At 39.9% G+C, this 60,948-nt stretch overlaps 6 protein-coding genes across 7 annotated transcripts; 3 read left to right on the forward strand and 3 right to left on the reverse strand.

Annotated features, from left to right (window-relative positions):
- Nucleotides 1-188: 188 nt before the first annotated feature.
- On the forward strand, nt 189-2,484 carry LOC131310334 (glycosyltransferase family 92 protein RCOM_0530710). The gene has a single exon (XM_058337298.1). The coding sequence runs from the start codon at nt 318-320 to the stop codon at nt 2,268-2,270; it is 1,953 nt and encodes a 650-aa protein (XP_058193281.1). The 5' UTR covers nt 189-317; the 3' UTR covers nt 2,271-2,484.
- Nucleotides 2,485-4,374: 1,890 nt separating this feature from the next.
- Nucleotides 4,375-9,847, reverse strand: LOC131310335 (pentatricopeptide repeat-containing protein At4g38150). Its single transcript, XM_058337299.1, has 5 exons — nt 8,292-9,847; nt 6,626-6,747; nt 6,435-6,503; nt 6,277-6,351; nt 4,375-5,202 (listed from the first exon to the last, which is right to left on the reverse strand). The coding sequence occupies exon 1, from the start codon at nt 9,652-9,654 to the stop codon at nt 8,317-8,319; it is 1,338 nt and encodes a 445-aa protein (XP_058193282.1). The 5' UTR covers nt 9,655-9,847; the 3' UTR covers nt 4,375-5,202; nt 6,277-6,351; nt 6,435-6,503; nt 6,626-6,747; nt 8,292-8,316.
- Nucleotides 9,848-14,541: 4,694 nt separating this feature from the next.
- LOC131310336 (probable inactive receptor kinase At1g27190) lies at nt 14,542-17,104 on the forward strand. The gene has a single exon (XM_058337300.1). The coding sequence runs from the start codon at nt 14,717-14,719 to the stop codon at nt 16,550-16,552; it is 1,836 nt and encodes a 611-aa protein (XP_058193283.1). The 5' UTR covers nt 14,542-14,716; the 3' UTR covers nt 16,553-17,104.
- A 3,541-nt stretch (nt 17,105-20,645) lies between these two features.
- Nucleotides 20,646-30,528, reverse strand: LOC131310341 (disease resistance protein RPV1-like). 2 transcript variants are annotated; one of them, XM_058337304.1, is made up of 5 exons: nt 29,580-30,528; nt 25,965-27,054; nt 24,164-24,589; nt 22,004-23,599; nt 20,646-21,523 (listed from the first exon to the last, which is right to left on the reverse strand). In XM_058337304.1, the coding sequence occupies exons 1-5, from the start codon at nt 30,044-30,046 to the stop codon at nt 20,837-20,839; spliced, it is 4,266 nt and encodes a 1,421-aa protein (XP_058193287.1). In that variant the 5' UTR covers nt 30,047-30,528; the 3' UTR covers nt 20,646-20,836. The 2 variants fall into 2 exon arrangements, with proteins under 2 accessions (XP_058193287.1, XP_058193288.1); XM_058337305.1 differs by having other exon boundaries at nt 20,646-21,593.
- A 1,067-nt stretch (nt 30,529-31,595) lies between these two features.
- Nucleotides 31,596-45,721, forward strand: LOC131310338 (disease resistance protein RPV1-like). Its single transcript, XM_058337302.1, has 6 exons — nt 31,596-32,260; nt 37,030-38,134; nt 40,150-40,572; nt 41,143-42,735; nt 43,948-44,609; nt 45,481-45,721. Exons 1-6 carry the CDS (start codon nt 31,785-31,787, stop codon nt 45,509-45,511), a joined length of 4,290 nt encoding a protein of 1,429 aa, XP_058193285.1. The 5' UTR covers nt 31,596-31,784; the 3' UTR covers nt 45,512-45,721.
- Nucleotides 45,722-48,674: 2,953 nt separating this feature from the next.
- Nucleotides 48,675-60,100, reverse strand: LOC131310339 (disease resistance protein RPV1-like). Its single transcript, XM_058337303.1, has 5 exons — nt 59,423-60,100; nt 54,368-55,460; nt 52,713-53,135; nt 50,556-52,151; nt 48,675-49,714 (listed from the first exon to the last, which is right to left on the reverse strand). The coding sequence occupies exons 1-5, from the start codon at nt 59,896-59,898 to the stop codon at nt 49,028-49,030; spliced, it is 4,275 nt and encodes a 1,424-aa protein (XP_058193286.1). The 5' UTR covers nt 59,899-60,100; the 3' UTR covers nt 48,675-49,027.
- Nucleotides 60,101-60,948: the final 848 nt, after the last annotated feature.

Genomic DNA, 60,948 nt, shown 5'->3' on the forward strand with positions numbered 1-60,948 from the left:
AATCATTACTGCTCTCAAAACGAAACCAGCAGTGAAGTCTCTGCTCTTAAGGGTACAAACTGTAATTCGTCCTCCTAAAATAACGGTCACTTTTAACCCTCTACCTGTAATCCCCACGCGCCATCCACTGACGTGCACCCAAAAAGTGAAGTCGGTGGGACTGCTTGCGAGGCTGGAGGAGGCCTAACTTAAAAAACCAGCCCACCACCACCGCAAACACCGGTCCCTATCTCTCTCTCTCTCTCTCTCCTCATTCTATCTCTCTACAACCCCGAATAACACAGTCCAGAAGAACCTCCGAAAGAGTACTCGCTCACATGCAATGGACTGCTCCTCCCGACACCACCACCAGATCTGACCCAACTCCCAGGCCAAGACCCACCCCGGGGAAAATGGATTCAGACCAGCGGCGGAAGCGAAAGCGCCTCGTCACCAGACCAATCTACCGCTACTTTTTCTCCGTAAGACCCCTGCTCCTCTGCCTCGCATTCGTTTCCTTCCTCTACTTCCTCTCCCACCGAATCCCCGTGAATCCGTCGGCGTTCAAGCCGATTCTGGTGGTCTCTTCCCTCCCCTTGCTCTCCTCGTCCCAAATCAGCTCGTTCCGGCACTACCGTGCCAGGAAGCTGCTGGCGAACTCGTTGAGGATCGAGGATCGAGTCCTGTTCCCCGATCACGTGTTGTTGCTCGTGTCCAATTTGAAGAAACGAGACGGATTGGAATGCGTTTATTTTGAAAATGGAAGCAATTCTGATGAGAGATGGAAATTAGGAGGGAAATTAGGGACGAATGTTTTGTCAGTAGACGAGTACGGTGGGTTCCAATCGGTTGTGAGGTGTCCTATCCCGCCTCTGAATTATTCCGCGGCGGTGGGTTTAGAGAGAGGAGGGAGAAAGGTTTCGGGGAGAAATAATGGAGTTGTTCATTCGTGGGAGACGCTAGCGTACGCTGCGGAATTGGATGGGGCGACAGCGGTGGTGTTCGTGAAGGGGCTGAATCACCGGCAGGATAGGGAGTCGGACCCGGCCCAATTCGGGTGCCACTGGGAGAGAGAAGGAAGGTATGCGGGTCGTTCGAAAGCAGTCGCGGTTGCTCAGGAAGTGGTGAGGTGTTTGGTGCCGAAGAGGATAGGGTTGATGAGGCCGGGTAAGGCCGAGGCGATTCGGGTGACGATTGGAGTGAACCCTAGTTTGTTGCCTAGGAGCGTAGTAGGGTTGAACCCGGCTAAGGCCGAGGGGATTCGGGTCAGGGTTGGGGTGAACCCTAGTTTGCGCGCTAGGGGTAGTAGTGACCATGTTCTTGTTCCATCTGTCGCGAAGGTTATTGTTTCTAATAATGTGGCGGATGAGGGAGAGAAGAGGAGGAGGGGGGATTTTTCGAAGTACAAGCTTTGTGTATGCACAATGGTGTGGAACCAAGCTCCTTCGCTTCGCGAGTGGATTATGTACCATGCTTGGCTTGGTGTCGAAAAGTGGTTCATTTATGACAACAATAGCGACGACAAGATAAAAGACGTGATTGAACAGCTTGAACTTGAGGACTACAATGTTAGTCGCCACGTTTGGCCTTGGATCAAGACTCAAGAAGCGGGGTTCTCACACTGCGCTTTAAAAGCTAGAGATGAATGCAACTGGGTTGGATTCATGGATGTAGATGAGTTTTTCTACTTCCCATTTCCCACCCAGAAGCAGAGATCAAAGAAGTACCGTTTCCACGGTCAAAACTCCCTTCGAAATTTAGTCATGAATATTTCGTCAACCTCACCGAGAATCGCGGAAATCAGAACGGCGTGCCACAGTTTTGGGCCATCCGGACTGAACTCACCTCCTTCAAAGGGCGTTACGGTTGGGTACACTTGTCGACTTCAAAGCCCTGAGAGACACAAATCGATTGTGCGTCCTGATGCACTCGACAAAACCCTTCTAAATGTAGTGCATCACTTCCACTTGAGGAAAGGATTTAGATACCTGAATTTGCCACAGGGCGCGGCTGTGATTAACCACTACAAATATCAAGTTTGGGAGTCTTTCAGAGCCAAGTTTTTCAGAAGGGTTGCTACCTATGTGGCTGATTGGCAAGAGAATCAAAACGAAGGGTCTAGGGATAGAGCACCGGGGTTGGGGACAGAGGCGATCGAACCGGCTAATTGGCATTTGCAGTTCTGTGAGGTTTGGGATACGGGTATGAGGGACTTTGTTTTTGCTAATTTTGCGGATTCTTCAACTGGGTTGTTGCCATGGGAGAGGAATCCGCTGCAAAAGATGATGTAAAAATGTTACTCACACTGTCACACACGATCATTCTTTGTTTTCATTTCTTCACTTTTTTGTATGTGATTCTTACTTTTGTAGGCATGAGAAGTAGAAGAATTGATAGATGAGCTACAGAGTTGATGAGTATAGATTTGTATTTCTTTTAGAAGAAGTTGACGAGATTGTATTTTTTTTTTCCCCTAGTGCTTATAAATTGATTTGTTGACCCATAGTCCTTCACATTTTTCTTGTTCAATTACTAGCTGCTATAGCATTTTATCTCCTATTTTTATTGGCCAGTTTATTTGACCGGATATTAGCATCGGTTGGGCTCTCTATACTCAAAGTGACCACATATTCGGTATCTAGCAAACAACTTTGGTTGAGATCAAACATTTGTCAGATGAATTCCAGCGAATGATTTAATTGAACTTGGCTCGATTACTAAACGAGTTGAGTCGAGTTGAGCCTTAATGAGCTGCTCTACTCATGAGCAGCTCGGTTCATTTACTACCTTGAGGAGAATTTAGGTATGAAATGACATTTTAGCTGCGATATACTATGGAAAGAACTACAATACTCAAAACTCTTTGCATTTCTGTGAATGTTGACAGTTTAGCACAAGTCCACTTCTACAGTGACATAAAGAAAGATATTCCAATCTCGAGTGCATGAGAGAGACTTTCTGAGTGCAACTAGTCAATGGCCTGTGTACGTACGAGTTTCCTGCGGGCCATTGCAACATAATGAAAAAAAATCAGTTAATCTCGAGGACAAAACATCAAAATCAACTTTGCATGAGTGTCAAAGAGAGTATATTCCCCATGTATACCTTATATAATTCAGAATATGGTGCCAGTAGCGCTGGAAACGAATTGAACTGCTCGCAAACATCTCGAGACTAATTGAACTGCTCACAAACATCTCGAGACTAAGCTCATTAAGGCTTGGCTCGGCGAGTAATCGAGCAGAACTTGAGTTTTAGGCTTGTGTAGTAAACGAGTTGAGCTCAACATCCTAAAGCTCGATTAGGCTTGCAAAAGCTCAACTCATTGTATAGGCTTGACTCGACTAAAGAGGCTCGTTAAATAAATTAATCAGGCTAGGCTTGTTAAGGGCTCGGCTTGTTTACAAACAAGTCGATCTCGAGCTCAAGTTTTAGGCTCAGTCAGTAAACAAACCAAGCTCAAACACTACAAAGCTCGGCTCAGCTTGCTTGCACCCCCTAGTTGCCAGAGATGAAAGTTCTTTATCGGCGTGAAAGTTCTACTAGTTAAGGGCCATAAGAAAAATCCGAGATGAATGCCCGGAATTGGGAACTTGGGAGGAATCATTCTTGTCTCTCTTTCTTACCTTTGAACTTGATCATCTTTTACTGATCTCTCTCGAACTCCTATGCTGTCGATGGCGTAAACCGGCAACAAGGGACTATTTAAAGTCATTCTGAGGAGATGGATTTACTGGATTGGAAGAGGCTTGGCAAAGAGGTGACGGAATATAGGTCGGAGGAACCGGACACACGAGAGAGAGAGAGAGAGAGAGAGAGAGAGAGAGAGAGAGAGAGAGAGAGAGAGAGAGAGAGAGGATCCGGTCATGTAGAGTTGGGGAGAAGGGGACAACTAGAGCTCAAAGCGTTTCCAACTGCAGAGTTTAGAGCTCAATGCGAAAACATCAATCTCAGATTACGTCATTTTCTAAGTTTAAATGCTGAGCCCGGGGCCATAACCGAGTGTTTGAGAGATTGAAATCAGATGGTTGTCGGCACACAGTAGAGGCATAACTGAGGCACGATGTCTACATAATTGCGTCAATTCATGGATGAAACCCGTCCTCTAGATTTCAGCACACATCAACACATTGTCCGCCAAAATATTGACGAAACACACACACACACACACACAAAAGCTCAATGTCTTCCGATACTTCACACACAAACCGAAAGCAAATTACAATGAAAAATAAAATCGAATAAAGACTGAGGCTTTAGCCCAGTGCTAGAATACTCAGAGGCTTTTCAATTCAAGTTATAATGCAGAGATCTCATGCAGTAACAAATCCCGCGATTCGCACTAAATGAATTAACTCAAAAGACAGATGAACAAAAAAGCAAGAGTCTAGACAAAGCAATAAAACGGTCAGAAAGCTAGAATTAAAAGAGAGAGTTCATAAAATTCTGCCTGGGAAAAAAATTAGTATACCGTTCATTTCTCTACAGTAATGCAAGCTTTGCAGTGGTTCCTAACGGCATTAAAACCATGATTAAACAATCATAATTCACATCTCTCACTAATAAGAACAAAGGCACCCTAAAAGCAAGAAATCACTTATCCAACTATAAAAGATAGCAATATGGTTAGAGCATCTCTAGCGGTTTGAGCTGATTTTTGGAAGCCAAACCTATTTTTGGATTGCTACTGTGTGATTTTGCTTAGCTTTGGCAAAATGGCTCCTATGGTACCAAAGCTACTACTACTTTTTTTTGGACAACTTGATTTGTAGCCGTTGGATCACTCCCACATCACAACCATAGGATCACTCCCCATCCCAGCCAATGGATAAAAATGGCCAGAGCCATTTCCCGGGCAAAGAAATCGCCAAGCCATTTTTTTGGCTCCTGCTTTGGCCTGCCATTGGAGAGGTGCGAAGTAGCCTTGAAGCCATTTTTTGGCTTTGGCCGGAGGTTTGGCATGCCATTGGAGATGCTCAAATGCTTAGAATGAGATGCATAACAAAAATTTGCATACAAAAGCTGAATTTAATGCCCCAAAAGGTCCCTGATTCTATGTGCAAAGGTGGTCAGAGCAAACTACTCCCATGAAGTATAATCTTCCCTACAACTACAGATCCAACTGCTTGAATGGTACTCGCACAAACAGCTGGCCATGTAGGGTAACCACAGTAGAGGACTGATGGGGATCAATCCTGGAAGGTAGCCAGGTAGGCTCACAACCTCAAATAAAACTCAAAAGTCCATTATCATCTAAAGTAGGATTGAGCAGTCTCAAGCTTGCATGCACGAATTGTTGAATTAAAAAGTCAATGGATATCCAAAGTCGAAAATCGAATCCAATCTGTTTTTCAGTCTCAAGGGGAGGAGGGGAGGGGGGCATAATTGCTTGAGAAATCAAACAACTTTATACTGCTCAGGAACCAGCATATTATACTGCTCAGGCAGAAGCCCAGGAACCAGCATATTATACTGCTCAGAGAGTGGTACAAGATAAACATACAGTTCTCTGCACATTGATTTTTTACCCAATCAGCAGAGGGGCCAATATCCTTTTTTTTGAACGGCGAAAAAGAAATTTTATTAACCTTTGAAAATGAAACAAAGATTAATAGGACAGGGAGAGAATGAAAACTCCAATCCGAGACCCAAACCCATAATTGGCAATCAACAACCATTGTGTCAGACCAGCTGAAAAATCAGATAAATACCATCAATAAGTAAGTTGATGGGCAAACGAATATAAAAATTATTGTCCTCCATTACAAACAATTTATGTACTTCAACAGAACATGGAAACATTTATCAAAGAAGGTGTGTATTTTATTATCAAAAAAATAAAAACATTAAGAAAGGTACAGAAATGGAAACGTTAAGAAGGAATTCCTCTCAAAGTTTGTGCATTTCTTAAAAAAAAATTGAAAACTCTAAGAAGGAATTACTCTTTGCAATTTTCTGCTTTTAGATGGAAAAGAAAGGGACAGAAATGGAGCCATTACCATCTAAAAGGGCCTCACGACAAGGCATTAGCATTTCAACAAGCAACAATGACAAGTCCACGGTCTTAGAACTTAAAGTGACATCTGGCAATTTATCCTCAATCCTCATAGATCAGCTATAAATTATTATAGGGGCCAACGAAACCAACAGAAAGCAAGATAATTGAGATGGAGAATCTTAAAGCAAAATACAAGACGTCATCCAGTAAACTGCATTAGCCTCAAATGATTCAAAACACAAGGAAACCAAAATTCATAGTCAAACGCAATTTTTAAGATAGAGAGTATAGATCTTAACTTAGCCTTGATGCTTTCAGGCGTCCAGCTTTGACAGCTCGTTCAACAAGGGATAGCCTTTCCCACTTTAGCAAACCTGAAGCATCAATTTTTTATCAAGGAAGAATCAATGGGCCTCATATTGCATGGTAACTTGCAGATTTAGCTGAGAGAATATACCAATGCTTTTAAGCTGCTTTTCACCCCTGGGAGTAGAATTTGAGTTTTTGTCCTAAACAAAAGTGGAGTCTAACGTCATTGAAGGAAGAAAACAAAAGCCATAAGTGAGGGCTTTTTAGTTGGCAGGGAAGGAGCCAGGGGTAAGGAAAATGAAAGAACCAACCAAAGAGATGAAGTTGCAAACCACAAACCTTTATAAGTGGGTACCCAACCTCACCATTCCCAAGAAGACGCTGAGAGGCCAACCCTGCATAGCCTGAGCCGCAGCATCTATTCTTGCCCTACCTGGTCCTGAAGCTTGATGCATGCCAGGCTGCTAAAAGTAGTTTTTACCGGCAAGAAGGTATGCACTAAAAACACGCAAGTACAACAACAGAGATTCAAGAGATTTTAGCATGAAAAACACAATCATGACTATCACCAAGCTGGATCAGGAACACAAGCGTTATGCATGGACATCCAGAAACTTGGCTAGCATAACAGTTTCCACACCATCACATGTATCGTGCATGGCGCATATGACCAGGAACAGCTCATTCCTTTTACCCTTGGAGCAAATAGGGTAAATATAAGTAAGCATCTGGACGCTGAATGAAATATGGCAAGCAATTAACATTGACTAAAGGGGAAAATGCAAAAAATACGTTCTACCCCATTGCGGTTTGGCTTTGAAGCACTTAACCTCCTTGACATTGAAAAATATCCAATGCCCGATGGTTTGGGCCTCTCCGTACCTTACCTCCCTATCGTCACTAAATCTGTCTAAAGACTCTAAACTGACGGAAATTTGCCACTTTTATTTTGAGGCTTGGCAAAAAAAATAGCGGCAAAGTCAAGAAACGACAATTGTGCACTCACCATCATCTCCTTCCCCTAATCAGCCTGAAAACCCCCAACCCTAACCCTAACCCTAATCCCACCCATCTTCTCCATCACCCCTAGCCCCAGCTCTCACCCCCCCCCCCCATCCCAATTGCCACCCAATGAAGCGCTGACACTTCATCTTAGCAATGGTATCTGTTCAATTTCAATGAACTCATCGGGAACGCAGAAAGGGCATTTGTCCTGTATCAAAACACGTATTTGAACATTGTTTTTTTGCACTTGCAGGCTCGGTAAAAGAAGCATCAGTGATTCATATTCCACTAATGCCTGCAAAAAATATAACAGTGACTCCAAAAAATGAAGCAGCAGCAAATGGATGCTCCCCGAAAAACACCTGTACAAAATGTCAAGGCCAATTGACCCCAAAGAGATGTGCAAAAATATTCTCAAATTTACTAAAGGATCACATTATACTCCTCCTGATCAACTATAGAGATCAGACAAATATCGATCTCTATCACTTGAAATATTTTAACCTCAAAAGGTAGCTTGTACTTAAGCAGAAGGCGTTTCTTCACTCCAAAATATATTACCGAGAACTTCATGAGTTCTCTTCTTCTAGCTATCAAAAGAAGGTCACACATTTTTATTGATAGCCTCGTGTTCATGAGATGAGAACTTACGTATTAAGGTTGAAATGATGTTTCCATGGCGTGATTTAAAATGTTAAGGTAGAGCTAAAATAAAAGATAACTTCCCTGAAAGACCAAAATCAATCACACTTACTTGCGAAGTACGGATTCCGACTCTAAAATGAAACCACATGCTACAAGAAGCTTTGTACGCAATTTACCAGATTGAATGCAAGCAAGAAAGGTTCAGAATGCAATAAGACTCATTTCAAACAACTATTAATTTGGACAACTTAAATAAAGGAAACATGAATGAAATTGAAAGCTCATAGCCCATCATAGAAAATTGCTGGAGGAGGGAAAGCCATGAAGCAAGTTAGAGAATTAGACAAGAGCTCACAATATCTACAACTGGAGAATAAAACTCAGAACAATTTCTCTGAGCTTTTCTTCCCAAAGATAGCCTCCCAAACAAGCGGCAAAAACGGCCCTTTCTTATCCAAATACTCTCTCACAAGTTTCTCATCGAAGTAAAACCCTTTCTGTGTCAATGCTCTGATTACGCTCTGAGCTTCTTCTAAACCCTTTTCCCGGCAAAAGGCATCGACCAAACCCGTAAAGGTAGCCAAGTTGGGCGAGTGACCAGCATCCAGCATTTCCACACAAATCTCTACCGCATCCTCCAATCTCTCTCCTTTACAGAGCCCCCGAATCAACACCGCGTAACTGAACGCGTTAGGGGAAATCCCGTTGCTCTTCATTTTCCCGAAAATCCTCTTAGCATCGTCGAGTTTCTGGGCCTTGCAGAAACCTTCCACCACGGCCGTGTATATCACCACTTCCGGGATAGTGCCCTTCTCGCGCATCAGGCTGAAAAGCTTCATGGCCTCCTGGACTAGCCCGTCCTTGCAGAGGCCATCGAGCATTGCCACGGCATTGGGAATGAGACCGGTCTCCTTCAACTTCTTGAAGATCTCGTCTGCATCCGGGGGAGGTGGCAACTTTTCATCTGCTGCTGCTGCTTTCATCTCTCCTCCTCCCTCTTCCTTTTCGACGCTTGCTGGAAGCTGCTTCTCCCCTTTATCAAACCCCAGCTTGAACTTATCAAGAAAATCATGGCCCTGCTTCTCGCCCTCAAATGCAGATGATTTTGGTTGCGAATACCGGGGATATCCCTGCCTCGTGTTTTCCCACTTGTCGCCCCTGTCAACGCCAAACTTATCAAGAAAATCGCGGCCCTGATTCTCGCCTGCGAAACCAGATGGTTTTGGTTGCGAAAATCGAGGGTATTGCTGCTGCTTCTTGGTGTTTTCCTCCTTGTCGCTGCTGTCATCGCCGAACTTATCGAATCGGAAAAGTTCACTGCTAGTGCCGGTTGTTGATCTCTCGTATCCCCCGAGGCGGGGGCCATGGCTTCCCCGGGATGGGAGATTTTGATCAGATTGATAGATGGGTTTCTCCGCCCGCAACGGCCGGTTGGGTATGGGTTCCGGAGGGGTTCGACGGTCCCTGTTGGGCAACATTCTCTGGCAATCCTCGTACTCATGGACGCGGCTATCATTTTTGCCCGTGACCGAAGGCTTGTTTTCCGATGCGGTCCTAAAGAATCGCGCTCCTCGACCGCCGCCACCGCAATCGATGTCGGTGGAGGTGAAGGAACGTAACTTGGTCGAGAAGGGCGGCAACGCTGCTGAGCAATCGCTGGAAAGGGATCTGTATAAGATGAGATTAGAGTATCTCAGCCTACGGGAAGCTGCCATCATGATGATGAACAACGAATCTGCACTGATTCTTCCCCCGTATCTGGAGAGTAAGCAGCGGTACGGAACGAAAATTCTAGGGTTTTGTGAAGGGTTTTGGCCGGGAAGAGAGAGAGAGAGAGAGAGAGAGAGAGGCGTGACTGGGTTTGAGCACGAGAGAGGGTTTTTTTCTGGGTGATTTCGATTCGGTTCGGGTGAAATTTTCGAACATCGATTTATTTCGGTTTAAATATTTCCAGGATCGATTCTGATTGAAATTGAGTTTGGTTTGAGATGGAATCGGTCCGGTCGAAAATTTTGGTATGCCCGAAATATAAAATTTTTATTTAGTTTAAAGTATATATATTGAAAATATATATGTAAAATATATAAAATATATAGTCGGTCTGTTTGGTCCAGATATATTGAAAATATATATACAAAATATATAGTCGGTCGGTCCGGTCCGGCAAAAATTCTAGGAAACCGAGACCGAACCAATTTCCGTTTGGTCCGGAAAAGACCCGGCCTTACCCCGACCAAAAACCAAACCGATCATTAGTTTTTTCGGATTTTTTCAATCCGTCACTCTGTCGATTTTTGTAACACCCTTAATTTCAAGTAGGGTTCCACTAAGCAAAAAGTGAAAAAAAAAAGAAGAGTTTTATCCTTATTCAATTTTTTTTTCGTGTTTGTAAATTTTGTACCAAATTTTTATAAATTATTGATTCGTCTCGATAAAAGAAATTGAAAAACCCAAAAAATTTTACTTTTACCCAAACATTTAGGAAATATCCACCCGTAACCAATCCTTTCCGTTAACGATAGAAGTAGCTACAGTACATTTTTTCTTTTTGAACATAGTTCACTTCGTCACTCTTAAGGCAACAAAGCCAAAACAGAGAAAGCCAGTAAGCCACCAATCGGCCACAAAGCAAAATCAGAAGGAAAAAAAAAAAAAGTACAAAGAGACTCGGCGTGCTAGAAACCCAGTTCAAGGGAAAAACCTAAGGCCATAGAAGCGACACCACAAGCTACTTTGTTAGTTATGTGACGCACCAATCCGAATGAGATATCTCCCATCAACGCAAATTTTCAAATATCCGCATCTAGACTAACCCATCCGAATGAGACATCTCCCATCAACGCAAATTCCTGAACATCCGCATCTAGACTAACCCATCCGAATGAAATATCTCCCATCAATGCAAATTCCCGAACATCCGCATCTAGAGCATCCACTTCCCACAGAGGCACTAATAATTCAGAGGCGCTAGAACAATGGCTTGCTGATTATCTGCCTCAATCTCCACTCCTTTAATACCCAGAGCCAAAATCATCACACATGCCTCTCAGATAGATTGTTGTTGTTGTTGTTGATGCCTCTCAGATAGATTGTAACTTACCTTTAATAAGACTTGAAAAAACCTTTGGCAGATTTTACCAAGCCGTCCATCATCTTTCCATTCCAATCTCTAAGCACCGCAACCAACTTCCCATCATTACGATTAGGGATAATTGCAACATTCTTAAGACCCGTAGCTAAGCTGGAACATGTCCCTTGTTGTCTATGCCTTCGGCTTCTGGCTTTAAGACAAGACTAGTCCCTTTCTCACAGTTCATCTTGAAATTACTAAGGTCCAGAGCCCTCGAATTAGATTCTGTAGAGTTTAGAAATTGTATATGTTGCAACACTATTTTAGATTTGTTCAATCGCTTCAATACTAGAAGGGTATAGTAAAAAATTTACTTTTACCCAAATATTTTGATAAAAAACCACATTTTAGCAGAAAAAATTGACTTTTTCTATTTAAAAGTGGTTATTTTTCAAAATATTTGGATAAAAGTTGCTTCAATGCAAAAAGGATATGTCCAAATCCGTACTTGTATTCAGTTCAAAGCTAGCTAAGAATAGTTGAACCACTCCTTATACAAATTCCAAGTTCAACGCAGAAGACAAACACTTGTTAATTAGACATATGTTGTCAATTCATCAACCCAACTTGCAAAGACAATTGAACCATAGCTTTGATCGTGCGCGCGAAAGATGTGGCATAGCTTGTACCTATTAAAGAGAATAAAAAAAGAAACAATTTGCAACAGTTCAATGCGTGTGGATCCCATGTGTATCTTGTGGAGTTCACATGTGTCGGACGGTTCATACACATCTATGTTCAGACACCTGTCTCTTTGTAGCATTATTTAATGAATAATTTTGCAAAAAATGGGCTGGTGATGTTGGGCCTAAAAAAGGACACTTGTTAGAAGACCATTCACAAAGATGTTTTGAAGACTTTAGATATGAACCTCTTTGGTGAGGTCTCTCGCTCAGTAGGACTAACAGTCCCCAAGTTTCCCATGGGCTGTGCTACACAATTCAGCATACCCAAGCCTTGCCTATTAACCTAGCTAAAGTGGAAGGGTATGTAACCCAATACTCTTTATTGTTGTCGTTCATACAAGCTTGACTCCTGCAAATACGTCGAGAGTGTAATCCTTAAGATGGGCCAAGTCTTTACTCTTTGTGTCTAAGCACACAGTTGTAAGTCCCTTTGAGTTCAGTCTGTTTGTCAATATAATGCGGATTGTACACACGCCTTTGATCGGACACCTAGAAGATTGGAAGACTGTGTAAGCCACACACAATCGCTTACATAGAATGTCTTGACCGGAATCAAGGAGTTTACTTTGTTTTGATAGTGGAGATGCACTGGAGACACGAAGGGAGATTGATTGGGAAAGAGAGAGGCAGCCCAAATATGTGGGGGAGAGAAGTGGTTTATAGACAGTAAGATGGGCATTATGGTTACTACATGCAGTGGCTCGTAACCATTTGGGATCTTTCTTATGGACTATAAAGCTTTTAAGAGGTGGTATTTTTCATCTATTGAGGTAGCTAGGTGGGCTTATATTTGGTTCTTCTGGAGGGGGATTCTCAGGTGGTGATCATATCATAGTCGGAACAATTGCGCAACCCCAAAGAGCAATGGGGACTATTGTGAAGGATGTTAAGGTGCTTTTGGAATCAAATCCGAAGTGGCCTTTCTATTTCATTCCCAATTCTACCAATGGGGTTTACTCATACATTAGCTTCTTGCGCTCTTAACAACTGTTTTTTTTTTTTTTTATCTTTTAATCGAGTTCATGTTTGGCCAAACCCATTACTGTATCCTCCTTTTTTTTTGGTCAAAGGCCACACCAACTTCGGCGATCAGTAAGGGTATTATTGTCTTAGATGAAAACAAGTCATGTGACTTGCACATCAAATACATTAAGGGGGTTAAGTGTCTGAGTTTATACACTAAGGAGGTAACTCAAAAATACTCCGTAGGTCATAGTTGGGGGGGGGGGGGGTGTTGTTTGTTAATGGGGTTTGTTAATGTAATTTATCCAAAGCATAAAGTTAAAAGCTCCAAAATTGGGCCAAATAACCCCCACCAATTTATATATTCTAACTTGGCGTGTAATTAACGAGCTTTTGCCTTTTAGCCCCAAAAGTCCAGTTTTTACTAATTATTTATGGCAACCTAACCCATTCCTCCACTTTCGTCTATATTTTCTGAAATGGGGCATGCGTGTTGTCCCCATTTGGACCCTCCGTGCTCGGCAACGGACGGTTCAAATTTTATCCCGGCCGTCGGTTGAGATCTATTCGACCGTAATGAATTTGGGCCATCTATTATCAAGGAACGACCTAAATGAAGCACGAACGACTCAGATGAGAGACAACACACAACATGCACCCAGGTCCCTTTCTCAGAATACCAGAAATCAAAAGGAAATACTCCTATATCTGAGGATCAAAAAAAAAAAAAAATACTCCTATATCTAAAGTTTTAGATTAACCTTTGAATTTGACTAGTCTAATTTCGTTCAAAAGTCTTCATCATTCGTCATAGTATTTGTCAAGTAGTAGTTTCTTGTGATGATGTTGAACGAACATGTAGAATTTGTCGTGTAAAGCAAAATAAAACGTGTATTTTACTGTGTCATTTGACCATCTAGATAATCCATTTTACAAGTCTCCACACAATGTAAAGCAATTCGGTTAATGGTACACGAAAAATTATCTAAATGTTCTATTCCATCCGTTCCTAGATGAGGTTTCACTTTTACTATACGGGAATTCTCAATAAAATGTTTATGCTTCATTTTTCAATTCACTTGATATTCCAATACTCTTTTTTACGTCTCATTTATATAAGGTCCGTACGTTAGTCACATAATCTTTCATTAATGCCTCCACTTCCGCTCTCCATCCTTGTTTTGCATTCGTGATTTTAATCCTCATTCTCACAAAATTTAATAGTTTGAGATATTTTTAAAGATGCTTTCACGGTTACGATCCTGATCATGCACGTGCTCACAACTTATGTGACTTAGGTCCATACACTTAGTTATAAGCACATAAATATATGATGAATGAGGCCTTTTGGACACCCATCACCTAACGGTGCCCCAAAATACTACGAGACAGTATCCCAAGAGTACTACGATGGCGCCTGACAAGCGCAGCCCCAAGAGCACTAAAAGTGGCTGTGCCCAAGAGTAGCCAATAATTTTTTCCCCAGAAAGTCTACACTTCCCGACCCATTTTCCCGATCGGAATCCCGACGCTCTGTCTGGCCCACTCCGGTCACCGGATGGCTAATTCGAGCCGTCCAAAATTTCTAAAAAAAAAATCCGAGTGGGCCTACGCAAGAATCAATGGCATCCAACTTGTTTAGGTGGCCGATCCGAACACTCCATTTTTGGCGTAATACTCGGATTTTTTTTAAAGAATTTTTGAACGGCTCGGATCAGACGTCCGGTGGCCAAAGTGAACCCGGCGGGGCGTCAGGATTCCGATCGGAATTCCCCGGTCGGGAACTGTAGCTTTACTGTTTTTTCCCTGCATGCAAAGCATCAAATGCAGTCACATGACTCACATCACATAGCCCAGTCAAAAAGGCAGACACCACCATCTCTCTTCAAACCAAACACCACCACCTACTCCACCACTCAAATTGCCACCCAATCCCCCACCCCTCCTCCTCCTCTATCCTCCCCCCCCCCCCCATCTCCAACCCCCTCCAAACCCACCACCATGAAGAAAACCGACAAAAAATTCTCACTTCCACTCCTCCTCCTCCTCACCCTCACCCTCTCCCCCACCACCACCACTTCCACCGAAGACGACATCAAGTGCCTCCAAGGCATCAAACTCTCCCTCTCTGACCCACTCCACAAGCTCTCCTCATGGTCCTTCACCAACACCTCCGCCGACCACACCTGCACGCACCTCACCGGCGTCTCCTGCTGGAACCAGCAAGAAACCCGCCTCATCGCCCTCAAGCTCCCCGGCCTCGGCCTCGCCGGAACCCTACCGGAATCCCTCCGCTTGTGCCGCAGCCTCCAGAACCTCGACCTCTCCGGTAACGCCCTCTCCGGCCCCATCCCCATCCATATCTGCACGTGGTTGCCTTATTTAGTAACCCTAGATTTATCAACCAATCGCTTCTCCGGTCCCGTCCCGAGCTCGCTCGCCCAATGTGCGTTTTTAAATGATCTCATTTTGAATGATAATCTGCTTTCCGGTTCGGTTCCGTATGAGTTGGGCCGGTTAGACCGGCTCAAGAAGTTCTCGGTCGCGAACAACCTGCTATCCGGTTCGATACCCTCGGATTTGTCGAGGTTTTCGGACGAAGTGTTTGTTGGGAACAAGGGTTTATGTGGGAAACCTAGCGGGAATAAGTGTGGGAGATTGAGTACTAGGAGTTTAGTGATTATAATTGCTGCAGGGGTGTTGGGTGCATTTGGGTCTTTGGTTTTAGGGTTTGGGATTTGGTGGTGGTTTGTGGTGAGTTCAAAAGGGAAGAAGAAAAGAGGGTATGGTTTGGAAGATGAAAAGAGTGGTTGGGTTGAGAGATTGAGAGCTCATAGGCTTGTGCAGGTGTCTTTGTTTCAAAAACCCATTGTGAAAATCAAGTTGTCTGACCTACTTGCTGGTACTAACAGTTTTGATTCGGAAAACATTGTTGTTGCGGCGAAAACAGGGGTTTCGTATAAGGCGTTGTTGGCGGATGGGTCGGCGTTGGCGATTAAGCGATTGAGTGGTTGTAGGCTTAGCGAGAAGCAGTTTCGGTCGGAGATGAATAGGTTAGGGCAGCTCAGGCATCCGAATTTGGTGCCGTTGTTGGGTTTTTGTGTGGTGGAAGATGAGAGGCTTTTGGTGTACAAGCATATGCCTAATGGGACGTTGTATTCGCTTTTGCATGGGAGTGCGAACGGTGCTTGGAATGGTTCGTTGGAGTGGCCAGTGAGGCTTAGGATTGGTGTAGGTGCTGCTAGAGGCCTTGCTTGGCTTCACCATGGGTGTCAACCCCCGTACTTGCATCAAAACATAAGCTCGAATGTGATTCTTGTGGATGATGATTTTGATGCCCGAATAACTTATTTCGGGATGTCTAGGCTTGTTGGTTCGGCTGAATTCGATGATAGCTCTTACGTGAATGGGGATTTGGGAGAGTTTGGTTATGTGGCCCCTGAGTATTCAAGCACGATGATGGCGTCAATGAAAGGGGATGTTTATGGCTTTGGGGTTGTCCTTTTGGAGTTGGTGACTGGGCAGAGGCCTCTGGAAGTGAGTAATGGCGAGGAAGGGTTCAAAGGGAATTTGGTGGATTGGGTTAGTCAGCTCTGTGCAACCGGTCGAAGCAAGGATGCCATAGATAGGTCTCTTTGCGGAAGAGGCTATGATGAGGAGATAATGCAATTGCTCAAGGTTGCTTGTACTTGCGTTGCTTCTAGGCCGAAAGATAGGCCTTCTATGTACAGTGTTTATCAGACACTCAAGAACTTGGCAGAGGAACACGGATTCTCTGAACAATTTAATGATTTTCCTTTGGACTTAGGAAAGCAAGATCCTGACCACAAGGATTAGCTTTCACAAAATTTGTTTCCAATATTGAGGGGTTGTAGCAGTTTGGCATCTCTGTGCGTTTTGGAAAGCTTTATACAACGAAACGGAAAGCTTTCCAGTTTCCAATTTCAACTGAAAGCTTTATCAGTAGCCTTTTACTTCCTGCGATAATAGTGTAACTGTCATTCTTCCAAGAGGTGCCTCTATAGTTTGTAAGATGGTTGGTCATTAGTTTACGTTGAAGATCACGCTTGAACTTGTAATGCAATATCACTTCGATGTTGTACAAATCTGGCGCCTCTTTTTAGTTTGGTTTGTTATTTTGTGTGCTAGTTCTTGTTATTGGCATCTCTTACTTATTCAAGGTTACTCTTCCTAGTTTAGGTTGAATACAGTTAATACGTGGTCGTATTAACTTATCCTCGAGTTCCACAAGCATCTGGTAAAAATTCTAACATCAGTCATCAGTGTTTAGGGATTTTTATTTCATATGCTTGTGATATCATATACTCTATGTAATTTGTTCCACACTATTATGAAATACTAGACTATGATGGCTATTGTTCTCACAAATCGTACAGGATTCATTGCCTAAGCTGCTTACATTGTGTTAGTGAGTGGTTTGAATATCCTGCTTACGCTTTGGTCATCAAAAACGAGCTACGGGCCATGGGTTTAAAGTTTTGTCCGTAGTAAATTTTTGCGTGTCTCTCTCTTAAGATTAGTCTCTGATTGTATGAAGGTGCTCTTATTATTGGGAAAAAGAGAAGCCTTTCTTGAACTATATAAAAGAAGCTTCAGTTGGCCAAAATTCAAGGTCTCGATTTTCGGTAGCAAGCATTATGCCTAGCCTGCGTTACCTACTTCGGCCTAGCTCAATAGTTGGGCATCTCGAATTTGTCCATGGGCCTCTAAGTCCGACATGAGCCTCCACCTCCACGATTGAAGTGCCATGCACCCTCTTGTATGCCAATCCTAGAAACCGTCCGCATCTGGTGGCCGATGCCAACAATGCTGAATCTCATTATGGCATTCTCTCTCTTGTCTAGCAATTTACCTGATAATATACCGGGCTCCACTACGAATTTCCTACTCCATGATGATCGTCTGGAAGTTGAAACTTTTTCGGGGTGTATTCTGTTTGACAGCTGAAATTCTAAAATTACGGCTTATCATTTGTTCTACAAGATTATTTTGAACCCTTGATAACCAAAGCGTTAAGGCACCCAGGATCCTATTTGTACGAGTTACTTATTGACCTCGTATAACATGTCTTAACATGATTCAAGAATACTTCGTTTCTCGAGCAAGAAACACTCGTTTGCGAATGCCGGTTATAATCTACTGATAGAATCTCATGCTCATATTTTTCTACATTTTCTGGTGCACCCTTGCATAAAATGCACATGAATCTGGATCATGAATCCTGAGTTCTTTTTTGGTAGGGGTTCACTTGTGAAGAAGATGCAATCACACTATTCTTCTGTGACTGTATCATTGTACTGAAGCCATTAATTACCATTTTAGTTGAGAAATAAATGAATCGTTCAGCTTGTGTACAGTTTGAGGCCATAGCTTAGCTTTCTCGTGACATTATTAACTCATGGTCAACATTTTCTGTATCACGGCACATAAGATAGTGACTCTTGAATCGTCAATCCAAGTCTCCTTGTGGGGGCATTTCATGTGCTACTTTTCCCAGGGTGCACGGCATTTTTTGTAACTCCACGGTTCCGGACGTAGATGTGTTACTCATCTCATCTTCAATGTCCATGGGTCTAGTGCCGGCCCCAATGTTTAGCTTGCTCAAGGCCGACCCCAAACTTGGTTGACTACATACTATTAAGTCATGAAAATTAAAAAGACAAAGTAAAAGAAAAAATGAGTACAAAATCATGGTTACATTGTGTTTTTAACTTGAATTACGTCAAAAAATCAAAATCAAAATGTAATCACGGTTATTTTAATTTATGATTAACATGATCCGATTCAAAGAAAACAACTTCTCTTTTCTTTTTGGGAAGCAAATTCTTCAATTAAGTCATTGCACTTTAACTTATCCAAGTGGAGGGTTGCCCTATTCTGTTTTTTGTGCCCCATGGTGGAGGGTTACCCAAGCCCGAGGTCTTGTGGGATTTACCTCGGGACCGGCTTTGCGTGGGTCTCACACAATGTGTTCATCGAACAATTCAGGACACTTCTGTATCCAAGCATTCTCCTTTTTGTCAAGCAGTAATCATTTTCCTTTTGGAAATTGAGGTGACTAAAAATCCGGATTATATTAGCCCATTAGACCAAGTAATTCACAAAATCATACTAAACATTTGAACTCTTTCCTGATAAAAAACAACATATCATTTGAACTCTTTAAGACAGTTTTCTATAATCTTGTGTCATGTATCTTGCTTAATCGTGTTTGATTTGTACGACTCTCTTATTCGTCATTGAATCTTGGAGGGAGAAGGATTTTAGTCCTGTGACGTCTATCATATGATAAAATTTTGCTCCAAATTAGTCTAATTACCTAATTGATTGGAGATGGAAGGAGAATGGAATGCGCGGTGGACATGTCGGATTTTGTCTCAGGTTTTAGTAAACCTTGGCTCCTTGGGATTACAGATGATAAAATTACTCCATTGGTGGCCAAAGTATTGCACAAACATGAGATGAGGGTGGACCATTTCATAGACATCAACAAAGCATCAGAAACGGAAAAACTAAACTACAATCAAGCTAAATGTGAAAACCAAAAGACTTGGGGGTTTGCTTGCATCTTAGGGGGGAAAAAAAAGAGAGAACAGAAGGGAAAATTTAAAAAATTCCCCTCCTCTTGTTTGGTTTGCAAAGAAAATGAGAAGAAATTAAAATAAAAAAAAAACAAATTTTGAGAACAGTACATCTTTATCACCACAATAGCTGGCGCGCTGCAAAAGCATATTCCTCTGAACACATACACTTTTTGCCACGAAATATATACCACACATTCGCCAAAACTTCTACCACAAGATTCCTCTTTCAAAATTATTCAAAAACTTTACTTTCCCGCTTTGGCTTTTTGCCTTTACTTTACCACTACGTTTTGTCATTTAACGTGTACACCTGTAACCCACTTCCTAAGGAGGAATCAAATGTACAACACAAGGACACTACATTCACTTCCGGGGGCTGGTAATTCCTGGTTATTGCTTTTGTCATTTGCATTTTTGCAGCAAACCTCCCCATTGCTTAAAGCAGTACCACGTCGGTTTTTTTCAAAGTTTCTACGACTCGTAAGACACCCAGGACAAATTTTTCTCGCCAAAACAAGTTTGAAATTCGAGCTTATTAGGTTATCTTTGGCATGAATTCGTGCCAATGATGAAGCCAGACTCAGTTTTCAACAATGGACGCAACTTAACGGCCGACCAAATTGATCAACAACAAACAAGCATGGATTCTATCTCATTCTTGGGGTATAGAAAGATGACAGATTATACTGGAATTAGAACACTATGCATTATCGTAGGTCAACTAATCTTGAATTTTTTATTTTTTATTTTTATGAATTTTCTGTCAATATTTGGACAATTTGGTCTGTCATATTAGGCTATTAGCCTTACACGTCTTCCCTGTAGCCTTCGGAACTGAGCAGTTTTGCCCCTACGAATTTAGAAAATATGCTCACCGATATCCGTTGGAGTTGATTTTTTACAGGACCTCACAAAAATTATTTTAAAATTTATGGATTTTTTTTCTCTATTTTTGTAAGGCCGGAATGGGCCCCACATGTCGTGCTGTGGCCCATGCGGTGGGAGAGGTGTGGTGGTCCTAGCACGTTTAATTTTAGGACAATTTTTTTTAAAAGTACTTTTGTTACATAACTAAAAAGTTACCCAGAACATCTCAAATTCCTACAATGCCTACATATAAAGTACAACATCAATTTGTTTCACTTGTCCATTGTATCTTCTCTTAAGAAAATGCACTTATCCAAACCAAAACTTAGTTTTGAATATAGAGTCATACTGTCTTTTAACAATCAAAGCCATCCTTTTAACTTCTCAATTCAAAACCATTTTAAAAATCAGAGCTAACATACAAGTTTGTGAATTGTGGTTCAGCGCGTACTAAAATATGGTTGCCATAAGAAATGAACACTCTCAGATTCAATTCTTTTTCATGACAGTGAATCAAGAAGCAAAATAATTTCAAATCTTTGCAGTATGGATGGCAGAAAAAGGATGAATACAAAGAACAAAATATTTAGGAACCGTCCCACGGCGGAACTTGAAAATTTGCGGAAACTGCAAGAGAGAGGGAAAAGCACTAAGTAAATAACATGAATACCAACCAACCCAGCAGCAGAAAGGCAGACGGAAGAGCGATGAAGAGAAGAACAAAATAGTTCCGATGATTAGATGATAATAGTCTTTTGCTTTGTTTCCTCCCTTCTGTTTCTCCATCGTTCTCAGAAATGTTATCCCTTATACGTGTGTCTTCCTCAGATCCGACAAACGTTGCCAATTTCTGTGATACAGACTGTTGACTTTCGTGCAACCAATTTTCATCTCCATCATAATCATCGTCGTGTTCAAAAACAAGATGAATCCCACATTTCTTGAGCTGAACCCCCTTGACCACAGGAGGGTTCCGCCTTGCCACTTGAATCTTATCGCCTTCTTGTAAACAAAGAACTAATGGGCGAAAATCTGGATAACGGCACAAGTAGAAGTGGTCTTCATCATTTTTCGGAACTCCTAATAAACGCGGTACAGTGGTATATATTGGTTTCAGATCGTTCTCTCTAAGGATCCTTATTTCGATACCCGCCACAAAAGGGAGTTGGTCTCTTAAGTCATCTGGTATTTGATGGTTGATAGAGACGACAGCGCAAACAATTACGGCTTTGATCACACGGTTTTTGGGCTTCAAGTAGCAAATCACATCTGGAGTGAACCAATCAGGGATTTCACTTCCGGGGACACTTAAATTGAACATATACTTCAAAGCAAGCTGCATTAAGATAAGAAGAGCTAATTTCACTTCCGGGGACACTTAAATTGAACATATACTTCAAAGCAAGCTGCATTAAGATAAGAAGAGCTAGTTAAGATGCGGGGAGAGAGAGAGAGAGAGAGAGAGAGAGTATTTCATAATGTAAAATAGAAAGAGTTTAAGACGTGTTCCGGTACCCGAGAGAGTATTTCATAATGTAAAATAGAAAGAGTTTAAGACGTGTTCCGGTACCCTTACTTTTTCGACACAAAGCCTAAAATTATACGATTTGAGTTTAGATGGTCTCCCACTCACTATTCTCCTCCGCGTAGAATACTCATATCCAAGTCCAAGCAAACATAAATATATATATATATATATATATATATATATATATATATATATATATATATATATAGAGAGAGAGAGAGAGAGAGAGAGAGAGAGAGAGAGAGAGAGAGAGAGAGAGAGAGAGAGAGAGAGAGAGCAGAGCAGAACCTTGTCAAGTTTTCCCTTAACCACTGAAGAGCAGGAACTACAACCACCCATATACAACCTTCTTAAGGACTTCAAGCATTCGAGGCCCGGAATACCCTTTAATTTGACACAGTTCGCGAGATTCAGGTCATGTAAGTTCTCAAGATTCGATAAATTGGATAAAGTTTCCAATGCAGTACAGCTTTCAGCATTCAACTCCAACAAACTTGACGGGAGTGGGGGTAGAACAAGGAGATTCTCACAGTGAGGCAGAAAAAGCTTTTTCAGAATGGACAGTCCTCTGAGACTACAAGGAAGACTGTGAAAGTCATTGTGACCCAGCTTCAAAGTTTCTAAACACGACAACTTCTCAAAATCATCCGGTATTTTTCCAGAAATTTTCCACGCGTGGGCATCAAATTCTTCTAGCACTGAAAGATTTGAGAAAGAAGATGGAAGCACAATCGGCTTAGTAGCTATCTCTGTAGTTTCAGGATCCTCAGATACCTCACGATAAGGCTTCTTTCCCAATTTCAATATCATCAACCTGGAGAGCATGCCAAAGCTTTCAGGGAGTTCTGTCACTGATGTTCCCTTCATGTACAAGTGGTGGAGGAAATTTAAATACCCAATTGAAGAGGGAAGTCTGCAAAGCTTTGAACAATTGTCTAATGTCAACATTGTAAGATTTTTCAACATTCCTATGGATTCCGGCAGCTCTACAATGGAAGCATTCGATATGATCAGCCTAGTAAGAGTTACCAAGTGTCCGATTGAATCTGGCAATGATCTAAGAGATTTACAATTTCTCATCTCAAGCCTTTCAAGAGATTTCAAACCATCAACCTCATCTGGAAGATCTATGATCGATATCCCATCTAAATGAAGCTCAACAAGGGAAGCCAACTGACCAATGGAAACAGGCAGTTTGGTGAGAGAAGAACAGTTTCCAACTGAGAAATATTTCAGATAGGATAATGAACCAATAGAAGCTGGCAGCTCCATCACTGACCTACCATTAAGCCAAAATCTTGCTAACATTCTGAGATTGCCAACAGAACCAGGTATTACAGTAAGTGATTTACACCTCATCAAACTAAGTGTCTCTAGATTTACCAAGCACCCAATGGAATCAGGTAACTCTTCTAATGCCAAACCATTAAGCGAAAGGTCCCTTAAAGAATCCAGCTTCCCTATGCAAGGGGGTAGCCACTTTAGCGATTGGCATTCGTCTAAACTGAGAACTTCAAGATTTGACAGCCGGAACAAAGATTCAGGCAATCGCTCTATCGCAGTATTATCAATGAGAAGCTTTCTTAAGAAACTCAGGCAATCCATGTTCTGTGGTAGTTCTTTCAATTTAGAGCAACCAGAGAGGATAAGGGTCTCTAGATGTTTCAGACCAGAGACATCGTGTGGAAAGTCCACGAGGTTAGAACAACCCCTCAGGTTTAAATGACGTAGAGTAGTTGCGTCACCAAGTGATTTGTGAATTGCTGTTAAACTAGTACAACGCTCAAGGATCAGCTTTTCCAATGCGCGATGACTGGATAAATCAGGAACAGCAGTTAGCTTGCAGCAGCCATGAAGATTCATAACCATCAAGCTCTCTGCCACCTGAAATTTTACGAAGGCTTACTTGAGCCCATCAAAAAAAGAAAAGAAAAGAAAACTGCTGCAAAGCAAAACTGTGTGCGAAACTAAATTCAAGGAACAATCTCATCGACAAGAGGTTTGCAAAAGGGAATAACAGCAAAGAGGAGAAAAACAAAAAAGAACCACGGTAACTGCTGTTGGAGAGAGGTGGAACATATTCATTCTTAAATCTTAATCAAAATTCATTGAACAAATCATATACAAAACAAGACACCACACAATTATCTGACATTAGAACACTCTCTCCTACAATAAAGAATCACAATAGAATCCCAAACCTTGTCAACCAACATAAGGCATTTTATGTTACCAAGTCAATAAGAGATGGATGCAAAATCAACCCTCAGCCAAGCTGTCCACACTAAGTCATGTTTAACAAATGACAGGTTCACCAACCACATTGCAATATTTAACTATGGACACTAATCCTAAGACCAATTACTGGCACCAGCAATGCTCGGGTACAAGGAAATTCAAAATCAGCCAATAATCTCATACATTATTGCTCCAGAAAGAGGAACATACCTTGTTCTTGCACCAACTCCACCTTCTCAAGCCCCATACATTTTCTATCTTGCTGCTGTCTGAGAGATCAAGAACAGCAAGCTGCTGCGGACAAAAATCAGAAGGAAGATTTTTCAAAGGACATTTCCTCCATTGTAGCCATTTTAGTTCAGGAGGTATGCATTTGAAATTTCCCTCCAATCTCACGTTACTTAACTGAAGAAGTCTCAGACGAACCATCTTTTGAAATGGTTCAGTCTGAAGTACCACCTCTCCCTCTTTCTTGGCTCCAGAGTAGGAGTACTCTCTCCATAAACCCATCAAGTATGTTATTACAGAGGTGATATTGGGTGTCATTTGGAATGTGTCCAAAGAAAGTGAATTAGGGATCACCTCCTTATGATTCTTTTCAAAGTCAAGAATAATTCCTTGATTACATCTCGTTCCCTGACATCAATGATATGTAGGAAAAAAAATTAGTACACAATCATAATTCACAGGCCAAATTGGTGCCAACTGAAGGAAAATCAGTAAGAAATTTAAGCTAGTACAACCACATACCAGGTGACACCACAAAATATACAATATGGGACCAAAACAACAACTTTTATTCTTTTGGTTTTGCCGATTGGACACCAGTACCTCACTAAGAGACTTTACTAGGTAAACCCGCTAACACCTCCATTTACTTATGTTGCAGAATAAGGTCCAAATCTCTTGAATCACTTAATGAGTCACTGGTGCCTGGAAAAGCAAAAATGTGTATCTCCACAATTCTATTGTCCAAAAAATAATAGGAAAAGCGCAAACAAATACAACAAACACAAACACAAGGTTTCCGTGGTTCACTGACTGAAAGGACTCCTGGAAGATCAAAATTTCATTGTGCTGTGTTGTTTTGCTCGGAGGTATGAAGTACACCTTTAAAAAAATTGGAATACTGTTTAAACAAAACTACATCCTATCCAAATCAAATGTAACCAACTAATAAAATCAATAAACATATTTGAAGTCCACTCACCTATTCATGCGAAGACGCAGTAGTCTAATTCAGGATTAGAAGGCTGTGTCAAATAAACTATCAAACACCAGTGTGTACGAATTTGAATTTTGCACAAAGTTCCCACCAAACCAGGTTCACAAATATATAGGAAATTATCACCCCATCAACTAATGTAATGAAGTGTCAAACTAATTTTCAAGAGGTAGAGAGTAGAGACCATAGAGTACTATTTGGTAACAAGATTTCAAGGACAATTAAACACTGTTAAGAATGACATCCAGTAAGAATCAAAGAAGTTGAGCATACAATGAGCACTAGTTTAAAGATTTGTGTTGAGGAAAGTTTGACATGTGTTCAAGGAAAAATAACGAAGGCTATTCTAAAAGAAATAAGGAAGAGGGAGAAAAAGCTACCTGAGAGAACCAAAATAAAAAAATGACTCAACAGTCAACTCTGTCACACAGTCTCTCTTTTCTCAAGTCTGCATTCCCCTAATCACAATCACACTCAGATGGGTAATTTGTACACAAATACATCCATCTTTAAAGTAAAACATGCTTTGTAAACTAGTACTCCTTCCGTCCAATATTCTTGTTCTTTCTTTCCTTTTCGAGTTGTTCTGAAGAATTTGTCTATTTTAAATGTCAAAGAAAAAGATTGTAGTTTTACAAGGCTATCTATTAAGAGATACAGTAAACATAATTAACAGTGAGAGGTGGGAGTTTAGGAAATAATGCCATAAAATTTGAATTCGAACACATCAAAATTGCAAATGTCCATTGAAAAGTTGGAGTTCCCAAACAGGACCAAGATTCATACCATCCTATCTTTCATGACCGTCAGAATTTCACTGTGATCCCACAGTCTACTCCGCATACCAGGATCTGCAAGGCTTTCATGGTGAACAATTTGTCTACCCATATCCCTGATTTGGTCATGCATCCAAACACTCTTCTCCTGAAATTTAACAAGAGACCTTGCTACCAGGACATTAACGGTAAGAGCTCTGAAACCGCAGCCCTTTACTACGTCAATCACTTCATCTCTCCCCATTTCTAGATTAACAAATAAACAAGCAATATCGAGGAATATACACTTCTCTTCCTCATCCAGCCCGTCAAAACTTATCCTCAGAACATCCTGGAGATGGCATGGACGAATCTGCCTCAGCTTTTGCAGAGCATCTTCCCATTCCTCCACTCTCCTCTTATCAAACAGAAAAGAACCAAATACCTCCAGAGCCAAGGGTAATCCTCCAGTAAGGGACACAATTTGTTTAGACAGACTCAGGAAAGTTTCAGAGGCTTTTTTAGTTCTCAATGCGTGGTAACGGAAAAGGTCTAGTGAATCGGAGGAACCCAATGCTCTCACTTCATACATCTCACTCACATGATGAGCAATCAGAACATCTCTATCTCTTGTAGTAATAATTATTCTGCTTCCTTCATAAAGCCACTCTCTCTTGGCAACAAGGTTGCTTCCATTGTCAACATCGTCCAAAACAATAAGGACTCGCTTCTCATGAAGCATCTTTTCAATTGAAATTTTTGCAGCATTAGCATCGTCTACTTGAGATGCCGTTCCTGAAAGATCGTGAAGGAGCTTGTTCTGGAGAGATACTAAACCATTTTGTTGCATAGACATCTCTCTAACGTTGGAAATGAAGCTGCGGTGTTCAAAGTGACTGATAAGTTTATTGTAGACAGCTTTAGCAAGGGTTGTCTTGCCGACCCCACCAATTCCATGAAGCCCCAAAACTCGTATGCCGTTAGATTTAACATCTAACAATCTCAACAGTTCCTCAACGCGGTAATTCAGACCCACAGCATATGAAGCCACGCCCATTGGAGTGTTGCTTAATTCAGCCAAAATCCTACTGACTAGTAATTGAATCAACTCAAGTTCTTTGCTGCCATTAGACGTGATTGAAAGAGTGAGTTAGGTCCCAAAGGAATAATCTTGAGTACATGGTACATACTAATGCGAGAGAGAGAGAGAGAGAGAGAGAGAGAGAGGAAAATAATAGAAATAATGGGAAATGTATAAGCACGTTTTGACAATCAGATGGCAACCTGAGGACAAAGACACCAGCATTTTACATCAAGTGATCAATCACGATGGGAACTGTGTAAAAACTTTTAAGAGCCCCATGATTGTAAGTTGTAATCTCTTAGTTGGTAGAATTAGGGCCGGCGTTTCTTTTTCCAAACAAAAATCATTTAAAGTACGTGAGAATGGTTTTCTATTGAATGAACATTACACATTGAAAAGACCATTTCATACTATGTCCCAAAAAAGTTTGCATGCCCTTGTCTATGTTAAGCCACCTATATGCAATGATTTGCTTGCTACAAAGTACGTTGAGCTTGAGCCTCAGGTGCATGCCAAGCTATAACAGACAAAGACTCTACCTCACTAAAATAACATGTAGTCAGGAACTTCTACATTTTCAAACCCAGAGATGCGGGGAAAGGTGTATCAAATGATCGGAGCAACCAAAAAAAAAACTCGAAACACACATTTTATGACATACTCTCTCATAATCAACTCAATCAATAGCTTCATAGCCAAGAGGCCTTCTAACTTTATTTCTAATATCTGGAATTCCAAAATCACTAGGAAACTGCTTAGGACGAGTAACTACTTGCTAATTAAGCGTATAATCAACAAACTAAGGAAATCTGTCAAACAAGGAGATATTTAAGATCACAGTCGTCAAACTGTTAATTTAATAGCGAATTGAAATTGCCTTTACCTGAATCATGAATCGAATCATATAGTGAATCTCACAGATTGTGTCATACCAGTAAAACTATATTAAAAAGAACCTTTGTAAGAGCATATAAGAGATGCATTATGAAGATGCAAAGGCCTAAAGTAATGAAAAGTTTGTTTCAAAAAAGAACATTTAGTCGAATATGTGTTACACTTTGTTTGGTTTGAAGTTTTCAGAAAATTTTTACTCTTTGCACGATTCTCAATAAGTTTATCTATCTATCTCTCTCCACTCATTACATCAAAAAAATTTCTCACATCTTCAAACCAAACAAAGTGGCCACTCTCATGGGACGCTTGTTATAGTGGGATGGTTTTGTTAAAGCATCCAACTCCAAACCAATTGGTAAGGAGTGGAGAGGCCACCCAGGCTCATATTCTAGTTTGGGAGGAGATGATTAACCAATGTGGGATAAACTCCAACACTCTCCCGCACGTGTGACCCCCGACTCGCACGGGAGAACAAATTCTCCGAAACCCTAGCTCTGATACCATGTTAAAGTATCCAACTCTAAACCAATTGGCAAGGAGTGGAGAGGCCGTCCAGGCTCGTATACTAGTTTGGGAGGAGATAATTAACCAATGTGGGATAAACTCCAACAGGTTTTTTCTATATCTATATTCGTCAAAGAATTCCTTGAATTCAATTAGACTTTCAGCTAAATGAACCATAAGTCCATAACTATGTAACCCAAATTCTAAAAGATTGACCCAAAATAGCATATCCAAATGACAAGAAAACATCTGCATCATTAGTCTTAGACCCTATCAAAAAGGTAGGCTCAGTGTGGAGGCAAGTTTTCTTCTGAGCTCATTTCACTACACAGAAAGCTAGGAGGATCATAGGGCTGCTGACTTATCTCCCTCCCAGGACTTAACTTTAAAAGCAAGAACAAGAATTCTGCTGTGTTTTAATGTATAGCCAAGGACTCAGATCTACCATGTTCCAACCAAAAAGACTGAAGCAAGACTCCAGTTTAATGTATAGCCAAGGAGTCTTAAAATAATCTATCTAAAACTGAAAAAGGGACCTGAGTTAAACTAGACTATTTAATAGTTTTCTCTCTGTAGTGCTTCTATACTGAATCAATAAACTAATACCACCACGATAGGATCAAGGAGCATTATTTCCATTCATGCGAAACACCGTATTACAATACTAAACAAATGATTGAATTTCATTTGAGTATTCCTACCAGAAACATTGAAATCAAGGTTTTTAAATAACACAATGTGAAGGTCAAGTTCGCTGTGTAACAGTCGCGGAAAGTATTGACCAATACGTAACATGAATTGATCATAGCTGTAGGGAATTTTTAAAATATCAATCTTGACAAAATTACTTTGAAGTGCATAAATCACCCGGTCGAGTATCGGTCGTAACGGTAGTAAACGGGGAATCAGAAATGGACGGCTGATACGCTTGCGATTTTCTGTCTCACCGGTATACAGGGGTGGAAAGAGGACCCCTGCGCTACACCCCTGCAGGCATCTTAGTAGTTCATCTCAGCAAATTAAAAAAAAAAAAACGCTTCGCTAATTGCTTTCCCGCAAAGGCTGGGATGCTGCAGTACACCTCGTATTGTACCCTGCCCTACCGAATCCCCGATCCATGGAAGGAAAGCTTAATCGGAATGAAGAGAGAGGAGAGAGAAATACCTATTCTCATACACCCAACCAGAGATCCCACCCGCCTTTCCCATCGCATTTCTCCACCGCACGACGTTTTCCACCCCAAACTTCCTCTCGAGGCTTCGAAAGTCCTCTTCGAACGGCCCTTTCTGCCGCCGCACGTGCGAGGGGTCCACGTTGAAGAACACGGGGATAAGGAGCCTTCGGCACTCGCAGATCGTAGCGAGCTCCTCGAGGCACCACTGCGAGGAGGCGTAGCTGGGGGAGACGACGGCGATGGCGGCGGCGGAGTCGTGGATCGCGTCGATGCGAGCCTCGTCGCCCTCACTCGTGCCCTCGTTGTCGCGGAAGGCACGAACGCCTTCCACGAGGAGGGCTTCGTAGAGGCGGTCCGTGAAGCCGTGACGAGTGTCCTCCCCTCTGAAGCTCAGGTACACGTCCCATCGGAGCCTGAACGCTGGCGCCGGTGGCGACACCTCGTCGTTTTCCGCCATTTTCTTTTACTCCCGCCAATAGTAAATTGAACCTGAGTAATTAGTCCCGTTGTTATTTTCTTCCTTCTTTCCGAAGCCTGTAAACCGGGCTAAGGGACACTTTCATTGGGACCGTACCTTCCAAGGTTTCGTGATTAGGAAATTCGTTCTTGAATCCTTAGTAATAGCTCTCCGGAGAATCTCTTGACTAGTCAATCAAGGAACTCATCCCATCAGTGCCTTCTTGTGAGTGCTAGTCAGCTACCATCCTTGGTATAGGTTGTTCTCCTGTGTTCCTGTAAGAAGTCCTTCCCATACCTGATGCGCTCTAACTGCCCGGCCGTAAACTGGCCGAGACCACTTTGAGTTGCGAGTGTCTCAAAATATTTGTGGATTGCTGGAGTTATGAGGTATCACTTGCAGGCCTTTACAAATGGGTGTTTCACTGTTTATATCTCTGCAATTTGGCATGCGTATGAGAGAGAGAGAGAGAGAGAGAGAGAGAGAGATATTCCTTCCTTACCGTGTACATGTACTATATAATATGCGTTCACATGTACGTAGAAGATAATTGGCCAGTGGCTACTTGTTTTGGTTAGTAGTCAAGACTCATGCGACACAGAGCTTCTTTATTCAACGTTAATGATACACCCACCGAACAACCAATCCACCGCACGTGTGTGGGACCCACTTCGGGTCCCACACGGATGATCCAAGCCACTTAATAATTTTAAAAGAAAAATGGAGTGAGCCCTCGTAAAAATCGTCTCAATTTGATATGTGTAGGTGTTCATTTCAATCTTCCATTTGTGAACGGCTAGGATCATCTGATTTTTGAAAGTTTGGATCAAGCACCTGCACATATCGGATTGAGACGATTTTCACGAGGGCCCACTCAATTTTGTTAAAAAAAATTATTGAGCAGCTCGGATCATCTGTGCAGGGCCCGGAGTGGATGGGGTGTTCGGTGGGTGTATCATCTCTCTTTATTCAATGGGTCTTGGAGCACCTCTACGTAATACCTCAAGATCCTTTGTGTGACAAATGTGGTCTTGCATTAAGCCTTAAAAAAATGGGCAAGGGTCCGAAATTGCCTTCGGAAAAACTTTAACTTCAATGTGTGGTTGCATCTTATACACGCGCAAGGTTCAGACATGGCCTTCGGAACTTTTGAGGAAAGAAAAAGTGGAGAAAAATCACTTGCACAGCCACATGACGTCCAGCAGTACCCAGGTCTACAACTCCACTATCAATTAGTATATTTTTGCGAGAGGTCATTATTAAGTGTATGGACTCGATGAGAAAGAGAGAGAGTATGGTGGTGCCCTAATACCGCTATCAATCGTACTTTTTTGCGAAATTACTACTATGCATATGGACTCCACGAAACCTCGACGAAAAGGGAGGGAGAAGGAGCATGTGTTTGACGGACGAAAACCAGAAGCCACTTGCCAGTTATCTTCTACGTACATGTAAACGCGTATTGATATACATGTACAGATTCAGGAAGGAGGAAGGAATCTCTCTCGCCAAATTGCAGATATATAAACACCCATATGTGTAGTTTTATTTTTGATAAGTCCCATATGTGTAGTTTTATTTCTACAGTATATGTAAAGGCCTGCAAGTGAAAACTCATAACTCATCCAGCAATCCACATATAATTTGATGGATAATTCAAAGTGGTCTCGTCTAGTTTACACGCAGCAGTTCGACTAATTATTCGAGTTCAGTTCACTGTTGGCGGGAGTAAAAAAAAATGGCCGAAAACAACGTGGCGTCGCCACCGGCGCCAGCGTTCAGGCTCCGGTGGGACGTGTTCCTGAGCTTCAGAGGGGAGGACACTCGCCTCGGCTTTACCGACCGCCTCTACGAAGCCCTCCTCGCCGAAGGCGTCCGCGCCTTCCGCGACAACGAGGGCATGAGCAAGGGCGACGAGATCTCGTCGAGCCTCCTCGACGCGATCCACGACTCCGCCGCCGCCATCGCCGTCATCTCCCCCAGCTATGCCTCGTCGCGGTGGTGCCTCGAGGAGCTCGCGACCATCTGCGAGTGCCGAAGGCTTCTTCTCCCCGTGTTCTTCAACGTGGACCCCTCGCACGTGCGGCGGCAGAAAGGGCCGTTCGAACAGGACTTTCTAAGCCTCGAGAGTAGGTTTGAGGAGGAAAAGGTCGTGCGGTGGAGAGATGCGATGGGAAAGGCGGGTGGGATCTCTGGTTTTGTTTATCAGAATAGGTACTTCTCTCTCTCCTCTCTCTTCATTTCAATCGAGGTTTTAGATATCGGCCATTAATTGCAATAACGGTTTTTAACTTGGGATCGGATCCTCTCTGATCCAAGTTGTGGACTGAGGAAACAGTCCAAATGTGGATCATACATTGGGAAGGTCAATGATTCGGATTTGTTTAAGGACTCTTCGCGTTGGATAGATCCAAACCATTAATTGCAATATTGGACAATTACTGGTGAGATGAAAATTGAAAGCCTACGGGTGAAAGGCACTTCAAAGAATTTTTTTTAAAAATTCCCTACTTCTACCACCGATTTCCGTTACGTATGGTCGATACTTCCCGGCTACCGTACCCTGACTTGACCTCTACATTCTGTTATTTAAAACCTTGATTTCAATGTTTCTGGTAGGGAAAACCCCAATGAAATTCAATTATTGGTTTAGTATTTTAATATGGTGTTTGTGTTTCGCGTGAATGGAATAGTATAATGCTTCTAAAAGCCGGAGATTCTGGCTCCTGTCGGGGTATTAGTTTTTTGATTCAGTATATAGTATATGAGAGAGAGAGAGAGAGAGAGAGAGAGAGAGATTATTTTAAGAATGCTTGGCTATACTTTAAACTGGAGTCTTGCTTCAGTCTTTTTCTTTTTGAACATGGCAAATTTGAGTCTTGACTCTTGATTCAGTCCGGAGAGAGAAAACCCAGCAGAATTCTTGTTCTAGCTTTCAAAATTCAGTCATGAGAAGGAGATAAGTCAGCAGAAGTATGATCCTCCTAGCTTTCTTAGTTGTGAGATGAGCCCAGAAGAAAACTAGCCTCCACAATGAGCCTACCTTTTTAATAGGGGTATAAGACTAATGATGCAAATGTTTTCTTGTAATTTGGATATGCTATTTTCGGTGAATCTTTAGAAATTGGGTTACATAGTTATGGTTAATTTAGCTGAACGTCTAATTGAATTAAAGAAATACTTTTACGAGGAAAATATCTAAAAATAATCCGACTATTAGAAGAATCATGTGAAAGTAAGCAACTTATTTAAGTGCAAACACTAAGTCGAGTTGACTGTGTCATATTTAACGTCCACTTAATATCCGCGTTGTGATGAAGCTTTTGCACTAAGTCTCTCCCTACGTTTGCCTTCAAAAAAAGAAAAAGAAAAAGAAAAAGTCTCTCCCTATGTTGATAGGAGTGTCCTATCTCAAAGGGAAATGACTGTATCCTTCCAGCTGTTGTTTGTGGGATCTAGGGCCATAGTTAGCTTGATATCTGCCTTCATGGTCTACCTGTGCCGGCAATATTAGTTAGCTTCAAGTATGATAAGAAGGGACACGTGAGTCTTTCTATAATGTCATTTCCTTGAAGGAACTAATTGGATGTGACTATTGTAATACAATGGTACAGCCAGGGAAGCTTGAGACTTCAAGTATGATAAGCAGACTGAGATTGTGGTCCTTAATGTACTATGTTATTTTTTAATGGGATTCAGCTGTTTATTTTTTGTTGTTAAATTTTTAGTTCACTTGGTTGTTCTGATTCCCCCGCTATCTTTATTATTTGGTATATTCCTTGTAAAATGGTGGAGTCTGTCTTTTGGTTAATTTAAACTCCTTCGTAGGTGTTTTATTTGTTTCACAGTTGACTTTGTTTTCCAGCTTACTACCCAATTGGTGGTCAGCTTGTGTTACAATATTTCAGTCTTTGCTGGTAAGCAACGCAGGACATGCAAAGCAGTTTATTTGTTTGTGTGGTTATGCCTAGAGAAGGGCAAAGACACAATGTTGCTTAAAGATATTTTAGCGGAAATTATAGTAGAGAAATTGCTTCTTGTTTAAATAGACTTAGTGTGACTTGTTTTCCATGGGTAAAATATATTTAAGTGATGAAAAGCTCCCTCACTCCATACTTCCCAGTCTTGATTTTATATTTGCTTGCCTACATGTGTTACTCATATGTCAACGCATTAGTGTATATTATCTTTTCCTAACAACCACCGAGGAAAACAGACCTTAAGGGGACTAACTACTATTGAGAAGCAAAGCCTAAGACCTCAAAACCCTACTCCTCTCCCTGCGCATGGTCTCCAATAAATTTTCTCTATCTTTCTCTCTCCACTCATTATCATCAAAAACCTCCCCCAAAACCCAAACCGAACAAACCCTAACCATTTAGAACCCGAGGTGTATATTATAGCTATAATGTTGGATTCAGCACATGAGGCATAGAGAAACGACCCGTGTGTTTCCTCATAGGTTTTTTTTTTTTTTCCTTTTTCTAAACTCGATTACTTCCTCATAATGAGTTGTAAAATAAGCACCCTTAGCCTTGTACAACAATTAATCTCCACTGGAAGTTTAGAAGCTTAAAATTGTACAAATTTGAATGGGATTAACTGCTGTATGCTTTGGCTGGGTGATGTGGTGTTGTTAGATAGCGTAGCAAGTTTGTGGAGAAATTTGATCATTTATGGTAACAAGATTGTACTTTTGAGGACTTTCCTTTGCTTTGAATGTTGAAAATTGTCCCACATTGGTTAATTATCTCCTCCAAAAACTAGTCTCCACTCATTGCCAATTGGTTCTGAGTTCGATGCTTTAACATGGTATCAGAGCTAGGTTTTCGGAGTCTTTTCCCTTTGTTTGTGCCATAGTTGCACTTTCTTTCATTGTGATCCGTGTGTTCCAGATCCTTTGTTGACCTCTCCACGTGCGAGGGTCGCACGTGAGGGGGAGTGTTGGAAATTGTCCCACGTCGGTTAATTATCTCCTCCAAAAACTTGTATATGAGCCTAGACGGCCTCTCCACTCATTGTCAATTGGTTCTGAGTTGGATGCTTTAACATTGAATTGGGTTGGGACCACAATGTCTCATCCGAAATGGTCCAAGGAGCAAACACACGGTTGGGACATGACCTAAGATGGTTCAAAAGTGGTAATTATAGTCATTAGGCCAAATAAAGCATATTTGGTTTTGGTTTTCTCTTGCCAGAATGCTTCTTTTTCTTTTTAACTTTTAGGTTTGAGTACATTTCTAACATGATCGTCAAAATCGGAAATTCATGATTCTGTTCAAGATTCAGTCAAAATCGGTACAAATCTATTGGTGAATCTATCTTGGGATTAAAGTGGCAATGAATGTTATACGATTCACAACTTGATTTCCAATTTACGGCACGTGCGATTCTTGAAAACACATCTGACAATTTTGAATCCCTTTTCATTTATTATTTTTGTGGAAAAGCAAGAGTATATCTTCATAGAGTATTTATTTTGTAATCAATTCTTTAAGCATTTCGAGATTAGAGCATCCAGACCAGTTGTGCGCTTAACCCTTTCCCTATTATTTGTTCTTCTAGAATGCCGATGTTGACCATATAGTGTTCTATGGCTATATTACCATCTACCCATAATTATTGTTCCCACTTTACCAGTTTTTTTTTTTACATAGTTTAGTAAGATACAAGACAAATTATATTCACTCAACGCCCATGGAATAAATATCTCTAAGATGATTCTTTGGACAATGAGTATACCATAATATTTGAATCTCGGTAAGTATAACATCATCTACGAATGAATATTGTGTGTATCTCTAACATCATCTTGTTTCCTCTAGAAACCATAGCATAATCATTTAGGTTATATAGGATCATAGTTCAGGCCAGGGCTTAGAATGTGTTGCCATACAAGCAAGCTAAGAATATTCGACTACACAATCTTTTTGGAGCAAACTTTTATTATTTTAGGCCTTTGCATCATTGTAATGCATCTCTTATGTATGAAATCATAAATGTACTTTTTAATGTAGTTTTACAGTTATGACAGAATCTGTACGATTGACTATGCGTTCGTTTCACGATTCAGGTAAAGGCAATTTCAATTCACATGATTAAATTTATAGTTTGACGACTATGATCTCAAATCTCTCTGTGGTTGGCGAACTTCCTTAACATGTTAATTGTAGGCTTTATTTGCAAGTATTTTCTTGTCTTAAGCTGTTTCCTAGCGATTTTAGAATTCAACTATTAGAAATAAGGATAAAAGGCCTCTTGGCTATGAAGCTGTTTTTTTTTTGATCGGCAGGCTATGAAGCTGTTGATTGAGTTGATAATATTCCAGAGAGAGTATATCATAAATTGTGTTTGTTGAGTTTTTTTTTTCTGTTCCTTCGGTCCTGTTCCTTCGGTCATTAGTTACACATTTCCCCTGATTTCCGGATTTGGAAATATAGAAGTTCCTTACTACATTGATATTTTAGTGGGGAGGAGTATTCATTTGTTATAACTTGGTAGTGTTACTTCCTGAGCTTGTGGAAGTGGGTACGACAACATTTACCAGAGGCTCAATCTCAACATATTTAGTACCAGCAAGCAAATAATCTCATATAGATGACTTAACAATTAACATAGATAAAGACATGAAAATATTGTTAGGACATAGTATGAAATGGTGTTTTCAATGTGTAATGTTGATTCAATAACGGACCCTCCTGATAAAAATATTCTCATGTACTTGAAAGTTTTTTTTTTTTATGGCAAAAGAAACTCCGACTCTAGTTCTACCAACTACTTAAGAGATTACAAGCATGGGGCTCTTAAAGTAATTTACATCGTTCTCGTCATGTTTGATCACTTGATGTAACATGCTGGTACCTTTCTCCAAATTTGCCATTTGGTTGTTCAAACGTGCTTTATAAATTTCCCGTTCTTTGTATAAGTTTTCTTTCCTTTTTTGCATTTACTTACTATGTTCTCAATATGACATCTAATGGCAGCGAAGAACCTGGGTTGATTCAATTATTAGTCAGAAAGATTTTGGCTGAATTAAGCAACACACCAATGGGCGTGGCTTCATATGCTGTGGGCCTGAATTACCCCATTGAGGAACTATTGAGATTGTTAGATGTTAAATCTAACGGCATACGAGTTTTGGGGCTTCATGGAATGGGTGGGGTCGGCAAGACAACCCTTGCTAAAGCTGCCTACAATAAACTTGTCAGCCACTTTGAACACCGCAGTTTCATTTCCAATGTTAGAGAGATGATGCAACAAAATGGTTTGATATCTCTTCAGAACAAACTCCTTGGTGATCTTTCATTGGGAAGGGCATCTAATGTAGATGATGCTAATGCTGGAAAAATTGCAATTGAAAGGATGCTTCAGGAGAAGCGAGTCCTTATTGTTTTAGATGATGTCGATGATAGAAGCCACCTTGGTGCACTGGTTGCCAAAAGAGAGTGGTTTTATGAAGGAAGCCGAATAATTATTACTACAAGAGATAAAGATGTTCTGATTGCTCATCATGTGCATCAGATGTATGAGGTGAGAGAACTGGGTCTCTCTGATTCAGAAGACCTTTTCCGTTATCATGCATTGAGAACTAGAAAGGCCTCTGAAACTTTCCTGAGTCTGTCTCGACAAATTGTGTCCCTTACTGGACGATTACCCTTGGCTCTGGAGGTATTTGGTTCTTTTCTGTTTGATAAGAGGAGAGTGGAGGAATGGGAAGATGCTCTGCAAAAGCTGAAGCAGATTCGTCCGCGCCATCTCCAGGATATCCTAAGGATAAGTTTTGACGGGCTGGATGAGGAAGAGAAGTGTATATTCCTCGATATTGCTTGTTTATTTGTTAATCTAGAAATGAGGAGAGATGAAGCAATTGACATAGTGAAGGGCTGCGGTTTCAGAGCTGAGATTGCAATCAATGTCCTGGTAGCAAGATCTCTTGTTAAAATTATGCAGGACAAGAGTTTTTGGATGCATGATCAAATTAGGGATATGGGCAGACAAATTATTCGGCATGAAAGCCTTTCAGATCCCGGTATGCGAAGCAGACTGTGGGATCATGCTGAAATTCTGACTGTCTTCAAAGATAGGATGGTATGAATCTTAGCTGCAGGCCTTACCTTTCTCTTAGGTCCTGTTTGGGAATACCAACTTTTTACTGGACATGCTATTTAATGGGTTTGAATTTAAATTCTATGACATTAGTTCTCTAATCCCCCACACCCTGCTTTCGATTAGATTTACTGCATCTCCAATGGTTACCCTTGTAAAACTACAATCTTTTTCTTTGGCTTTTTAAAATAGACAATATTTTCAGGACAACTCAAAAAGGAAAGAAAGACCTAGAATATGGGACGCAAGGAGTACTAGTTTACTCAGCTTGTTTTCCTTGTTACTAAAAAGGGATATATTTGGGTACAAATTATCCGTCTGAATGTGATTGAGAATATGAGAATGCAGACTTGAGAAAAAAGAGAGATGAAGAGAGACAATGTGACAGGGTTTAGTCATTTATTTTCTTTGATTTTTATCACAAGTAGCTTCTTCTTTTTCTTCCTCATTTCTTTTAGAATGGCCTTTGTTATTTTTTGTCATATGCATGTCAAAGTCAACTCCTCAACCCAAATCTTTACACTAGTGCTCATTATATTCTCAATTTTGCCGTTCAAAAATAAAATCCAATTTTTATTGGTTCTTACTGAATATGATTCTTAATATTGTTAATTGTCCTTTAAATCTTGTTACCAAATATACTCTCTAGTCTCTCTTGAAAGTTTGTTTGAAACTTCATTACCTTCGTTAATGGGGTGATAATTTCGTATATATTCGTGAACCTGGTTTGGTGGGGACTTTGTGAAGAATCCAAACTCGTGAACCTGGTTTGGTGGGAACTTTGTGAAGAATTCAAAGTCGTGAACCTGGTTTGGTAGGAACTTTGTGCAGAATTCAAATTCATAAACGCTGGTGATTGTTTATTTGGTTCAATAGTTTTTGGTTAGTAAAGCACTGTATAACCATCTAATCCTGAATTAGACTCCTGCATCTTTACATGAATAGGTGAGTGGCGTCAAATATGTTTATCGATTTTATTAGTTGGTTACATTTGATTTGGATAGGATGTAGTTTTGTATTTAAACAGTATTCCAAGTTTTTTTAAAGGTACACTAAATACTTCCTACTGCTTAAACAGTATTCCAAGTTTGTTAAAGGTATAGTAAATACTTCCGACCGAAACAACACATCATATTGAAATTTTTGTTCTTCAGACGAGTCATCTCAGTGGGTGAACCATGGAAACCTTGTGTTTGTTCTATTTGTTTAGGCTTTTCCTACTATTTTTTGGGCAATAGAACTGTAGAGACACATTTTTGCTTTTCTAGGCACTAGTCAGCAGTAACACATTAAATGAAGAAGTTGCTCAATGCATTTCTACTCCTACTGTATTGTACTGATTTCATTTTATATCCTTGTGATGAATGAAATTATTTTTGCCGATAAAAAAAAAAAAACATTAAATGATGCAAGGAAGTAGGACCTTATTCTGCAACAAACTAAATGGAGGTGTTAGTGGTTTTACCTAGCAAAGTCTCTTAGTGAGGTACTGGTGTCCAATCGGCCAATCCAAAAAAATAGAAGTTGTTGAGTTTGTCCCACATGTCACGGTTTCTGCAACATGACTGCTTTTATATTTTCTGGTGTCACCTTGAATGTAATTGTACTAGCTTAAATTTCTTACTGCTTTTCCTTCACTTGGCTCCAATTGGGCCTGTAATTCATGATTTTTTTTTGATCGGCAAAGCAAACTTTTATAAAACTCGACCAAGATACATCGAGGGGAAGGCATGGAGCACAAAAAAGCTACACTGCCAAAGAAAGCTACAACAGAAAAACCACCAACCGAGAGTTGGAGGACAAACAAAACTCCTAAACAAAGCTCCTCAAAGATACGACTAGATTTTCAACTTTCGAATGCCATCCAAGAATCCCTTAAATTCCTCCACCGTATAGATGTTGATATCGAATTCGGCCTGTAATTCATGATTGGCACCAATTCGGCCTGTATTTCATGATACTGTACTAATTTTTTTCCTCCATATCATTGATGTCAGGGAACGAGATGTAATCAAGGAATCATTCTCAACTTTGAAAAGAATCATATGGAGGTGATCCCTGAATCACTTTCTTTGGACATATTCCAAATGACACCCAATATCACCTCTGTAATAACATACTTGATGGGTTTATGGAGAGAGTGCTTCTACTCTGGAGCCAAGAAAGAGGCAGAGGTGACACTTCGAACTGAACCATTTGAAAAGATGGTTTGTCTGAGACTTCTTCAGTTAAGTAACGTGAGATTGGAGGGAAATTTCCAATGCATACCTCCTGAACTAAAGTGGCTACAATGGAGGAAATGTCCTTTGAAAAATCTTCCTTCTGATTTTTGTCCACAGCAGCTTACTGTTCTTGATCTCTCAGACAGCAAGATAGAAAATGTGTGGGGCTTGAGATGGTGGAGTTGGTACAAGAACAAGGTATGTTCCACTATTGCATCAATAATATGAGATGATTGGCTGCTTTTGAATTTCCTCGTACCCAAGCTTAAATTTCTGGTGCCAGTAATTGGTCTTAGGTTTAGGGTCAAAACTTTATATTCCTCGACTTAGTGTCCATTGTTCAATATTGCGATGTGGCTGGTGAATGCTGTAATTTGTTAAACATGTCCAAGTGTGGAGTCTGTGGACAGCTTGGCTGAGGGTTGATTTTGCATCCATATCTTATTTCCTTGGTAACACAAAATGCCTTATGTTGGTTGACAAGGTTTGGGATTCCATTGTGATTCTTTATTGTCGGAGAGAGTGTTCTAATGTCAGAGAATTTAGTGTTGTCTTGTTTTGTATATGATTTGTTGAATGAATTTTGATTGAGAATGAATATGTAAAGGCTTCGCTGTGTTCATTTTTGTTATTCTCCTCTTTGCTTTTATTCCCTTTTGCAAACCTGTTGTCGATGAGGTTTTTCCTTGATTTTGGTTTCACATACAGTTTTGCATTGCAGCAGTTTTTTTTTTTGATGGGCGCAAGTAAATCTTGGTAAATTTTCAGGTGGCAGAGAACTTGATGGTTATGAATCTTCATGGCTGCTACAACCTAACTGCTGTTCCTGATTTATCCCGGCATCACGCCTTGGAAAAGCTGATCCTTGAGCGTTGCACTAGTTTAACGACGATTCATAAATCACTTGGTGACGCAACTACTCTACGTCATTTGAACCTGAGGGATTGTTCTAACCTTGTGGAATTTCCAAACGATGTGTCTGGTCTGAAACATCTTGAGACCCTTATCCTCTCCGGTTGCTCAAAATTAAAAGAACTACCGCAGAAGATGGAATGCTTGAATTCTTTAAGAAAGCTTCTTGTTGATAATACTGCGATAGAGCAATTGCCTGAATCTATATTCCGGCTTACAAAACTTGAAGTTCTCAGTTTAAACGACTGCCAATCCCTAAAGCGGCTACCCCTTTGCATAGGACAGCTGGGTTGTTTAAGGGACCTTTCACTTAATGGTTCTGCATTACAAGAGTTACCTGATTCCATTGGCTTTTTGGTCAATCTGGAGACACTTAGTTTGATGTGGTGTAAATGGCTTACTGTAATACCTGATTCTGTTGTCAATCTCAAAATGTTAGCGAAATTTTGGCTTAATGGTAGTTCACTGATGGAACTGCCAGCTTCTATTGGTTCGTTATCCTATCTGAAAGAATTATCTGTTGGAAACTGTTCTCTCACCAAACTCCCTGTTTCCATTGGTGGGTTGGCTTCCCTTGTTGAGCTTCAGTTGGATGGGACATCGATCATAGATCTGCCAGATGAGGTTGATGGTCTGAAATCTCTTGAAAAGCTTGAGATGAGAAATTGTGAATCTCTTGGATCATTGCCAGATTCAATCGGACACTTGGTAACTCTTACCAGGTTGATCATTGTGAATGCTTCCATTGTAGAGCTGCCGGAATCCATAGGAATGTTGGAAAACCTCACCATGTTGAGATTGAATAAGTGTGTGAAGCTTTGCAGACTTCCCTCTTCAATTGGGAATTTGAAATTCCTCCACCACTTGCACATGGAGGAAACTTCAGTGACAGAACTACCTGAAAGCTTTGGCATGCTCTCCAGGTTGATGATATTAAAAATGGGAAAGAAGCCTTATCGTGAGGTATCTGAGGATGCTGAAACTACAGAGATAGCTAATAAACCGATTGTGCTTCCTTCTTCTTTCTCAAATCTTTCCTTGTTAGAAGAATTTCATGCACGTGCATGGAAAATATCTGGAAAAATACCAGATGATTTTGAGAAGTTGTCGGGTTTAGAGACTTTGAATCTGGGTCACAATGACTTTCACAGTCTTCCTTGCAGTCTGAGAGGACTGTCCATTCTAAAAAGGCTTTTTCTGCCTCACTGTGAGAATCTCCGAGTTCTTCCCCCACTCCCGTCAAGTTTGTTGGAGTTGAATGCTGAAAGCTGTACTGCATTGGAAACTTTATCCGATCTATCAAATCTAGAGAATTTACATGACCTGAACCTCGCGAACTGTGTTAAGTTAAATGGTATTCCAGGTCTCGAATGCTTGAAGTCCTTAAGAAGGTTGTATATGAGCGGTTGTAGTTCCTACTCTTCAGTGGCTATGGGAAAACTTAACAAGGTTCTGCTCTCTCTCTCTCTCTCTCTCTCTCTCTCTCTCTCTGTATATAGATTTTCTTGGATTTGGATATGAGCATTCGATGCAGAGGAGAATAGTAAGTGGGAGACCATGTAAACTCAAATCGTATCATTTTAGGCTTTGAATCCAAAAAGTATGGGTACTGAAACACGTCTTAAACACTTTGTATGGTACATTATGAAACATTCTCAGATAACATGATATGTGTTTTTCAGCAAGGTACTTGTGTTCGAATGGTATTAGGGTAAATATAGATTTTCTACTTCCCAGCCATGTAAAAGGTTAGAACTATATATTGATATTAGCTTCTTTTTCACCAAATATCCTACAAATTAGAGGGATTTTTTTTTTTCTGAGAAACGGGAATTTCATTGCAAAGCTGCAATCCAGCTGAAAGAGTATACAAAGTACAATGGGAGTATATGTACAATGCGTATCATGTGTGTGTGTATATACGTACATCGGGGTGGTTCTGGGGACAATTAATTAGACACCTAAAAAAACACCTCATAGTTCCCGATCAAATTTTAATGATCCGAGCGTTCAATGTGGTCAGAACGTGATTTTAAGGGTACTAGTTAAAAATCAGCAAAAAAAAAAAAGACCGGAAAGGACTAGATCTGAGCAGTTTTTAGCTTAGATTTGATGAACGGTTTAAGTAAAGAAATGCTCAAAACAAGCACTTTAAGGCTCCGTTTGTTTGGCGTAAAATGTTTTCCGGTAAAATATTTTACCTATTTTCCGGTGTTTAACTATGTAAAAAATGAGGAAACCATTTTATATGTAAAACATTTTCCATTAATTGGATGAAAATGACTTACCCTTTAATCTTCCGTAAGTAATTTTCCGAAATGAACCCACTGCCTTCTACTGCAATTTTCACTATTCAATTTCATCGATTATCAGTCCTGATTCACGTTCAATTCCAATATTCTCATATCTCTCCACCGTTTAAGCCCATCCTCTCTCTCTACACTTTTTTTATCGATTTCTGAAAATACTTTTCAAGTGTCAACCAAACACCGAAAAATAAAAGTTTGAAGTTTGTTTTCTGAAAAAACATTTTACATGGAAAACATTCTACATCAAATCAAACGGAGCCTAAGTGTCCCTGGAAGTATATGTGCAATTTAAGTGTATGTATGTATGTATCCCGTATTCTGCATCTTAAATAGCTCTTCTATCTGAATGCAGCTTGCTTTGAAGTATATGCGCAATTTAAGTGTCCCTGGAAGCGAAATCCCAGATTGGTTTACTCCAGAAGAGATTTGTTACTCGAAGCCCAAAAACCGTGTGATCAAAGCTGTAATTGTATGCGTTGTCGTCTCTATAAACCATCAAATACCAGATGATTTAAGAGACCAACTCCCTGTAGTGGCGGGTATCGAAATAAAGATCCTTAGAGAGAACAAACCGAAACCAGTATTTACCACTGGACCGCTTTTATCAGGAGTACCGAAAGATGATGAAGATTACTTCTACTTGTGCCGTTATCCAGATTGTCACCCATTAGTTTCTCTTTTACAAGAAGGCGATAAGATTCAAGTGGCCAGGCAGAACCCTCCTGTGGTCAAGGGGGTTCAGCTGAAGAAATGTGGGATTCATCTTGTTTTTGAAAACGACGACGATTATGATGGAGATGAGAAATGGTTGCCCGAAGGTCAACAGTCTGTATCACAGAAATTGGCAACGTTTGTCGGATCTTCTGAGGAAGGCACTCGTATAAGGGATAGCGTTTCTGAGAATGGAGAAACGGTAGGGAGGAATCAAAGCAAAGGACTACTATCTTCTAATCATCGGAAATATTTGCTGCTTCTCTCCGTCGCTCTTCCGTCTACCTTTCTGCTGCTGAGTTGGTTGGCATTCATGTTCTTTGCTTAGTGCTTTTGCTTCTCTCTATAAAAACCCTAAATTTGGCCCTATATTTTTATTTTCATAATTAGAGTAATTGTATTCTTCATAAAACTTAGTTAAATTAAGTATGTAACCAGGACCCTAACTAGCTAATATCCTTACTAAAACCTTTTATTATCCATAACACCATATTACCCACTAGACTACCAATTCAATCACACCTATCACTCAACCCATCTCTAATGTCTAGCTGTTTTTGGCCCTCCTTTTCCCAAGCCAATCAGAACTTAAACCACTTACCTTTAACTCCTAAATAAACTCCCTCACCCGCACACTTCATTACCCACCATGTCTAAGTCTATAATATTACCCCATATATTACACTCACTCCTGGCCCTCCGAAAATTTCAAGTCTCTAGCCTTCTATCTCTATATTTCAGCCCATACACTCAGTACATATAAGTGGAAAAGAGAGTTAGAGTTTAGGGGTCATCTATGAAGTGTTAGAGAGAGTGAAAAATGGGTTTCTCACCTACACCACCTCATCAACCAAACCGAAGCTTCCAATCTTCTAGCACGAGCTCGAACATTTCAGAACCAATTTCCAATCGTCCCAAGCCATCCCCGAAGCCCACGTTTCTGGTTGTCCCATGAAACGGGTGGAGTTAGTGGTATGAGAGGAAAAGATCTTGTGGAGAAGATCCCTAGAATTCACTTAAGTTAATGGATAGTAAGAAAATGATGATGTGTTACTTTTTTGTGCTTTCTTTTGATATCAATTGTTATATTATTTAACTGCTTAGTTGTAAAGTAAGGGGTTAATAGGGTAGGGATTTATCTACTAAGTGTTGGCTAACGGCATTTTTGCGCTAGGTACCGACGAAGAGCAATGCGATCAACCTGAGGAACAGTACCCCGTCGAAGACCTCTTGAACCAAAAAGGAGAGTTCGTAGAACAGTGGATGAACTACTAGAAGAAGCTCTGTTTATTTTAGTGTTGTAATTTCAGTTCCAAAAGTGCTTGCACAATTGTGGAACTCTATTTTATTTGGTAATATGTAAGACCTAATTATGTTGACTTCAATTTTAATGATTAAAGACTCATGTTGTTTAACCTTGTTGTTTATCAAATCAAATTTTAAAGGCATTAAATTTTTTTTTAAAAGATTTAACTAATGTTTCCGAAAATCGGGGCGTTACACTCTCTTTCCGTTTTCACAATCCTTCAAGTTCCGTGGGTTAGACGATTTTCAATTGTTTTGTGATGTTATTGTTTGTATGGTTCTTTGAACTCCTCCTTTTTCTGCCATCCATACTGTAAAATTTTGAAATTATTTGCTACTTGATTCAGTATCATGGAAAGAATTGAATCTGAGTTCATTTCTCATGGCAACCATATTTTACTACTGCGCACTAAATCACAAGCTTGTATGTTACTCCCTATTATCCTTCTCTTGTTGGACTCCGTGGTAGATGTCATGACAATACACATGCTATTCAAAACTAGGGGTGAGTTAACGCTATTGACTAAACGGTATTTTCAGCATTTCGGTATTTAGTTAAAAAAAATACTCGCTATTCAAGACAGCTCATTTTCCTTAATTAAATGGACGAAAATTGGTATTTTTTGTATTTTTAATGGAAACAAGTGGTATTCCAGTATACCTTCCACATCAACTTTTACCTCTACTTTCGGAAATAATCCTCTACTTTTATCCATTACCTTTTTACTCATTAGCTTTTCAAAAAAACAAAATGATAATTGTACAAACTTTTCAAGGGACAGTCAAGAATGAAATACTGGACTCTTACTTGGTGATGAAGGGAGTTGATTATTTTAAACTTCAATTTGAATTTTTTGCTTATTTTAAGTTGTTAAATATGAATGGACAAAAGAATCCTAAGTGAATAAGTTCTTCTTGTTCAAGTTTTACGGACAATCTAGACATTTATAGTTTATAAAAAATTATTTGACAGAATTCAAGCAAACAGGTTCTACTCTTTTTTTTACAACTTATAGAAAGCTGTAATAAATAGTTTTATAACTTCTTTCAACTTTTTTAAGCCAATAATCTAAAACACTAACTTATAAAATAAGTGCTAGCAAATAGGGCCTATCTCTTCTGGACATAATCGCTTAAGTTTTTTTTTTTTCGTAGGCCATAATCGCTTAAGTTGCCATTAAGTGTTGATAGAATTAATGAGGGTTGTTTAGTTGTAAAATAAATACCAAGCAAACGATTGCATATGGAATAATGAAATATCACGTTCGTTTCGAAAGATTATCCATAATGATATCCTAAAGAAAATCATTTTTTGTCAAAAGCTCGTTGATATTTAGCAATTTGCCCAAAAAAAAAAACTGAATTGTTTGACATTCTTTTTAAAGTGTCGTGTCATTTGGCCTTGCGGATAATCGTTTTTAGAATGGAGGGAATATCAAGCAAGATAACCATGTCTTTCTTGTTTTAGCATATAAAATTTTAGACTATCCCAAGTTGCCAAGTGTTACAAGGCCTAAAAATAACAATAATAGGTCAATCAAATATTGCCAAATGTCTATAAATTAAAACTTAAAATTCACAGTTGCATGGAATGGGCAATCATATTGACACGTGTCAAGGTGATATAGTAGTTTTTAATTTATCAATTTCGCCAATCAAAACTATGGCACTTAAGAAAAGATAAAAATTGAATGTCTCTTTAATTATGCACATTGACCTTTCTTAAATAAATATAAATAAGCATAATCATTGAACAATAATTATCTCTTTTTAATTAGATAAATAGATAATTAAAGATAATTAGAGAAATAAATAGTACGTAATGCATTTTAAGCAAATAAAGAAGATAACTAAATAAGTCCAGGTGATAAACCTCAGTGGTTGGCGCGGTGGTCAAAGCCTAAAACTTACAAGTTTGCTCCTCCTAATATCTTAGGTTCGAAGCTTCCCTACAAGTGTTATCAACTCCTTTGAGCTCCCCGCAAATGAACGGTGGAATTAGACCACCAAAAATAATCGAAGTGATTGTACACTGACTTAGACAATGGAGTTGTCAAAAAAAAAAGTCCAGGTGACAATGATTTTTCCGGTGAGACGCTTAGGAATAAAAGATGATGAGGTGTCCCCAAACATTAGTACGAGTAGAAGATTTTTCTTTTTGGTCAATCAGAAGATATGTCCCATTCTCTACTGGTGGATACTGTTCCATGCTCGAGAGTACGGGGAGACCAATTCAAAATATATAGAACTGTTGTAAATTTATACTTTTGCTTAGAAATGAAAATCTGCACTTATTATTGGCGTTGCATACCTAATTGAGTTCTCCCTGCCTGCATGGGGCATCTCATCACTGTTAACTAGGACAACCGACATGCAGATAAAGGATATTGATGTTTTTTAAGTCGTTAGACGTGCCCTCAACGCAAAATTGGAAAATTCAAACAAAATATTACGAGTGTAATGTCTTTTTTTTGTTTTTTTTGGTTGAGTAATGTCTATAATCAGAAGATAAAGACATTCTGATTTATTAATGCTATATTGGACCAGCTAATACAATGGTAAAATCTTGGTACATTTGACTTGGAATTTCGCATAGCTCAAGGACCAACAATAATAAAACTTGGTCCCCATTCCAGAGAAAAGAAAAGTAAAAATTGTAAACTCGGCCCACAAGTTTAACCCAATGACAAACTAAATCCAAAATTTTCGATCTTTTTTCAAACTCTCTTGTGATAGCAATGTCAGCGTTTCATCCACATATCTCTCCAAGTATTTTTGAAGATTGGCCTACTTTGTTTTTACTTCGCTTAAACTACTCTTCTAAATGTTTCAAGTTTTCATAAACTCATGATTATTCGATACTAGCAAAAGTCACAAGATTGTGGTAGTTATTGCCCACATTGGTGATAAAATTCAAGGGCAATAAGCAAAAGATAAGGCTATAGTTCAACTTGAATGGGGTGATTTCTTCCACTTGTAGGCTCCAATTGATCGGCAAATTCAGATGATGAGGACTAAAGTGCAAGTAAACATGGAGTTTAAGTTTTGTTGATCAGTTTCGAATTGACAATCACATCGAAAGAGGCTAACCATTTATCCCCTCCGATGGCCCTTATACATTCCTCTCCATGAATTTCTCATACAAGACATTTATTTATGCTTTGAATTTTTTTGACAAGACACAATCCAATTCTCTATCTTCTCCATAAGCATAACTTAGCAATTTTCAAGCTACATATAACCATAAAATTGTTAGCATAATATTAGAAAATATTAAGTTATATATTACGTAATCTAAGTTTAATTGTGCAGTATGGATGGCAGAAAAAGGATGAGTTCAAAGAACAAAATATTTAGGAACCGTCCCATGGCGGAACTTGAAAATTTGCGGAAACTGCAAGAGAAACGGAAAAGCACTAAGTAAAGAACATGAATACCAACCAACTCAGCAGCAGAAAGGCAGATGGAAGAGCAATGAAGAGAAGAACAAAATAGTTCCGATGATTAGACGATAATAGTCTTTTGCTTTGTTTCCTCCCTTCCGTTTCTCCATCGTTCTCAGAAATGTTATCCCTTGTACGGGTGTCTTCCTCAGATCCAACAAACGTTGCCAATTTCTGTGATACAGACTGTTGACTTTCGTGCAACCATTTTTCATCTCCATCATAATCGTCGTCGTGTTCAAAAACAAGATGAATCCCACATTTCTTGAGCTGAACCCCCTCGACCACAGGAGGGTTCCGCCTTGCCACTTGAATCTTATCGCCTTCTTGTAAAAGAAAAACTAAGGGGCGAAAATCTGGATAACGGCACAAGTAGAAGTGATCTTCATCATTTTTCGGAACTCCTGATAAATGCGGTACAGTGGTAAATATTGGTTCCGGTTTGTTCTCTCTAAGGATCCTTATTTCGATACCCGCCACATAAGGGAGTTGGTCTCTTAAGTCATCTGGTATTTGATGGTTGATAGAGACTACAACGCATACAATTACAGCTTTGATCACTCGGTTTTTGGGCTTCGAGTAACAAATCACTTCTGGAGTGAACCAATCTGGGATTTCGCTTCCAGGGACACTTAAATTGTACATATACTTCAAAGCAAGCTGCATTCAGATAGAAGAGCTATTTAAGATTCTGAATGAGAGAGAAAGAGATGAACTCTTTCAGTGGGTTTTAAGTACCTGTGTTGGAGTCTAGGCACTTGGTTTAGGGTGTTGGATGTGTTCTACAACGATCCGCAATTTAGACACATGAATCCTCAAATTTTTAGGATATTTGGAGGAAAAGAAGCTTAAACTAATTAGGCAAAAATATAAATACAAATATAGTTCTGACCTTTTACACGGATGGAAGTAGAAAATCAATATTTCCCCTTAATACCCTTCGAACACAAGTGTTCAAGACGTGTTCGTTAACCATACTTAAATTTATCTGAAAATATTTCATCATGTATACCATAGAAGTGTTCAAGACGTGTCCCGTTAACCATACTTAATATTCTCCTCCACATCGAATACTCATATGTCCAAGTCCAAGTATACATACATACATATATATACATATACATATATATATATATATATATTAGTTCGTTTCTTACGAGGAGGTTCGCATTTCTTCCATTTTCTGATCGAATTTCAATGATCTGAGCCGCTCAATGTGATCAGAACATGATTTTAAAGATACCCGCGAGAAATCAACAAAAAAAAATGACTGGAAAAAGCTTCATCTGAACATTTTTTTATTGAATGGTTCAGAAAAAAACTGCTCAAATCAAAGCCCTTCCAGGTCATTTTTTTGGCTCATATCTCCCGAGTATCTTTAAAATCGCGTTCTGAACACATTAAACGGCTCGGATCATCGAAATTCGATCAGGAAAGGGGAATCCGCATTTTAAGAGGTCCGCCATGTGAAGAGAGAGACAGAGAGAGAGAAGAGAAGAACCTTGCCAAGTTTTCCCTTAGCCACTGAAGAGCAGGAACTACACCCAGCCATATACAACCTTCTTAAGGACTTCAAGCATTCCAGTCCCGGAATAGACTTTAATTTAACACAGTTCGCGAGGTTCAGGTCATGTAAATTTTCTAGATTTGATAAATCGGATAAAGTGTCCAATGAAGTACAGCTTTCAGCATTCAACTCCAACAAACTTGACGGGAGTGGGGGTAGAACTCGGAGATTCTCACAGTGCAGCAGAAAAAGCCTTTTTAGAATAGAGAGTCCTCTTAGACTACAAGGAAGACTGTGAAAGTCATTGTGACCCAGATTCAAAGTATCTAAACACGACAACTTCTCAAAATCATCCTGTATTTTTCCAGAAAGTTTCCACGCGCGGGCATCAAATTCTTCCAGCGCTGAAAGATTTGAGAAAGAAGATGGAAGCACAATCAGCTTAGTAGCTCTCTCTGTAGTTTTAGCCTCCTCAGATACCTCACGATACGGCTTCTTTCCCATTTCCAAAATCATCAACCTGGAAAGCATGCCAAAGCTTTCGGGTAGTTCTGCCACTGAAGTTTCCACCATGTCCAAGTGGTGGAGGAATTTCAAATTCCCAATTGATGCGGGAAGTCTGCAAAGCTTCACACACATACTCAATCTTAACATGGTGAGGTTTTCCAACATTCCTATGGATTCCGGCAGCTCTACAATGGAAGCATTCACGATGATCAACCTAGTAAGAGTTACCAAGCGTCCGATTGAATCTGGCAATGATCTAAGCGATTTACAATTTCTCATCTCAAGCCTTTCAAGAGATTTCAAACCATCAACCTCATCTGGAAGATCTAGTATCGATGTCCCATCTAATTGAAGCTCAACAAGGGAAGCCAACCGACCAATGGAAACAGGCAGTTTGGTGAGAGAAGAACAGTTTCCAACTGAAATTTTTTTCAGATAGGATAATGAACCAATAGAAGCTGGCAGCTCCCTCACTGAACAACTATTAAGCCAAAATCTCGCTAACATTCTGAGATTACCAACAGAAGCAGGTATTACAGTAAGCGATTTACACCTCATCAAACTTAGCGTCTCCAGATTTACCAACAAGCCAAGGGAATCAGGTAACTCTTTTAATGCCAAACCATTAAGCGAAAGGTCCCTTAAAGAACCCAGCTGCCCTATGCAAGGGGGTAACCGCTTTAGCGATTGGCATTCGTTTAAACTGAGAACTTCAAGTTTTGTAAGCTGGAATATAGATTCAGGCAATCGCTCTATCGCAGTATTATCAACGAGAAGCTTTCTTAAGGAATTCAAGCAATCCATGTTATGTGGTAGTTCTTTCAGTTTAGAGCAACCAGAGAGGATAAGGGTCTCTAGATTTTTCAGACCAGAGACTTCGTTTGGAAAGTCCACAAGGTTAGAACAATCCCTCAGGTTCAAATGACGTAATGTAGTTACGTCACCAAGTGATTTATGGATAGTTGTTAAACTAGCACAACCCTCAAGGATCAGCTTTTCCAAGGCGTGATGACTGGATAAATCAGGAACAGCAGTTAGGTTGTAACAGCCATGAAGATTCATAACCATCAAGTTCTCCGCCACCTGAAAATTTACCAAGCCTTACTTGAGCCCATCAAAAAAAAACTGCTGCAATGCAAAACTGTATGTGAAACTAAAATCAAGGAACAACCTCATCGACAAGAGGTTTGCAATAAGAGAACCAAAACACAAAATAACCAAGGTAATCGTTGTTGGAGAGAGGCCAAATATTTTGCAATCAAAATTCATTCAACAAATCATATTCAAAACAAGACAACACCCAATTCTCTGACATTAGGACACTCTCCTTCAATAAAGAATCACAATGGAATCCCAAACCTGGTCAACCAACATAAGGCATTTTGTGTTACCAAGGCAATAGGAGAACAATGCAAAATGAACCCTCAGCCAAGCTGCCCACACTCAGTCATGTTTAAAAATTACAGCATTCACCAGCCACATTGCAATATTTAACAATGGACAGTAAGTCAAAGCATAGAAAGTTTTGACACTAAACTTAAGAGTTAAGACCAATTACTGGCACCAGAAATTTAAGCTTGGGTATGAGGAAATTCAAAATCAGCCAATAATCTCATACAACATTGGTCCAATAGTGGAACATACCTTGTTCTTGTACCAACTCCACCATCTCAAGCCCCATACATTTTCTATCTTGCTGTCTGAGAGATCAAGAACAGTAAGTTGCTGCGCACAAAAATCAGAAGGAAGATTTTTCAAAGGACATTTCCTCCATTGTAGCCACTTTAGTTCAGGAGGTATGCATTTGAAATTTCCCTCCAAGCTCACGTTACTTAACTGAAGAAGTCTCAGATGAACCATCTTTTGAAATGGTTCAGTCTCAAGTATCACCTCTCCCTCTTTCTTGGCTCCAGAGTAGAAGTACTCTCTCCAAAAACCCATCAAGTATGTTATTACAGAGGTGATATTGGGTGTCATTTGGAGTATGTCCAAAGAAACTGATTTAGGGATCACCTCCTTATGATTCTTTTCAAAGTCTAGAATGATTCCTTGATTACATTTCGTTCCCTGACATCAACAATATGGAGGAAAAAATTGGTACACAATCATTAATTACAGGACAAATTGGTGCCAAGTGAAGGAAAATCATTAAGAAATTTAAGCTAGTACAATCCAAACAAGGTGACACCACAAAATATAAAATGCGGGACCAAATGTGTATCTCCACAATTCTATTGTCTAAAAAATTTTAGGAAAAGTGTAAACAAATAGAACAAAGGTTTCCGCAGTTCACCGACTGAAAGGACTCCCCAAATAACAAAATATCATTGTGCTGTGTTATTTTGATCAGAGGTATGAAGTACACCTTTCAAAAACTTAGAATACTGTTTAAAGACAAAACTACAGCCTATCCAAATCAAATATAACCAACTAATAAAATCAATAAACACATTTGAAGTCCACTCACCTATTCATGCAAAGACGCAGGAATCTAATTCAGGATTAGAAGGCTATACTAACCAAAGACTATTGAACTGAACAAATTATCAAACACCAGTGTGTACGAATTTGAATTTTGCACAAAGCTCCTACCAAACCAGGTTCACAAATATATAGGAAATTATCACCCCATTAACCGATGTGATGAATGTTAGATAGCTTGATATACAATGAAGTGTCAAACGAATTTTCAAGAGGTAGAGACTATAAAGTACGTATTTGGTAACAAGATTTCAAGGACAATTTAACACTATTAAGAATGACATTCAGTAAAAATCCAAAAAAAAATTGAGAACATAATGAGCATTATTTTAAAGATTGGGGTTGAGGAGTTGAGTTTGACATGTATTTAAGGAAAAATAACAAAGGCTATTCTAAAAGAAAACGGATGAGGGAGAAAAAGCTATCTGAGATAACAAAACAAAAAAAACTCAACATTGTCACATAGTCTCTCTTTTCTCAAGTCTGCATTCCCACAATCAAAATCACATTCAGATGGGTAATTTGTACACAAATACATCCATTTTTATAACAAGCTGAGTAAACTAGTACTCCTTCCATCCCATATTCTTGGTCTTTCTTTCCTTTTCGAGTTGTTCTGAAAAATTTGTCTATTTTAAAATGACAAAGAAAAAGATTGTAGTTTTACAAGGCTATCCATTAAGAGATGCAGTAAAAAAATTATCAAAAGTGAGAAGTGGGGGGTTTAGGAAATGATGCCATAAAATTTGAATTCGAACACATCAGAATTGCATGTCCATTGAAAAGTTGGAATTCCCAAACAGGACCAAGATTCATACCATCCTATCTTTCAAGACAGTCAGAATTTCACGGCGATCCCACAGTCTACTCCGCTTACCAGGATCTGCAAGGTTTTCATGCTGAACAATTTGTCTACCCATATCCCTAATTTGGTCATGCATCCAAACACTCTTTTCCTGAAATTTAACAAGAGACCTTGCTACCAGGACATTGATCGCAATCTCAGCTCTGAAACCGCAGCCCTTCACTATGTCAATCACTTCATCTCTCCCCATTTTTAGATCTACAAATAAACAAGCAATATCGAGGAATATACACTTCTCTTCCTCATCCAGCCCATCAAAACTTATCTTCAGAACATCCTGGAGATGGCGCGGACGAATCTGCTTCAGCTTTTGCAAAGCATCTTCCCATTCCTCCACTCTCCTCTTATCAAACAGAAAAGAACCAAATACCTCCAGAGCCAAGGGTAATCCTCCAGTAAGGGACACAATTTGTTGAGACAGACTCAGGAAAGTTTCAGAGGCTTTTTTAGTTCTCAATGCATGGTAACGGAAAAGGTCTAGTGAATCGGAGGAACCCAATGCTCTCACTTCATACATCTCATTCACATGATGAGCAATCAGAACATCTCTATCTCTTGTAGTAATAATTATTCTGCTTCCTTCATAAAGCCACTCTCTCTTGGCAACAAGGCTGCTTCCATTGTCTACATCATCTAAAACAATAAGGACTCGCTTCTCATGAAGAATCCTTTCAATTGAAATTTTTTCAGCATTAGCATTTTCTACTTGAGATGCCCTTCCTGAAAGATTGTGAAGGAGTTTGTTCTGGAGAGATACTAAACCATTTTGTTGCATAGACATCTCTCTAACGTTGGAAATGAAGCTGCGGTGTTCAAAGTGACTGATAAGTTTATTGTAGACAGCTTTTGCAAGGGTTGTCTTGCCGACCCCACCAATTCCGTGAAGCCCCAAAACTCGTATGCCATTAGATTTAACATCTAACAATCTCAATAGTTCCTCAATGCGGTAATTCAGCCCCACAGCATATGAAGCCACGCCCATTGGAGTGTTGCTTAATTCAGCCAAAATCCTTCTAACTAATAATTGAATCAACTCAGGTTCTCCGCTGCCAGTAGACGTAATATTCAGTGCACAGTGCATAGGAATGCAAAAAACGAAGAAAAAAAAAGGAAAATAATTGTAACAAAGGGAAATGTGTGAGTACGTTTTTACAATCAAATGGCAAACTAAGGGCAAAGATACCAGCATGTTACATCAAGTGATCAAACATGATGACAATGATATAAAATACTTTTAAGAGCCCCATGCTTGTAAGTTGTAATCTCTTAGTTAGTTGGTAGAAGTTTGCATGCCCTTGTCTATGTTAAGTCATCTATATGAAATGATTGTCTTGCTACAAAGTACGTTGAGCTTGAGCCTCTAGTGCATGTTGTCACCCCACTTCCACAAGCTCAAGAATTAAAAATGCCAAGCTATAACAGACAAAGATTCCACCCCACTAAAATAACATATGGTAGGAACTTCTACATTTTCAAACCCAGAGATGCGGGCAAAGGTGTATCAAATGATCGGAGCAACCAAAAAAACTCAAAAAAACACAATTTATGACATACTCTCTCTGGAACATAATCAACTCAATCAATAGCTTCATAGCCAAGAGGCCTTCTAACCTTATTTCTAATATCTGGAATTTAAAAATCACAAGGAAACAGCTTAGGACGAGTAACTACTTGCTATATAAGCATATAATCAACAAACTAAGGAAATTTGTCAAACAAGGAGAGATATTTAAGATCATAATCATCAAACTGAAAATTTAATAGCGAATTGAAATTGCCTTTACCTGAATCATGAAACGAATCATATAGTGAATCTCACTAATCGAAAATTGGGAATCAAGTCGGGAATCGTTTAGCATGAATCATGAACTGAATCCTGAATGTACAACTTTGTCTATTATGTTTGAAATAAACAATAATTTATAAATTAGAAGGAAAAGAAGCATTCTGGAGGTTAAAAAGAAAAGAAAAAAAACTAAAACAAATATGCATCTTTGGCCAAAATGCCAAATGCCAATAACTACCACTTTCAATGGGCAGGAATGATGAAAACTAGCCTAAACCACCTTAGGTCATGCTCCAGCCATGCGTTTTGCTCCAATCCAATTCATAGGAAAGGAAAGCCTCGAAATTACCGTCTAGTTGCCATAAACGTTCTAGTTTCTCCACAAACTTGCTATTCTATCTAACAACACCGCATCTCACTCAGCCAAATAACAGCAGTTAACCCCGTTTAGTATGTACAATTTTAAGCTTCTAAAGTGCCAGTGGAGGTTACTTACTGCACAAGACTACGGGTGCTTATTTTACAACTAATTATGAGGAAGTAATCCTATTTAGGAAAGAGAGAAAAAAATTATGAGGGAGGTTTTTGGTAGTGGAGAGAGAAAGAAAAAATTTATTGGGGACCACGCGCAGAGAGAGGAGTAGGATTTTGAGGTCTTAGGCTTTGCTTCTCAATGGTAGTTAGTCCCCTTAAGGTCTGTTCTTTTCCTCAGTGGTTGTTATGATATGATAATATACACTAAAGAGTTGACATGAGTAACACATGCAAGAGAGTGTGGACGTAGGCAAGCAAATACAAAATCAAGATGGGAAGTACGGAGCGAGGGAGCTTTTCATCCCTTAAATATGTTACCCATGGAAAACAAGTCAAACTAAGTCTATCAAAACAAGAAGCAATTTTCTGTACTATAGTTTCAGCTAAAATATCTTTTAGGTAAATCAGTCATAACCAAGCAACATTATGTCTTTGACCTTCTCTAGGCATAACCACACAAACCAAGAAACTGCTTTGCATGTACCGTGTCGCGTCCCAGCAAAGACTGAAATCTTCTAACACAAGCTGACCAAATGGTTAGCTGGAAAACAAAGTCAGTTGTGAAACAAATAAAACACCTAGCTAAGAAGTTTAATTTAACCAATTGACGGAGACTCTACAATATTACAAGGAATACACCAGTAATAAAGATTGTGGGGGAATCAGAACGAAAGCGCTACTGAAATTACTCTCAAGTTGCAGAAGTCAATGCAAGTAAGAATGACCAAAAAAGATGACCAACGCGTGAGAAAAACCAATTGAACTAAAAATTTAACAACAATAAATAAACAAGCTGAATTCCATTAAAGAATACCATAGTACATTAAGGACCACAATCTCCAAAAGTCTGCTTATCATACTTGAAGTCTGAAGCTTCCCTGGCAGTACCATTGTATTACAATTGTGACGTCCGATTAGTTCCTTTATGGAAATGACATTATAGAAAGACTCTCGTGTCCCTTCTTATCATACTAGAATCTAACTAATATTGCCTGCACTGGTAGAGTATCATCTCCGTGAAGGCAGACATCAAGCTAACTATGGCACTAGATCCCACAACCATCAGGTGGAAGGATACAATCATTTTCCTTCGAGATAGGAAAATCCGGACTTAGTGCAAAAGCTTTATAACAATGCCGATATTAAGTGGACTTTGCACATGACACGATCAACTTGACTCAATGTCTGGCACTAATATAAGTTGCTTACTATCATATGACTCTTGTTATAGTGGGATGGTTTTTTCTATATCTATATTCGTCAAAGAATTCCTTAAATTCAATTAGACTTTCAGCTATATGAACCATAAGTCCATAACTATGTAACCCAAATTCTAAAAGATTGACCCAAAATAGCATATCCAAATGACAAGAAAACATCTGCATCATTAATCTTAGACCCTATTAAAAAGGTAGGCTCAGTGTGCTAGGAGGATCATAGTGCTGCTGGCTTATCTCCCTCCCAGGACTGAACTTCAAAAGCTAGAACAAGAATTCTGCTGTGTTTTAATCTACTAGTGCTTGTCCGTGCCTAAGGCACTACCCACCATTTGATGGCATTTTTGTAATACATTTGTAAGAGTGTGGTTGTTTTCTTAAGAGAGTTGAAGAGCATATATCAGCCATTGGATCAAATGAATCTTAGCCCTTCTTTTAACTTGTGTTTGTGTGGTCCCTGCACCCTTGTGTGTTATTAAGTAGATAGCCAAGGACTCAGATCTACCCCGTTCCAACCAAAAAGACTGAAGCAAGACTCCAGTTTAATGTATAGCCAAGGAGTCTTAAAATAGTCTACCTAAAACTGGAAAAGGGACCCGAGTTAAACTAGACTTTTTAATAGATCTCTCTCTGTAGTGCTTCTATACTGAATCAATAAACTAATACCACCACGATAGGATCCAGAATGAATCTCAAGGCTTCAAGGAGCATCATTTCCATTCATGCGAAACACCGTATTACAATACTAAACAAATGATTGAATTTCATTTTGAGTATTCCTACCAGAAACATTGAAATCAAGGTTGTTAAATAACACAATGTGAAGGTCAATTTCGCGGAGTTATCCGTAACGTGAATCGGTCGTAGCTGTAGGGAAGACAAAATTTTCTTTGAAGTAAATCTGGGTGGAAGGTGGACCCCCACAGTACAGGGGTGTACTGCAGACATCTTAGGTCACGTTTGGTTAAATAAGTCAATTGTCTTATTTTTTTGTTTTTATTTAAATATTTTTCGTATTTGATAGTTTTTTATCAATTTTTTTTTGGAGATTATTGTATCGTCATGACAAGAGGAATCTAAAAAGTAAAAAATTATAATCGAAATCCAATATTTTTTTAATAAAAACGAAAAAATTAACTTATTAACTTATTTTTATTTTTATTCAAAATAAAAAAAAATTAATTTTTTATAATTTTTTACTTTTTAGATTCCTCTGGACGACGATGATATAATAATCTCATTGATAAAAAATTAATAAATACAAAAAAAATTTGAATAAAAAAAATCAATTAAATCAATTAACTTATTTAACCGAACGAGACATTAACCGTCGATCTCAACAATCGATCAATGGTTCAAATTAAAAATAAAAAAAAACCTTCACGGTACTTTCCCACACCTCGTAACTACGGGATCTCCCATCCGAGGAAGGAAAGCTTAAATGGAATGAAGAGAGAGGAAAGAGAAATACCTACTCTCATACACCCAACCAGAGATCCCACCCGCCTTTTCCATCGCATTTCTCCACCGCGCGACGTTTTCCACCCCAAACTTCCTCTCGAGGCTTCGAAAGTCCTCTTCGAACGGTCCTTTCTGCCGCCGCACGTGCGAGGGGTCCACGTTGAAGAACACGGGGATAAGGAGCCTTCGGCACTCGCAGATCGTCGCGAGCTCCTCGAGGCACCACCGCGAGGAGGCGTAGCTGGGGGAGACGACGGCGATGGCGGCGGCGGAGTCGTGGATCGCGTCGACAAGGCTCGGCGCGATCTCGTCGCCTTTGCTCGTGCCCTCGTTGTCGCGGAAGGCACGAACGCCTTCCACGAGGAGGGCTTTGTAGAGGCGGTCCGTGAAGCCGTGGCGAGTGTCCTCCCCTCTGAAGCTCAGGAACACGTCCCACCGGAGCCTGAACGCTGGCGCCGGTGGCGACACCTCGTCGTTTTCCGCCATTTTCTTTTACTCCCGCCAATAGTAAATTGAACCTGAGTAATTAGTCCAACTGCCCGGCCGTAAACTGGCCGAGACCACTTTGAGTTACGAGTATCTCTATCAAAATATTTGTGGATTGCTGGAGTTATGAGGTATCACTTGCAGGCCTTTACAAATGGGTGTTTAACTGTTTATATATCTGCAATTTGGCATGCGTACGAGAGAGAGATTCCTTCCTTACACTGTAAGTATATAATAAAGCGTTTACATGTACGTAGAAGATAATTGGCCAGTGGCTACTTGTTTTGGTAGTCTACACAGAGCTTGTTTATTCAACGTTAATGATACACCCACCGAACAACCATCCGCCGCACGCGCGCCACCGAACAACCATCCGTCGCACGCGTGTGGGGCTCACTCCGTTTTCCGCACGGATGATTCGAGCTGCTTAATAATTAAAAAAAAAAAACTGGGTGGGCTCCCGTGAAAATCGTCTCAATCCGATATGTGTCGGTGTTTGTTTCAATCTTCCATTTGTGAACGGCTCGGATCATCCGATTTTTGAAAGTTTGAATCGAGTACCTACACATATTAGATTGAGACAATTTCCGCGAAGGCCCACTCAATTTTTTAAAAAAATTATTGAGTGGCTCGGATCATCTGTACGGGATTCGGAGTGGATGGAATGTTTGGTGGGTGTATCATCTCTCTTTATTCAATGGGCCTTGGAGCACCGTCACGTAATGCCTCAAGACTCTTGTGACAAATGTGTGATGAATAAGGGTGTTGGGGCCGTGTAACCCTTACCCATTTTAAGACTCAAATTCCAAATTGGGTAAAACCATCAAAAACCCATCTCCAATCTCCGATGCTTACTCAAATGGGTACACATTTATGGAATTTTTTCCCCTTTTGTATCTCCAAATAAGAAAAATTCAAACTCACGCCCATTTTTTTCCAACGGCTCTTTCAGTGAGGGTGTGCTTGAGTTCCGCATTATCTGTTGAGCTTTGGTAGAGCAGCTGATTCACTCAACTCTCTTACTTTTTTACAAGTAAGTCATTGGGTATT

The sequence above is a fragment of the Rhododendron vialii genome, chromosome 12a (genome assembly GCF_030253575.1).
Source record: "Rhododendron vialii isolate Sample 1 chromosome 12a, ASM3025357v1".
NCBI lineage: Eukaryota > Viridiplantae > Streptophyta > Magnoliopsida > Ericales > Ericaceae > Rhododendron > Rhododendron vialii.

Bases quoted from the DNA above. Each gene is read 5' to 3' on its own strand.
- LOC131310339 (XM_058337303.1), bottom strand. From the start codon at position 59,898: ATGGCGGAAAACGACGAGGTGTCGCCACCGGCGCCAGCGTTCAGGCTC. The intron at 55,461-59,422 runs GTATTTCTCTTT...GTCTACTGGCAG, and splicing joins GGTTGGGTGTATGAGAGTAG to CGGAGAACCTGAGTTGATTC. The intron at 53,136-54,367 runs GTATGAATCTTG...TGTTGATGTCAG, and splicing joins CTGTCTTGAAAGATAGGATG to GGAACGAAATGTAATCAAGG.
- LOC131310335 (XM_058337299.1), bottom strand. From the start codon at position 9,654: ATGATGGCAGCTTCCCGTAGGCTGAGATACTCTAATCTCATCTTATAC.
- LOC131310341 (XM_058337304.1), bottom strand. From the start codon at position 30,046: ATGGCGGAAAACGACGAGGTGTCGCCACCGGCGCCAGCGTTCAGGCTC. The intron at 27,055-29,579 runs GTATTTCTCTCT...GTCTAATGGCAG, and splicing joins GGTTGGGTGTATGAGAATAG to CAAAGAACTTGAGTTGATTC. The intron at 21,524-22,003 runs GTTCTGCTCTGC...ATCTTAATGCAG, and splicing joins TTAAGGGAAAACTTGACAAG to CTTGCTTTGAAGTATATGTT.
- LOC131310336 (XM_058337300.1), top strand. From the start codon at position 14,717: ATGAAGAAAACCGACAAAAAATTCTCACTTCCACTCCTCCTCCTCCTC.
- LOC131310334 (XM_058337298.1), top strand. From the start codon at position 318: ATGCAATGGACTGCTCCTCCCGACACCACCACCAGATCTGACCCAACT.
- LOC131310338 (XM_058337302.1), top strand. From the start codon at position 31,785: ATGGCCGAAAACAACGTGGCGTCGCCACCGGCGCCAGCGTTCAGGCTC. The intron at 38,135-40,149 runs GTATGAATCTTA...CATTGATGTCAG, and splicing joins CTGTCTTCAAAGATAGGATG to GGAACGAGATGTAATCAAGG. The intron at 42,736-43,947 runs GTTCTGCTCTCT...ATCTGAATGCAG, and splicing joins CTATGGGAAAACTTAACAAG to CTTGCTTTGAAGTATATGCG.